The sequence below is a fragment of the Coloeus monedula genome, assembly GCF_965178545.1.
Source record: "Coloeus monedula genome assembly, chromosome: 9".
Lineage (NCBI taxonomy): Eukaryota > Metazoa > Chordata > Aves > Passeriformes > Corvidae > Coloeus > Coloeus monedula.
Window position 1 is genome coordinate 20054531 of NC_138789.1, and position 72089 is coordinate 20126619.

General features: G+C 38.4%; 1 protein-coding gene across 1 annotated transcript; it reads right to left on the reverse strand.

Annotated features, from left to right (window-relative positions):
* Nucleotides 1-575: 575 nt before the first annotated feature.
* On the reverse strand, nt 576-19000 carry PTGFR (prostaglandin F receptor; the record flags this gene model as incomplete). Its single annotated transcript, XM_082286908.1, has 3 exons — nt 18888-19000; nt 16913-17760; nt 576-881 (listed from the first exon to the last, which is right to left on the reverse strand). Exons 2-3 carry the CDS (start codon nt 17699-17701, stop codon nt 576-578), a joined length of 1095 nt encoding a protein of 364 aa, XP_082143034.1. The 5' UTR covers nt 17702-17760; nt 18888-19000.
* Between the last annotated feature and the right edge of the window lie 53089 nt (nt 19001-72089).

The window sequence follows — 72089 nt, forward strand, 5'->3', positions numbered from 1 at the left end:
TGAAGTTTGCAGCTCTCCCAAAAATTCATGGAACAGTAAATAATTAAGAGGCCAAGTCAATGAACCAAGCAGAGTGGACCATTTAATAAATTGGGCATAAGCAAAGTGTCTTTCATACACACTATTGGTAAATTCAATGCCTAGAAGTATAGAATACCCTTATGGAAAGGATGCTTGACTTTGTTCTAGAAAACAGTGGCTCTGCAAAGGATATGGGGGTATCTCTGGCAGAAAAAAATCTACCCCTTTCAAAAATCACACTGGAGATCACTTTTGCACTTGTACAAGTCTGTTAAGGTGAAAGGTTTGGTGGGGAGTGTTATAAGGGGCCTCTTCACTTTAGCACATGGAAGAGAAAAAATATAGATGATTTAACATTCCACTACCAGTTTTGGAAGTGAATTAAAACATTCAAGGGCATCTTTTGGAGCAGCAATATCAAACTGGTAAGCAACAATAACAAACCACTCACAATTTAAAACAAATGCCAAACCACTGAGCCTTGGAACTCATTTTAAGGTACTGCCCACGTAGGAGCGTTGCCTCCATCATCTCTTTGTAGACTGAGCTAAACTTTATTGTCCCATAGAGCTGAGAGGCTGTTGGTTTATCTGTTTGGAACTTACTGGTGACTCTGATATTGCTGCAACCTTCAGAGAATTCTTGATGGAGCTGAGTTCCCACATGTGTAAGTTTATGACGTGCACACCACAACATCCACTTGTGATCTTGTACAGGTTTTTAAGAACAGCCTTCCGGAGAAGAATGTACACCCAGGGATCTAAAATCTGATTCCACGTGGCCATTCGGAGAGCAAAAAGTATCGTCTCACAGGTCTCCTTTGAGCGACCCTCGTTAATCCCAATTCTGGCCATTGTCACCTGAAAAGGCAGTATTTTAGAATTATGCATCAAAAAATACACCAAGAGAGCATTTAAATTATCTGAAAATCAAGTATTTTAAAACCATATATTAAAAAATACACCAAGAGAGCATGAGTGAAATTGTTTCAACATTGTCTCTAACTTCACACCTTCACAGCATCAGTGCATCCCAAATTGCAATGTAAATACTTTCAGGCATATAACATTTATCACCCTAGAAATCCTCTTATGTTTTACAAAGGACATACATGTGCCTCTGCTGAATTACTTCTGCAGAACTTTGAGCAGAGGATGGCAACCAGGGATTGAACTGAGCAACAAGTAAAAATTTAATCCAGAATTTGATCTAACAAAGCATGCCAATATTGTTCCAGAAATGGATTTTCTCAAGGGCAGAATCCACTTGTAGGTCAGCACGTTTTTTATAAAAGCTATTTATTTTTTCACATTTTCCTAATTAAAGGCTGCATAAGGAACACAGTACCTTGATTTCAACAAGAAGATTCATGTTTTACACTGCAGCAGAACACAATTTATTGACACCAGAAGATTTAGAGGTCTGAAGGAAAATTTAAGCCATGGTGACAAAAGCCACTGATACCCCTCCACTTGTCAATGGAGATGCAGAGGGTTTCATTCACCTCTGGAGGTGCTGCACATGGACAGACCTCCACCAGCAACAACACTACCAGAGACAATAATTCCACATGGTGGAATTCCAGAATGGCTCAGCAGGACAGCATCTGGCAGAGGATACCCAAGGGCTACACCAGCCCAGCAAGCTGTGGCTCTGGCCTCCCTGCTCTGCAGAGCAGCAAGCTGGGCTGTGAGACACAGCCCCAGTGAAACTCAGGCCACTGGGACTCCTGCCCTGCAGAGACCTCCTTTACAGGCTGGCTTCCACTGGGGGTTTGTAACCTAAGTTCCTGTGTGAAGAAAGCCTGATCTGCCAAGCCAGGAATCTGCCAGAAGATGGTAAATTATCTCTCCCTGTTATTAATATTAAAACCACATGAAGACTTTTTTGGTAGAAAGATGAAACACTGCAATGCTTTTAGTTCCAAAGCCTTTAAAGTGCTGCAGTTATTTAACTAAGAAACGGGATATTTTACAACTGCTGTGAGTACACTGATTTATTGAGCAATGAGAGGTAGGGTCAGTCTGTCTAAGTGCAGGGTCGTAGTTTCAAAAAGAGGCACTGAAAAAAAAACTCAACAGAAAAACTAAAAAGTAATAATGAAGGAAGAGAAAACTAAAGCTCAGCATTCCAGCAAACCTATTCCACTCCTTTTTAAATGCTTCTCTGTATTTCCAGACCCTACCTATAGCTTGCAGGTCACCACATCTGAGTATAAACTTGAACGGCACAAAGTGAATGCATAAAAGGACACTGAACTTGTTTGGCGAAGCATTTGATCCAGTGTTTCTGTATGGCTTCTATGGGAGCAGCAGAGGAAGCCCCTCAGAACATTGCTAAGGAAGCTGGTAGGGCTGGCAGGAGCACAGCTGGGAACTGGTGTGGAAAGGAGGAGGAATGTCTGAGCACCAAGCCAACACAAACACAAGCCAGTTCCCTGAATCTGCTCTTCACCCCACAACCACCGGGCACATTCCTCTGACATCAGCAGCCCACCCAAACTTGAATGGCTCCTTTGGCTTTGCATGGGATGTTTTTCAGGACAGTCTACATTTTATTTATTAGAGGTCTAATACCACAAGGCAAACTCAGACAGAATACTCCTTACTCTGCAAATAGGACTAGGCAACAAATGACAGCTCAACAGCGCCCACAAGACCCATGTCCTTATCCCACACAGCATGTTTGACTTAACACAGACATACAGGTTCCTAATCCGCCTCTTGATGTACTTAAAAATTCATTTGTTGCTCCTCTCTCACATTCTCTGGAGTTAATAAATGCCAAATCCAACGCAATTTCATGTTCAGAAAAACAAGCAGTAGATGTTGCTAGTAAGTAGCTCTATCCAGATTTTGCAAAACTTATTTTCTCATGTTACCTAGAACACTTGTGAGATTCCCTTGCATTTAGAACCAATCACCTCTAAGTGAATCTATTCATTTGCTGTTCAACATAAACATACCTCTGCTTTGATTACAGATTTGCACGAAGTAAATCGGGACAACAAGGAAAACTGATACATAATTTATGGCTTCTGACACTTGGGAGAAGCTTCATCCAGAACATTTCAGTTGCCTCTTCTGAACATCGGACATGCAAAAAATAATACATCTGAACTCAGGCAGAGCAAGTAGAGCTTATATACAAAGTCACATGTTTAAGCAATTCAGCTGTGGGTCCCTGGATTTGAAATAATAAGATAAAATCTAATTATCTACAAATTTTGTTTTAGAAAATGAGATTTTCCTAACCATATTACTTACATTATTTGGGAGTATTATGCAGAAATTAAAAAATATTTTCTTTCTTGTATCTCAAAAAGTAATATAAAATAATATCCAGCTTTTTGAAGTTCTGAGAGGCCGAGATTTCCATACAGAAAGACTGAGAATCTCACTGCAGCCCTCAGCATGAGCATTTTTACCCTAAAATACTTGTGGCAGAACAGCAGGACATTGCCATCACTTTGAGTATGAAGTGAGAGAGTTTATCACTCCTCCAAAGGGACTGCCCTGCCCTGGGGGCCTTCACATTTTCTGAAAAATCTTGGAAGAAAACTGCAAGCAACTGAATCAACTGCACCAACACTGCAATGAGGAGACTGTGTCCTGGAGCCTTTCTAAAATCATCTGCTGATTCCCAGAACAAGACCTAAACTTCAGTGGAAGAGGGGTGGAATGGAATAAATTATTATTTCTATCACATTTTCATAGTCAATTTGTTCTATTTAAATTTAAATTCTTAAAATACTGTTCCAAAGGACTAATACACTAGCAGCTGTTAAATAAAGGATTTCATTGAAGCAATGCATGCAGACAGTCTGTATTTGCTCCCTGGGTGTGAGAAATTCACATCACTGAAATGGTTCAAGTCATCAGCTCAGAAATTGCCACCAGAACTTGGTGCAGTGCCAAGTGGACTTTTGAGAGCGGGACCACCTCGACAGGCACAAAAAGAACATTTCTTTTCTTCTTATTTGAGTATTAGTGGTCAATAATTGGTTCAAAGTCAAGAAACCAACTCAAACACTTTTTTCCATTCCCTGTAGGCCCAGCAGGCAGGTAGGACAAAGGAATTCTGTTCTCTGTAGCCAGCAACACACAAGTGGGCAGGAGGCAGCACTATTGCATCATATCTAACCATCTTTGATCTCCACAACTAAAGTTAATATTCATGCAGATTCAGCAGTGTGACTCAAAAAATTAATCCCCAGCTGGTAAATAAAAAACGTAACTCATGACATTTTCTAGCTTATCTAGAAATGTAAGAATCCAAGTAGCACTTTGCTGATTTATACACTGTTTATATGAAGACAGCTGTAGTATGTCTCCCTGGTTTGCAAAAAAAGAAAAAGTATCACATGATGTAACTATGACAATTCAAACTTTCTTTAGAAAAGGTACTACAAAAGGATAACTGTAAAAGCCATTTTAAACCAAGGGTACCTGTTTGTAAGATATAAAGTTACTCTTGACTCCTACTAGTCCTTACTGGTTTAAGAAAAGACCAGAGAATTCCGTGTCCCTAAAAATAGATAGAGAGAAATCAAATTTGTGTCAAGAAAGGACTTGACACAATACATTAAACTTCTACATACTTTTTGTCCAATTTTAAGCTTCATTAAAGCCAAAGCTCATTTTGCAAGATCCAGAAAGTCTGACGGAAAATTTTTTAAAACATTTTGAAATTGTTGACTTCTTCAATTTTGCACCTAGCAGACAGCATCAGAGAATTACCATTTCCCTTCAGGACAAACCTCAGTGCAATAAACAAAAAAGCTGCTCCAAGGCTTCACACCACTCACCAAACATAAACAGCACTAATTTAATTTTCTTTCCAATTGGGTCTACACAAGAACAACCAATAGGCTAAAAAGCTCTGCTGCTTACTCACATTCCTGTTAGTACTCAAGGACAGCCAGTCAAAACAAGAAGCAGACTTTAGAGCTAGTTAAGAAGAAAGACAAAAATGCAACTTTGATGCATTTCACCTCACAGGCTCTAAATCCAGGTTCTATCCTTGACTTCAGGAAACTGGATAAAAACCAGTCACCAAGAGATTGACATGGAAGGCAGAGTAGACAAATATCGGAAATTCTTGTCTTCTGCAGCTCAGCCTTTGGACTCCATTTCCCTGTGGGAACCTTGCAGACCCTCCCAAGCCTCTTCCTCTTCTTCCTTTGGATTTCCTTTAGTTCTGAGGATTTCCATTAATGGAAGAAAGCCCATGGATTTTTCAGTATTTGCAGAACACTTATGTTTTGTCACTACTGCCTATGTTGAACCCTGAGGTGCAAATCCCCTTCTCCTACACCACAGAGGTTTCAAGGCAGAACTTTACTGTTATGTCCCAAACCATGGAAACAAAAAATATACACTTATTTTGAATTTCTAGAGTTTTTGGAACTTTCACTTTTTGTGTCAAAAAAGCAGCTTCAGTCTAAGAGGAAAGGGATCATACAAGATACCACTTTGTTGTACTCTACAGACTTTAAGAAAATAAATTTACAAAATAGCGGGAGAAAGAAATAAAAATGCATAAATCTGCACATTTTATGTACCATTTTACATCTTCCAAGTAGAGCTAATAAAAAAGAAACACTGACAGCAAATTGCCTCTACCATTGCTATATTGATCTTGCAGTATACAAGCCAAGCAATTGTTGCAACAAAGTTGAGTATGCTTCATTTTATTTTTTATGTGATTCTGCAAGCCAGTTTAAAAACAAGAGCTTCCAAGAACAATATGCAGTGCACCACTTCTGCCATCAAAATGTTAGTACACACACTGTTCTACTTATGCCACATAATGCTTTTTATGTTCTAGATCTGCAACATGTTTTTCCCCTAATGCTTTCCTTTCCCTTTCTAAAACAAAAACATTAACTATATCTTCAACTTTTATATACCAGATGATCACTTAGCTCAGCAATTAAATTTTAACTGAACATAGCAATTTTATAAAAAAAGTCAATTTAAAAAGGAATTGTAGACAACAAAATACATGAGCCAGCTTTCCATCACATTAAAGTCTAGAGGGTACTTTTAAGGGCACATGTAATAATTCCTTACGTAAAATTTTGCCAGGATCAGCCCTTGAGAAGTAGCAGCAGAATAAGGGAGTCTCCTTTTGTCTCATGTGTATTTCTGTGATAAAATAAGAATGCCACTAAAAATTAAGAGTGGATCCACTGGCTCACTATTTTCCCCGCTTAAAAAGGAATTGCATAAACATTTTGAAGGTATTGTTGAGCTAAAGGTGCTCAGGGGTGTAGAAAGTCCAGAAAGTATAGAGAAAATAGGAAAAACACAGTTTTTTGCTAAGCAAATAAACGTATTTTCTCATATTTCTTTCTCAGACACAGCTTAGTCTGTGACCAGGCAATTTCTCACTGAAGTTTACAGGAATGAAATTATGAAGCAAGCCTGCTTCACTTTATTACCAGCAGGGAGGTGTGGGGGGGTATGTGCACATGAACTTGCAAACATTAATTGAAAGTGAAGTTTTTATTTTCTGTCATCTTTCCCCTTAGACACTACCTATTTTGCATCAGTTTTGCAGTAGCATAAATTCCTGTTGGGCTTGAATAAAACATTCCAGGTCACCTCTTTGTTTCTCCTAAATAATCCAAATATTTCTATCTTGGATTGACAGCCTCCTTCTTTATTTCCTTTCCTTGCCAGCAAAATAAGAAATACTTTAGTTCAACTAGATGGCAATGTCATTACTCTCACAGCTTAATTGATAACTCATTCGAAAGGAAAGCATTGTGGATATGGAGAGAAAAGATTCTAGCATTGGAAACAGTAGATGACTCACTTCATAATGAAAAGACATAGCGTCCATACCAAAGTCAAATAAACAACCTGTTTCCTGAGCTACATGTTTTAAAGTTACAAGAAAGCCTGTTTCCACAGCGTGAGGAATGTATTCCTGCCTAAGAACAAGGCCTATAACAAAAAATCTCTTGCACAAAATAATTAATTTTATCGATAAAATTCATATATTCTTTAACCAGCAGTGCTAGAGAAGCTTTACAGGACAATTTTAAGGACCAGAAAACAATAGAATATTTCTAATATGTATAATAAGGACCATCTTTAAGTATTTAGGGAGGCAAGGACTGTAAGTATTTGGGATTCTTTTCTTCTTCCATTAGGGTCAGTTGGGTAAAGCTTCAAACCCTGGAAATGACCTATTACTTCTCTATTGTTGCTTTGCTTTTCCAGGTTTTCACACCCATTTGGGAAAAAAAAAAAATCACATTTTTAATGGTTAAATAAATATTCTAATTTATTTAGGAACAACAGAAGTTCTCTCACTAATACCCTACAAATATCCAAAGGAAGGATCACAAATAACACTTGATACTGGGGAGGAAGAGAACTGTCTGAATGAAGAAAAAAAAGAGACAATATACAGACAGCCTGGGGGGAAGAGGAGCTGCAGAGGTCTGTAGCTATAGAACAGGCTGAAAAGGTTGGAAGAGACCTCTACGGTCATCAAGTCCAACCACTAACCCGGCACCACCATGCTCACTACTAAAATTTTCCATATGCCCAAGTGCCACACCCACATGCCTTTTGAACACTTCCAGGGACGGTGATTCCAGCACTTCCCTGGGCAGCCTATTCCAATGCTTGATCACCCTTTCAATGAAGATACGTTTTCCTAATTTCTATTTAAAGCTCTTCTGGTGATCACGTCCTTGTTGAAGATGGACTGGAGTCACAGTCACCTAATCACTTGGTGCTACCTGATTTGCAGTGTTTGAAAAATCTGACTGGAGGCAAAAAAAGACATGATGCATTGCTTTTACATTATTCTTTTTAGATCACCTTTGTTAAAGTGACTTATTCTGTGTATCATTCTGGAGGAGTAAACTAAGCAGCTATGATCAGAAATATCAAGACTAATGAATTAGCAATGTATCTACCAAGTTGGAATATACAATTTGCAGTTACTTTTTTATGTTGGCAAATAAACTGAAAGGGCCTGCAGCTCAACCACCTTTCAGGAGGAGGATGGAAGAGAAAAATCAAGTCTCCATTTAAAAGTGATTTATTTCTCATTATTTCTGCAAATGCACACTTCTGGTAAAAAATGGATTCAAGTTTATTACCAATTCACTAATGAACTGTAAATCCTAAAACAAATTGCTACCACTTACAGGGATCCTCACCTCCTTTCTGCTTCACTTTCTCTTTCCCCATGCAGTGAAGCAGATGGGCATATAGCTGGTCACATCCTTATCAGCACAACAATCTTCCTCCGCACGTACTCATGCCCTGATGTCAGCCGTAACATGGGTCATGAGGTCACTCTTGAGCAGATTCACTACATCCTTTTCATCCTACCCCACTCCTTTAACTTCGGGACCCCAAACCTCCTCAGGGGCAGCACAAAGGTCCAGCACAGGAGGAGGGGAACCAGCTGGAGAGCAGTCATAAACTTCCAATACTCCAGTGACAATCTTTTGTTTCTGCGAGTTTAGTATTGAGGCCCAACTGTCTTAAAAACCTCAGTTCAGGACATCCCTTACACAAAGGTTAATTTTCAGCCTTCTTTGGGCAATCATGCAGAAGCACAGCTCTCATGCTACTCAAACCTGCCCTTCAGCCCATGGCTCTGACTGAAGAGAAGAGCTAAGAGCAAGCTTAGGAGCTGCTCTCCACTCCTGCTCTGCCTGGACATTAATCCTTGAGGAGACGGTACAGTACCTACAAAGCAGCTCCAGTTCATTCCACCATTCCTCTATTTCACCTCATCCAATACAAAAATGAATCCCAAAGACTGAGTCATGATTACTAAAACTTCACTGTCACCCCCAGTGTAAACCCCTTCTGCAGTGTTCTGCTCCCTGCCCATTGCTGTTCCTAAAAGCACACCCACAGAAGCTGTGATGGGACCGTGCTCTGCACTGCCGGGCACTGGGCACACAGGGAATCTCTGTCCTCAGGGAGCTTGCAACCCAAACTGCAACTCAGCAATTCCTCCCAGACATTAACAGATTCCACAGCACTAGTGAGACAAGTAACCTACACCAGAAAGCACCATGCCACACTTCAAATTGTGAATTACACCATAAAAATTATCTCACAGAATATATGAATGTATATTACACCCTGATGTCTGTCATTAAACCTGGTGAGGATGAAGGACTTTCTGGAGTTTTTCCATGTGAGTGTATTACTCCCCGAGATTTTTCAGCAACAACTTTACCATTTAAAGTGTTTAGATAGTCAGGAAAGACAGCTTTCCTAAAATAACCATCCAAAAATGGTTATGCCATGTATGATATTTCCCAAAGATGGTTATGACATTTTCAAGTCAGAAATGCCTGAATAAGTGTAATATCTAGGAAATAGGAAGAATTCTCTTATATCAAACAACGGAATGAATGTCAAACTGACTTACTTTTTAATATCAAACACAGAATCCAAAAACCTACCCAAGTGAAATAAACAAGGAAAGGTTATGAATGGCAAATTTATTTTGGTGAAGTTTTTAGAATTTGATTTCTTGAGCTGGCAACTTCAAAATTGAAAAAAAATTTCTGTGAAAGTCACTGGCATCCATTTGAAACAAAATACTGTGTTTCAATTTATAGATCTTCATAGTTTAATTCTGTATAAAGCATCTAAATTTAAAAATCAAGAAGCAAACAATTATGAAAGAAAACCAGAACCACATTATTCTGAAAATGCCACATACTCACATGACTGGAAACCTGCCTTCCCTACTTTTTCTCTCCAAAATAAACAATCTTATTGTATTCTGATAGCACTGCATTTTCAAAAAAGGCTTTACGTACATTTTTCCAAACAGCACAAGTAAACATAGATAACAAAAACTATATTTATGCTTCCCTGAAAGCCTCTGGTAAAGGGCAATATGTCAACCTCAGCCCTCCTTCCTTCCCTGGTTTGTATCACTACTACTGCCCATTTCTTCTTCAGCACTGTGCTGTTGGAAGAGCATCTCAGCCCCCTGACTTCTGTGAGAGGGAGGTAAACACTTGAATTACAAATATAGCCACAATTAATATACAGTTTCTAAGTACTCTATGATAAACTACGCCCTGGCCCACACTTATAAACATTTTTGTTAAAATGATTCCTATTTCTCAGAAAGGATAAGGCCTGTAAGATCTCTATGTACTGTAAAAGATGAAAATAGGAACAGACCAATTCTAAACACCAAAACAGTATCTTTAAAATTCAGTATCATTTTAGGTAGGTATAGTCAAAAATTAATCTCATTCCTTTTCTCATCTAACCTGGTGGAATTAGGCAGTTGTGCCACTTAAAAATACTAAATAAAAGAAAGTTCTCTACAACCAATAGTAAAAGTATGAACATCTAATCCAAAGGTTTCTAGTATCATAGAAACACATCTGAATAGGTGGATTGGACTTTTAAATGCATTGTATTAAACTGTTACTCACACGTGCAAATTCTCTCCAGGAGTATTTTCATGGGGATAAAGAAAAGCACACTCAAAATTGTCTGAGCTGCTGGATAAACCTTATTCCATGGGGAGCTAAGCTGGAAAGAAATTTCTGTCTAACAAACTAACTTCTGAGACTAACATAAACCTCAATCAAAATGAGTGTTCTCTTTCCTCCTAACCTATAAAATGAGTTATGTATTTTAAAATAAATTTAGGGCCATAATATTAGCAATGACAGTAATCTTTCAACAATTTAACCTTGAGTTATCAAACACTAGGAGAAACTCAAGCAAGAACAGTAACTGAATTTGCACAGAGTTAATGGATGTATTGAGAAACTCAGCAAACAAAGGACCGTGACAGGAGGGAGAGCTCTTTCTCTAATGTAGCTCAAAAAGACAATCAAACACGACAATTTTTCCTTTTCAGAGGAATTTAGGGAGCATTTTATTCATTCAAACTGACACTCCTGATCTCCTCTGACACAGCAAAGTCTGGAAGAGAAATAACTACCTACAGTCAGCAATAACTATCACTGTATTGATGCTTCGGACTAGAGATAAAGAGGTGTAGCTAGCAGGCCTGCTGCTGGCAAAAAGCTTTTTTTCCTTTCCCCATGAAACTGGTTCATTTAGTAAAATCATTGTGACAGAAGTGGGCTCCTAAAATGGGTTTGCACCCACCCTCAAATATGCACAGACAGCGTCCAAGGAGTTCTCCCATGGGAGACTTGCCGCAGGTCACCTCCCCTACCACAGGCAGGGTGTGAGGTGTTCCAGACCCAACACAAACCACTCTGCTGACAGTGCATCCTGTCTTTGTGTGGTGTCAGCAGACAAACGTTCTAGCAAGAACTCAATGGCAAAAGCCAGCACAAGCATAGGAATTATCACTGATTATCTTCTTTAAAATCTGAGCTCTGAAAAGGACAGGTAAGTATCATTTTTCCCACTGAAAGTTTACAACAGCATTCAAAGCTGCAAGGTTAGCTGAACATATTTAAGAGTATCTCCTCCTTCACTCTTCAGAAACACAGGACTGGAAACTGAAAGCCTAATTTATTCTATTTCAAAAGAAAAGATCACTCTCCCTGTTGACTGTGCCTGTGCAGGCAAAACAAGCTCACAGTGGCTGCAGCTTTGACTAATAAAAAGTAAGACAATAATAGGCTTCTGCCAAGCAGCCCCCCATGAGAGATGAGTCCTCACTGGCAGAGCATGGACCTGCATCTTGGGACATCTCCCTGCTTCTCCTCAGCTGCACTTTCTGATTATGAGAAATCACCAGTCATAAGAGCACAAGGGATAAATTTTTCAGTAACTCTTCTGTTGTAGGGACAATACAACCAGCAATGAAGGCATACAAACAGCATTAATAAAGCAACAAGCCCATATACATGATGCCCATCACACATATAAGCATAAGGTAGTGTAACAGAACCATAAATTACCAGCTTATTAAAGACAGAAAACAAGAATGGAGGGAGAGACTTCAAGAGTAACACAGATATGAACTCCTGGCAAAGTGTGTACATGGCTACACATGCAAAAAATACTCAAATGAGATGCACAGAGGATTGCCTTGTACATCAAACTACCTTATACTGTACCCAACGATGTGGCCCAGAACTTACTCAGTGTAAAACATGCAACAAACTGACCTCCTTCACAAAAACCTGCAACAAACTGACCTCCTTCAGCACACACCAACCGTGAGCCTGTCTCTGCACCCAAACAGTGGAGCAACTAGGGTGGGATGGGGCAAGGGTATTCCAACAAAAGCCTCCCTGTTAGTACATCACTGCCCTTCTCACCAGTTCCAGAGCACATCCTCTGAAAGGACCACTCAGATCAGCACCAGCAGCTTCTGAGTTGAAGTGATTCAGTAAATTGCAAGCCCTAGGTGCAGGAAAAGCAGTCATCAAGCCTCACTGCGTAAGACAATCTGAGGACAAGAAAAAGTCAGAGCAAGTTCGGAGAGACACAATTAGCATAACAAATTGGAAAGAGAAGAGATTACATGAGAAGGGACTGATAAAAATTAATCTAAGCAGTAAAAAAAAAAAAAAAATGAATAAGGGTTGATTTATTCATATGAAATAAACAGAGCTCTTTCCAAAAAAAAACAGGAATGGCTATTTTCTGCAGTAGAGGGGAGGTAAAGCTGGAATGAAATTAATCAGTTAACTGCATGGAAAAAGATCTTAACAAGAATAATTTGAATGTAGAAGTATTTTTCTCAGGCTGTGTTTCACACATGAAAAAGTTTAGAAATTTTTCCGGATCATAATTTGTTCCTGTAAATAAATTCACTCTGAAATAACTCTCTCCTGTCCATAGTTACAGGCAGTTCTCTTTGCTACTCCAAAAAAACAAATTTTATAAGATGTTTATCCCTTGAGTCCTACAGAATACGACATACCGATGTCAGAATCTGCTCATACAAGCACAGCTCCAAACCAAGCTGTTTCATGACATGCCAGATGTCAAGTCACAGCCAAGAAACAGCTTTATATAACAATGCATTTCATCAGAGGTGCTTGTCACAAAATGGTCCCATCCAACTATTTGCTTTGGGAATCCAATCCCTGGGGACCAAATTCATCCAGCAAAATTGACATACCCTTAAGCAAAGGGCTAAGGCTCTTGCAAGAATGAGAACTACACAGAGAAGATGATGTTACTATCTTCAGAACATATTTACCTGGAATTACCCATCACAAAGCAAAATTATTTGAACCATCAGAACAAATGTGCCTCTGCAACTCATTGACTACATATATTATTATAAAAATCATGAATTTCACTTGTTTGGGGTTTTTTGTGAATTTTCTCTCGCTCTCAACTCCTCAAAAGGAGATCAGTGTTCCCCCTTAAGGGAAGGAGCAGGGAGCACCTCTCATTCCCATACTTCATTAAGGAAAGATTCTCTCACAGTGGCAGAAAAGTTGAAAAAGCTGCTTATTTTCCAAAAACAGATGAGATGGAGCTTTGGGGAAAAAAACAAAAGGCAAAAAAAGAAATCAGAAGGAGTTCCCTGTCCAAGAGCTCCAGGCGGAGCTCTACAAGAGCCATGCCATGGGCTCTGCTTTTGAAAAACACCCCATACCGTCAGGAATCTTAAAACAGAGGTGGTTATTGATTACAATAATATATATTATTATTTATAATATTAAGTGTTAGTTATATATACATTTAAACACATATATAAATAGGCATCAAAACAACTTCACTACCACTGAGCAGATGCAGAAGTCAAGCTCAGTTCCACACCAGACACTATAAAGGACAATCCAGGGTCTCGTGACTTTAATGACATCTGAAAGTGATATTATCACAGGACAGTGACAATGTCTGAATATTAACTCCACTTGGAAAAGAAATAAAATTAATTTAAAATCTAATAGTAAAGTGAATCTGCAGTTGGATTACAGTATTGGATAGACTGATTATGGTAGCCATACACATATGTCAATGGACATACCGGACTAGATTGAAAACAGATGGGGAATAAACGAAGTAAACCCCCCATCAGATGGGGAATCACACAAATGAATCCAAACTCTTGTATCTGCAAACCACATGTGGTATAAAACGCATTGCCTTCCTCCACTTTCTCTTCCAGAAGTTTGTTTGGTTTCTAATTGCTTTGGTTTACTTTGAGGCAATTGACTCCCACGAAACATTTTGTTCTGTATACTCTTTGGGATAGAGAACGTAGGTAGAACTCACAATTCAAAGTCTAGACTTCAAATTCTGACTTTTAGATTTAGCTTGGATAAAAAAAAAGTAAAGAAGCAAATGACTGCAGAACAAGCATGTATTTATGTCCTTTTCCAGATAATTTCACCTATGAACACCTGCTCATACATACGTCAAGAACTTATTTTGGTACATGCTGACTATATTATAGAATGTAAACCATTCTTTTCACAAATTAAAAGCCCTGAGACCTTTCAGATACATCAGACAAGTAGATTTGAATCAGCAATTTGTCATAAAGCATACAATTTGATAAACCCTGGATCAATTTAATGTAGCACTTGAGCAGTACATTCCTGACAAGACTTTACTCAACTGCAGGCCAAAAAATCTTGCTAAATTAACACCACACTTGTAATTTTGTTTGTGTTCTGTTGCTATCAAAACAAGGAATGGGTACATAACTCCGCAAATTAACTGATATAAACTCTATGATCCTAACAGCTGAGAAAGGAAATACCAATAGAAGACCCCATCCCATTTCCCAGTGAAACTCTCTGGCTAAAACAGTAATTGTTCACTTCCTTGAAACTTTGTCTCAAGAATTTAATCCCACTTTACACCAACTTTTTTTTTTTTTTAAACTCTTCCTTTCTAACTTAAATTCATCCATATTGCAGAACTACTTTCCATAGCACCAGGCTGATTACAGTGTAAGTTTGCCTTATCTCATTTCAAAAGAGGCAAAGCAGCACAAGCCTGGATCAGACAGAGAGCAGCAGCAGATTTGCCACGCAGTGAACCAGAATTCCTTGATTACCAGCTCCCCTCTGCAACACAGTCCCAAAAAATACCAAGTACAAAATTAAGCAAGAAGTCATTCACTGGCCTGTATTGTAAACTGAAGCAAACACCAAACTCCAAAAAGGGTCTGAAAAAAATTCCTTCTGTAATAATAATTCATCTTCAACTACAACTCAGATGAAGTTAAATACTGTAACAAAACCGGTGCTGTGATTTCACTAGATTGCCATGATTTCTAAAATTATAATTTTATCTATATTTAGTATATAGCAATATTAAAATTGAATGGTATAACAAAATTACCAACACCGAAAGAACAACCATAGTAGTTGCAATTTAGTGCTCCTTAATGCATTAAATAAATTAAGTATCTCTGTTGAACTAAAAAAGTTTATAGTTCTTCTGACACCCAAGGGTTTATAAAAACCAAATTAATCTCTACTTTTAAGAACAATCATTTTAAATGAAAATAAATGCCACCAGAGGATAATAATGCTGCTTTTTCATGGAAAGTAAAGTCATCACCTGAGATGCTTTTCTTGAAAACCATTCTGTGGCTTGCCCCAAACTTCAGATGGTGTCTGAACTTTAAAGAAGTTCCCTACAAAACTTGCTATACTGCTCTGACAACTTGGTTTATGCTCCACACACTACAGCCAGGATACTGACCGAAGCCAACATGAATTCAAACTACACTGCAGAGCAAGACTAGAAGAATTCTCTGTGATTTGAACAGAAGTGAAAGAGTTTTTGTGCATTTCAGTGATTGCAGACATTTATATACAGACTTTCTCCTTGAATGCCTGAGATACTGGATTAATTAAATGCTACCTGCCAGATATACCAAACTGCTGCAGCTAGGCTGGTATCAGTATCTAATCTAGAACTAACTCAGGTAACTTCAGACTCTTCCATAAGCAGTGAGCAGATGAGATATAGCTGTATCTAATACAGATATCAGATTTAAATGTCAGTATTTGTTACCTCGAACCAAAATTGCCCCTCATTTTTAACACTGGAAAACTACAGGACCCTGTTTCTAGGGAAGAAACTAAGATTTCATATGACTTGTGATTTTAACCCTCTGACCCTAGCAAAAAAACTAAATTTCTTCAGGCACGTTTACAACACTAAAAGGAGACAAAGCTAGTATGAGCTTTATAATGCCATGATACAGTAGGATCTGTCAAATTCTTTCCCATATCACAATCCCACTTCCTTTGATCCTGCTGACTGACAGAGCAGGTGCTAACAGCAGTGGCACTGACCTTCTGGGAGTCACAGCAGGGACAGTCCTACACCACCTGCCCACAGCAGCTCTGCTGCTCATCTGTCCACATTACAAACCCAGCTTGCTTAGGTCTAAACCCAAAGTTGATTTCAACCCACGGCCAACCACTGCTTTTCAACACGACTCTAAAGCAAAACCCTTAAGACCCTGTTAATAGAGGGGAGGATTTTTAGGTTCTTAACTGTTATCTGCCCTAACACAGCTCACAAATAGCAGTAAACTGTTAGAATAACGGCAATCAGACTGCCATGAATAAAAAAATTATTTACACTGTACAGAGTAAAAAGACTTCCCAATCCTAAATTCCCAAATTCACTGAATTTTTGGAACAGCTCAATATTTGTTCTGAATTATTCTAGCTATGATTCTGCTACCACTGTCTGCTTTACAGCATTGGAATTACAATCCTCACAACCCCTATATATTTAGCATAATGTAATATTGATCAGAAGTGGAGAATAGCTACCAGTTTTTATAGATGCATAGGTACATACATTATGGGCAATATGCTATAAAATTATTATCATTGAGTGAGTGGAGCTGTTATCACAGTTTAAGTGCTTTAAAACCTGGAGATAAAAAAGTATAACTTTTATACAGTGATGTGCATTAAACATTGGCAAACACATTAGGCTCTTACCAGGAATGGACTCCAGCAAATGCAAGAAACACACATTATAGCCAAGAGCTGAATGATCATTTCAAAATGATGAGATCTGCCTTGTCTTTGTTGACTTTTAAATTTGACTCTTAAGAGGGTAATTCCTGTGACAGCATTGCACAGGAATGAAATAGCAAGGGCCAGGAACCCAAGGCAAGAAAAAAGTAAGAGATAAAATCTGTCTTCCCAGTCCTCAACATGTTCTGTTTTATAGAAGCACCAGGTCCTCGATGCTTGAATTTGGTAGGCTCTAAACCTAAGAATAGGTAGCAAAGCTATAAGAACAGCAAACAGACATACCATAGTCAACATCATTTTCACATGTCTAGAAGTCATTTTTGTAGAGTGAAATATTGGCTTAGTGACTCCAATGCACCGTTCAACAGCCATCACACTGCCCAGGAAGAGTGGGCACAAACCAAAGAAAACCATGCAGATGCCAAAAACACTGCAAAGAATGTTGGACTGGTTAAATCGAATCCAGTCTTTATCTGATGCATACACAAACACTGCAATGGCTCCATTGATGAGGTGACCAAAGAGATCTGTGACAACCAAACCACTGGCAAGGAGCAAAAAGGAAGCTTTTGATTTCTGTCTGAATCTCTGGTATGCCTTCATGAGAATTACTATTGCCAGACTGTTGGACAAAATTCCCACTGTCATGAAGATTATTGAAAAGAAAACTGAAATCTTTTTCTCCGTGTGGCACGTTGTGTTTTTCAAGACTCCAAATCCAGCCAGCCCTTGTGATTTTGAACTGTTCATGATTAGGAAAGGAGACGCAGCCCTCAAAGCATTTCAGCAGTCTTGCAGTCAAAAGGCATCTGCAATATTAAAAACAAATATACACAATGCTGTAAAAGGCATACCACTGTTCAAATGGCATTTGAAGCAGAAATTCCACAATATTAGTACAAATCTAATTTCTGGTCTTCTGAGTGATATGATATGGCATCACATTTTCAGCCCATCACTCAAAGGGTAAAACAATTATCTGCATGCATTACACAATGCAAACGTAGCCTACAGGAAATTTAGAGTCTCTGCATGGATAATATATACAAAATAATGTATAAAATACATAATGGTTATGTACATATAGTAACAGAAACAATACAAACAATTCTGGTGGTTAAACTACGCTAAACGTTTTTGTAACAAACTCCTAGAATGACAGTATTTAGCCAGCCCATCTACAGTGAAAAGGGAAATACTGAAACTGAAGCATTTAGAGATCATAATCACACTCCATTTTAAAACATTTATTCTCAAAACAATGTCTTAGCATCTTCTAAACAATTCTTCTCCCACAACTTCATGTTTCAAAGCTTTAACCTAACCAGCACTGAAGCCTTCAACTTTCCAGCGCCCTCGCTGAAGCACAAACTTTGTTTTTTAGATGCGCCATAATTCAGAAACCAATTCCTCAAGTTACTTTACAGCTTATCTCCCATCTCTACTCCAAGGACATTCCTAATAGCAAAACCTTCCCAGGCAGGAAAACGAAAAAAAGGAAAAAAAAGATAGGAAAAAAAAAAGGCAGGCGTTAATAAGCCGTATTACGAACGGCCGCTGAAGCCTCTCGGTTCCTGAGCTACATCGGGAACGGGGCACGCCGGAGCCAGAGGCACCTCTACCGTTCGGGAGCGCTCCACGGAGCGCGGCCGGCGACGTCCTCAGACGGAGCCGCGCACCGCAACCTCCCTGCGCGGCTCCCCGCGCTCCGCGGGCACAGACAGGCGGGCACAGACAGGCGGGCACAGACAGGCGGGCACACGCGGGTGGGCACACACAGACGGGCACACGCAGGTGAGCAGCCCCGGTGCCGGGGAAGCAGCGCCCCGCTCGCCCTTAAGCGCTGCCCCCGCCGGGGGCGGGGCGAGCCCGGCTCGCCGGGCACAAGTGCCGTGCTCCCCACCGGCCCGGACCAGCCCCACCGCTCCTTCCCTACCCCGGTCTCGGTGTCCGTCCCGGCCCCGCCGCCGCTCCCGTCCACTTCGCCCCGCGGGGCCGGAGAGAGGCGCAGCGCGGAGCTCCGCCGGCCGCCACCGCTGCCGAGCCCCACTCCCGCCGGCACCGCCCGCGCCCGCCCTCCTTCCGCCTTCCCACCCGGCCTCCCGTCCGCCCTCCCCGCCCGCCGCCCCCGGCACGCGGTCCGGCTCCGTGCCGGGACCCGGGCAGCGGCGCTGCCCGCCCGTGTCGCCGCCAGGGCCGCGGTTCCGACGCCCCGGGACGCGGCACGCTCACCTCGCCCCGCTGCAGCCCCTGCGCTCGGCTTTACCCCCGTGGGAGCAGGAGCGCTGCGGGAGCGCGGAGCGGCTGCCCGGCTCTGCCGGGGTGCGGCGGTGTCTCCGGAAAGGAGAGCCAGGCTGCCGTGTCACATCACATCACAGCGACGGGCGACAGGGCCACCCCACCCAGGCAGGGCGAGTTCGTGCCCACCAGGCTGCAGCCAAGAGGCCACATCTGTCCTCAACCACAGCTTCACCTCTTCTTCACTTCCCACGTGCTTCTTCCCAACTACGCACTTCTGCAGAACGCAGGGAGCTCGGGAAGGGATAGCCCCAGGAAAACTGTCAGGGATGCAGCTGGGCACATCATTAGACACACAGCCCCTTGCACCTACTTCCCTGGTCAAGCAGAGCTAATAGTGCTCTACTTGGAGCATTTCTCCACTGAAGAAATACAATGAGAACACATCCAGATGAGGCATTAATGATATGACAGATAAGTCTGGATATTCAAAGGTTCTTTTTTTCCCATTATGCACTCAAGCCGTTACAACTTGAAGTTATATAGATGACTTTTAAGTTCTTTCATCCATCAATGTCCAGGACTGCCAAACGGGCCTGAATGGGAACTTTTATTAATAACTCTTACAATAGAAATAAACCAAAATATAAAATCAACATCAAATTATAAAACAGAACTGTAAAATATTATGGAATTTGTCATGGGCTACAATGATGAAGAACTTAAACTTGTTTTCATTGACATACAGCCTTGAGCTGTACTACTCCTGGCACCACAAGACAATTACTTAAAAATTAAAATTCTCAAATATACTACAGTTTTTGCTTACCTTCATATCTTGGATACTATGGGTACAAATTTCCTCTCTCTAATCCATCAGTGAGGAAATACAGGCCAGCTAAATCTGTTTCTTCAAGTAGTATTTAAAGTCACTTGCATAAATAGTTAAAAGCACTACATGATGGCCTTCTTCTTCAAAATGCTTGTCAGATTTTGGCATTTTATCATACAATGAGCAAAAATGCTCAATGTGGTCTGATTGGGACCTATAAATTCCCATAAGTTCTTTTTTAAGAAAACAGTAAAACATAAAAACATTTCAAAATACATTATTGCCTGTTAAAGTTCAGAGAAAGAGAGTTTATTTTATGTTCCCCTGACCAGGAATAAATGGAGATGGAGATCTCAAACTACAAATGGCTTGCTCCATGCCCTTCTTCCCTAGCCAGGTTTCCTCACCCAAAGATCCTGAAAAGGGGAGCAATTTTGCTTGAAAAGAAGCAATGAAGTTGATATTTCAAGGCTGCAGTGTGGGTGGTAAAAGCTAAGACAGCATTATCAGGTAGATCAAGACAAAGGAAAGAACAGAAAAACCTCAAGACAGCTGTTTCAGTGTGCTTGTAAAACTGTAGTTAGGGAAAGGAAGGGAAAGGCAGGCTTGTAGAGTGCATCCTGAGTAAAGCAGTAGTCTGCCAAAAGGAGGGAGTGGCATTTCAGCTGCTGCAAAGATGGAGAAAAAAGGCAAGAAATAGCATTAGGAAAGTAAATGTAAGCTTCCATCTCACTTTTCAGACGAGAGGTATTGAAGAGTGCTCCTGCAGCTGTACAGCTCAAAGAGCACAAAGAGCCACATCCCAGTTTTGTGCTGTGAGCAACGCAGCAGCTTGTATGCATCAGCATAAGCAGGACAGTTATGTCTGGGACTCAGCCCTCTACACATTTGTGTGCTCCTGGTACAAGAATAACTTAAATAATGCCTTCTCTGGAATGGGCTGGGTTTGTATGTGGGATTATGGCTAAGTAGGATGGAGATTTCAGAAGGTGTTGGAGGGGTGAAAACTGGCAGTGACACCAGCAGAAGTAAGTTTTTCATACTGACCAATGGTCAGCTCCTTTCATTTCCTTTTACTGATGAAAACAGAAGGAGTGGCCAAAATTGTCCCATCACAGCCTCTGCTGTGGGTCCTGAATGGGCAGCCACTGCTTTCTTAGGGGGGAGCAGTCTTTTCACAGCTCAAAACCTGGGCGAGAGCTGTGGGAAAGGAAAGGAAGGATTAATGTCCTCTTCCTCAGGGCAGTGGCTCCTCCTTTCATCAACAGTTTGACAGTCAACCATTATGGAGCTGGGTTTGATTGAGCTCATTTTCATGTCTGAGAAGAAAAGCTGTAGGTGCAGCAGCCACAGTGGAGTGTTTTCTAAAGCCTTTGTTGCTCTGGTTGTTCAAAGACTGCAAAAGACTGAAGAGCTGAGGTGGTGCCTTGGCTTAGCTCACTGACTTCAGCAGTTCTTAATGTGTTGGGCTGCTTGTGTTTGTTGCAAAATCCCTGACTCCCAGATACTCCAAGAATCAAGAAGATAAATACTCTTTTTGCTACAAGTATCAACCAGCATTTCCTGCTCACATTCAATAGGTTTAAATTCAAGAGCAATAGTTTAATATACAGAAAGAGATACAGATATAAAAAGACATCTCTTGTCCTGTGACAATTGGAGTCCACCCATTGGTTACCAAACAGTGGAAAGAAAATGTAAAAAAAACTTCTGGATGGAGAGGCATGTTGCTGGTTGCCAAATGAAGTGTACAGTAATCAAATCCTCAAAGCCTTCTGTTACAAATCCAGGAACATACTCAAATGTTGCACTAATTTTTTGCTAAATACCAGCTCCAAACAACCTTGCTGTAAATGAACAGGTAGGCATTTCAGCAGCAACAACAGAGTTGGTAGAATGCAAATAAAAACAATATCTCTTCCTCCTGTTTCATCCACTCATAAATTTCTTGTGCAGCCTTCAGTAACAGTTACTATATATGTTTATTGTATTCACGGTTCTTGCTGCAAAACATTGGAAACCTTTTTGTACATAACAACAGTGTCATCTTTCCATTTAGTGAAATAGCAATGATATAAAAACCTCTATATTTCGGAGACAAAAGTAGTAAATCAAAATAGCTATAGAGGGAAATTATTAATATAGGATCAGATCTGGGGCACCTCAGTCAAATAAAACTCTCAGTGAAAATCCATCTGTTAAATGCCATGTTGTTCAGCCCATAATTGTTTGAGACAAAAAAGACTTCTGAGGCCACAGGCACTGACAATGAGTCCTACAGTACCTATCCCATGGAGGGTTAGAGTTACTGCCTTCCACTTCTTCAAAATTAGCAATCCTTCAGGACTTTCTTCTTCTGTAGAATTAGTGTTATCCCTGCCACCCCAAAGAGAAACTTCTGTCAAAGGTCCAACTGTACAAGATGAATGAGCTATTCAAGTGAAAAAGCTGATATCCAGATAAACGTACAAAAGGAGATTTAGAGTAGATGGGATTTACATCAGAAAGATATACATTTTTTGATGCATACATACCATTCTAAGTATTATTTGGCTGAGAAAAAAAATTAAATTAATGCAAATGATGAGTTTCAAAAAGTCAATAACCAGTGCTGAGAGGTTGAGCAGAGGTTTGCTCTGTTCTGAAGTAAGCAATCGTCAGACAGCAGAAACACGGAGATGAAAAATTATAGTCTTGGAAAATCTGAGTCATTTGTTAAGAACTCCAGCATTACTAATTCTTCTTGTATTTTTAGTGGTGTTTTTTAGTATTCTCATTATGAAACAAGGAATTATTTCCATGTCCTTTTTAAGGTTGTTAATTTGGTTTTACAGCAGATTTTCAAAGAGAGTGATTTTAAATTACATATAAGTGAAGGACAATTTGCAATCTCATTTCATTAAACAGTTAAGACTGATAAGGACTAATTTTGCATTAGATATTAATTACACCTCCTGTGTGGAAAATGCAATCAGAAAATTAGGTCAGTAATGTGGAAGGTGATCATGTACATAGTAAAATGGCAGTAAGTGCACAATAAAGGATGTCACAAATTCTTAGGGTTTTGAAGGCTCATCTAAATTAGCAAATAAAGCTTTCTTAAAAGCACTATGTGACTGTTGTGTATCCTCAGGGTCCTGGCTTGATAGTGTTAAGACAAAACAGTAAGTTCCTGCCCAAGCTAGGAAATAGATTCTGGAAGAACACATGCACGGTCATACTGGTGTGCAGTTAGATCATGTAGGTATCTGAACAAGTAATGGAAGTCAGAATATGTCTCCTTAAAGATCTGGTCTCAGGATCCTGGGTTTGCTTGATTCTTGAGAAGGGTGGATAAAATACTTGCTGTATCTTGTCATATTCAAAATACGCATTTTAAAATATGTTAAGACAATTCACCAAGTTAAAAAAAGTGTGGTTCAGCAGAATGCAGACAACTCAGCCATGGCTTTGTCATTCCTATAACCACCACTCTGACCTTCATACCTCACCATGAAGCAGTAAAACAGTCACAAATTGTGGCTTATGTACTGCCTGAATTGGGACACTGGCCAGTGCAGCTAAAGGAGGAAATTCCTAGGTAGTTAAACATAAATAAAATGGTGTTTTGCAACAAGCCCCAGATCAGTTCAGGAGGTTAAAACCACCAACATGCCAGTAAGCATTTACTATCAGAGTGAAATAAAACCAAGAAAGGTCATCAGGAATCATAACAACAAACATGCATCTTTCTGCTGAGATTTCCACCTGCTGATATCTAACAAGGGACTGTTTGCTCTTACTGGAAGTACAGCTGTGAATAATGGCATTTTATTTTCTAAACATCCCTATCATCAAGGAAGTTAAATTCTTTACTTCTTGATAATGAGACACAGCTCCTGGCAAATGAGGTAAGAGTTCCTGCATACAGAACAAAGAGGAATTATTCTCAATTTCCCTGGTGAGGTTTTGAGGCGGGAAGGGGACACAGAGGTTTGCTATAATTTGTGACATTCATATTTGCATTGCAGTTCTTTTCAATAGAAAGAGCAAAGACAGATTTTCTGTTTTAATGTGATCTCACAAGAAGAGTCCAAGAAGTCCGTTCAGAGGCAACTTTAACCAAGGAATTGATCATCAGATGGCTGATGGTGTTGATATGAAGCAAACAGATTGTTTCTGAGATACCAGCAGACCTGCAAAGCAATTCCTTGATAGGCAAACCCAAAACTAAACTGCTAAACTGCTGAAACAGCTAAATTTGACTGAGTCATCATTGCCAACTGTGTTAGCAGAGGAGGAGAGAGCTCAAGTATCCATCATCCAGCTATCAAAGACACAGACAAAACTTCCAAATGGAAAAAATTACTAAACGCAGAAATTTCCAGTCTAAGTCAGAATATTTGCAATCTTCCAGGATATTCAATACAACAACAACAAAAAAATTTGATTCTATGCTGCCTTATTCACATTTGTTCAGAGCAATGTTTACGCAAGCGTAAAAATTAAGATGCTGCATATTAGTCAAATGATTCCCTAATGGAGCATGACAACCAATGCTAAATATTAGCAGCAGCTACTGAAACCTTTCATTACATCAGTTTATTGATTTGCATTTATTCCTGCTTAGAGATACACTTTCATCTTAATCACACTGTTACCCTAAAATTATCTGATTGCTACAAATAATGACTAATTTGGCTGTGTCAGAAAGAACTGCAGGACAATAATTCCCCTTTTTTCTTCATTTGCAAACCTTGTATATCTGGTACTTTCTTGAACTCTTTTTTTTCTGGTATGATGCTACAAGGCATACATGGGAGATGATTAGGATCCTTCTGAGTGTGGTTTGATTCTTTTTTATGTGCAGTTTTATGCAATACTTTGTACAAGTATAGCCCTTAGAAATGGGGGAAGAGGAATAGAGTAGTAGCAATGTGATATGTAGCAGGTGTATCACTGAGAATGTTCCTCCTATAAACCTATGAATTTGAAAGCATTCCCTTCAAGAATTTATAAGAAGTTTCATGTAGTAGCTCTGTATCTATCTGACTAATGAATAGCAGATCAAACATTTTTTAACATATTTTTTAAAGTTCCATTTCACATTTCAGAACCAAGGGTTGCCTCCTTTATGATTATATAAAGCGTACATTTTTTGTACTACCATAGACACAAATTTTAGAAGGCCTGAGGAGACATATATTGCCATTACTGACTGAATCTTGCCTGTTCAGGCTGGGATAATTTGTAGTAAGTGGGCTTAATCAGGAGTGGAAGTACAGTTCTACGCATAACAATAAAAATGTAATTTTCTTTTATTTTAAGTATGTGGGACAAAATGTTCTCTTTTATGACTCACCTCTTTAGTATTTGGAGACATAAGAACAAACATCCTACAAAATGATACTAAATTAATTTAACTTCATAGTATCTCTTTTTCTCTTCTTCCATTCTCCAGGATGGAGACACTGCAAAAACAAGCCAGAAGAAGTCTTTCATCAAGTATTCTTTTCAATCAGTCTGCTCATGTCAAATTAAATAAATACTTTCCTTCAAATTGTCCTAACCTATTATATTTAATTACTCCTCAAGCAATGGTTGATACCCCAAGCTTGTCAATATTTAAGAGTCATTTGGAAACATCTGTAAAAACATGCTTGAACTTGGTCAGTCCTGAAGTGATCAGGCAGTTTGAGCAGATGATCACTTTATATTCCTTCTAGCTTCTGTTCCATTCTCTTCTATTCTCTTGAAATATTCTATGCTACCCTATTCTGTTACATCTGATATATCCTATATCCTGCTGTGCAGGAAGGTTCATTTGGTTTTCTGGTGGTTTTTTTCCCTCTGATTGTCCTCTTATCATTTTTCATGTTTCAAAGTAAAATTACTTCAGTGTTGTTCTTTAAGTATATCATAAAATATAAATTCAAAGTCCATTAAAAAGCAGTAAGAAGATTTCAAGTAACATCACGAGGCTTTAGGCTACAAAGTAAATGGCAGTTGCTTAGCAGAAAAAGCAGCCCCAGAATAGCCAGTGATTACATTTCAAATTAACAGTTCCCTCCCTGAGCAATGTCACCACAGCTAGAGATTGCTAGGGTTGCAAAAATATGTGATTTCTCCAGATAGATAATAAAAAGTTATCTGAGTGTCTTATCATCTAAAAGTGAGGAGAAATAAATTTTTATGATATACCAAAGTAAACTAAAGGAACTTAGAGTAAGACAACAGCTTAGGCAAGCAAATCTAATTTTAGAAAAAAGCTTCATGTTTTCACAACATTATTTTTTCCCTAGAATCATACTTATCTTAAAACAAAGTAGGAGCTTTAGACTCAACAACAAACCACAACCAGAAGCAGCCTCAAGGCTTTCAACTAAGTGAAAGTGTTTGAATTTCCTGGCAGAAGATAATTTTTTGATGAAGAAATAAATTCATCCTAATGAAAAGAAAGAGCACTCATTTATGATGTGGAGAGATCTCTCTGTGGAGGGATTTAATTAAGAATTATCTAATTTTTTTTATAAGTAGTTCTCACAGTATTGGCTTACCTCAAGTAAAATCTGTGCTACAGAAAGCTGGTAAACAAATTTATATCCTTAATTAGAATATATTAATGTGATAGGCAGCCATGTAACCATTGAGCTCTTACTAAATTAATACAATCTGTATAGTTATAGCCTTAAGCCAAGCAAAAAAATTACCTATGAAATCTCAGTAAGCTAGTTACTCTTGATAAACAGGATTTGATAAGTAGAGAGCTAATGAAAGATAATGGTATTTTCAATAATTGCACTAATGGCGTTTCACTGGAGAGAAGAGAGAAGAACAAGAAGGTATTTGGAGAGGAACAAAAGTGTCAAAGCCTGAGAGCTTATTGTGAAGGAGGAGAGCAAAGGGGACTTCACGTGCAGTACATGTCAACACACTGGTTTTCTTTGGCTAATGTCCTGGGGTGAGGTTATGAAGCCGCTTTATTCCTGAACCATCCGCTCAATGCCCCTTTGAGATCGCCCCGGGGGCGGGGCCGCAGCACCGAGTGCGGGGCGGTTCAACGGCTCAGCCCAAGAGCTCGGAGCTCGGGGGGCTCGGGGGGAGCGTGCTGGGAGCACTGTGCTGCTTTTTGCTTTCTTTTGTGTTCCAGCTAGCTGGGAAAAGGTTCTGTTGGTTTTTCTTGTTCTTTTTTCCCTTTCCTTCCCCTTGCATCACTGCCTCCCTTCCCTCCTCGCCGGTGCGGGAGGCCCGCGGGGTGGCCCCGGCTGGTCCAAGCCCGCGTGTGTGTTCCCTCTCCGGGAATTTGTTGTGTTTTGAGGGGTTTTTTTTATCCTGTCTTACCCTGTTTTGTTTGTGTGTTAATAAACAGTTTGGTTTCTTTTTCCCACTTTCACTCCTTGTGACCCATTTGTCTCATTGACGGAGGAAAAGGGGAGGAACGCTCATTCCAGAGTGTTTGTTTCCTCCTGAAGTTTTGTCTCAAAAACCAGGACAGCTTTCTTTTCTGAAGGGCAGAGGCCTGAATTTCTAGGACAAAGGAAATGTTCCAGTTCAGTAAGGAACCTCTACATGACCAGATTGACCGAGCAAGTTTCACATGCAAGGATGTAGTAATCAGTAGGGCCCATGTGCCTCTGAAGGTCCAGGGGCAGAGGCTAAACATCTGTGAGCCACAGATTTTCAACCACACTCTCCAGGTACTTGATGAGAAAGTTTGACTTTATGGACTCAGAACAAAAAGTGTCCTAGAGGTTCTTAGGGGCCAGCAACATTTGTTTATACATAGATATAAGTGAGAGAAGCACAGAAAGAGTGAGTCTGACTTCTGACTTTTAAAGAATTAATAACTGGGCTTTCTTCAGCAGCTGTGAATCCATGAGTAACACTACAGGTTGTAAAAACATGAGAAGGTCTTATTTTTTCTTAATCTCTAATTAGGAACAAAACAATTAATAGCATTTTAACATTCTGATTGCCTGGGGTCATAGCTAGTTAATAGTAAGCCAAGAAATTATGCATCAGAGTTCTACTTTCTAGCTCAGGAAACTGGACTAGGCAGGGCTGTTTACTGTAGAACAGTAAAAAACATTTTACTTGCAGAAGTAAAATGAAAAAAAGGTACAAAATTAATCCATAATAGTAGCACTATGTAGCACTGGAGTGAAAACAAGACAGCCATTGAGTAGCATGATTTGGGTTAGAAAAGTACTAAATGGATGAGTCTGTAAGGCTGCTGGACAAGTACCATTTCTGCTGAAATTTGCCTAAATAATCAACTATCAAGACATTTGTAAGAGGACATTTCATCCCAACCTGAGTAACAGCTTTGATTCTTCTACGTTCCTTTTTAACTTTCATTTGCTAGTATGAGATCAGAGTTATTTCCTTCTGACAGTGACTTAGCCCTTAGGATGAAGGGTAAACATTGAGCCCTTACTGTTTCAGGTCCTGGTGCACCTGAGCTGTATTTGAGGAGTGAAAACTGACAGTGAGTCTCCATGTTTCATTTTGAATGGCTCTCAGCCTTTGATTTAATTTTCAAGATGATCAGTCTTTCCTATGTTTTTTCTTAGCTTTCACAGCTAATTATGCACTCCTCTCTGAGGTCTTCTGAAGGTCTTCCGTTATGTCTGATAAAAGCTGATAAAAAAGGAATTATTTACGAAAATGTGTTACTGTTTCCTCACAGCTAGAAAAATTTAAATTGCTCTGTCTTGCTACTACAGATGACCAAGAGACTGGAAATAATTAAATAAGGGTAAGGATTAAGGGGTTGGAATGAAAAATGTGAATTTTGAGGGAATGCTGTAAATGAATCAAGCCTGGCTAAGCAGAAATTAAGTGGGAGAAGAAATTATATTCTACCGGAGCATAAATACCAAAACCAAGGAAGAAAATGCTAAGGGTGAAGCCCAAGCAGACAAAACTAGTGCTAACTGGACTAAATTGGGCAATGAAAAATATCAGAAGAATGTAGTAAAGATGAGAGGTGAGCAGCTGTGATGTGTTCTGGTAAGATACTGATGCAGTACTGAACAGGAGAGCCAAACCTGACAGCCCAGTTCAACCACACAAATTTCATTTCAGTTTTTTTTTCAATTTATGAAATTAATTATTTTTTACCGTGGGAGAGGTTGTTTGTTGTTTGGTTGGGATTTTTTTTATTTAGCTTTTTTTGCATTTATATGATTCTTTTCATCTGGAAGGCCAGGAATGAAAAAAAGACTGAATCATGGCAGGTAAGACTTGCATGAGTAGATTTGGTTTCATATGAGAATGGAAAGGTAAAATTTCTAGAAAGACATTGTGGTTCACAGTGGTAACACAGGCCACTGGAGTTTTTGGGAAGACACTTGCAAGCTATGAAAGACAAGAAAAGAAATTTCAATGCTTGAAAAGAAAATATTTTTACTAAATATTTCCTACTTTCTGAAAATAAACACTATCAGTTTTTAAAAAAAATGGTTCTTAAATAATAACAGCTACATCCTAAATTAGGAATATAAAATCACCCATAACAATATTACACTTTTAGACTGATTACAGAACTTCTATTTTTTCTAAGAGCATATCAATTTAAAATAGGCTATTTTTTGTTTATTGAGTATATTATGTGAAATGTATTTCCTTGGCAGCTCTATTTTTCAGACGTATTGATTGACTGATCAGAATGAATGAAATCATGGGGTTTTACTTTTACTGAACTATTAAGTCCCAAGTTAATGTGGGACTGAACATCCCATGAAAACATCATACTTTATACAGATCAATGAATAATAATTCTTTTAAAAATTCCATACTTGAATGAAATGAATACAAATGGAGAACTTGTGGCCTCATGAAACCACTGACTCTTTCATGATACTTTCAATGACCACAGACCAGGAAAAGTTACCATTTTCAAATCTCATGTTCCCATGTTTTTCTTTGAAAAAATTTTTTTCACTGTTTGAGTGTGAAAACAGAGTATTCCAGCAAGGCCAGTACCCACAGTAAAGGTCACAGGCAGAGGAGCACATATCATAGGCAATGTACAGTATTAAAAAGGAATAGGCCAAAGTGACTCAGAGGTTTGTAAGATCATTGAGCACAATGTCCTTTGTTTGCCAGAACCTTCTCTTGGATGAAATTCATTATGATCTGATATTTTTCATCACCTGTTTACAGCAAGTATTATTTAATGTTTTGCTTAAATTCTCTGTCCTTATGTTTGATGAGGCATACTGACAACAGAATAAAATCTGGAGGTAAATTGCTGGGGCCCTGATTAGTTGTGTAGCAGTTTAGCTATATTCAGAGTCACCTGTGGATGGAATGCATCATTATCCATGAGTTGTTAATACCTTCATAAGATGTATGGTATCTTTTTTGGGAGCAGATAAATTGTAGCTGAATCCATGAAGAGAGAAAAGTTTTTCTAACTGAGCCGACATTCAAAAAAAAAAAATCAAACAAAAAAAAACTAGCAAAAACCAAACCCTAAAACAACAACAACAAAAACCCTAATGGTAATAGGCTGTGGGACAATCTTCTTTTTAAAAATTCAGTAATGACCCAAAACATAATGATCCAAATAAATGGCCCTGCTATTGCCTCATCATCTTGAGCAAACAGCAAATTAGTCTGCACTCTCTATAAAGAGAACCCCCAATTGCACACAGGATTTGGTGCCAATCTTCTGTTGTGTATGACACAATCCTCTTGTCACAAACTGTCACACGGCTGAGTCAGGTTTTCAGGTTAGCCACTGCAGTTTTAAACATGCTAATAGAAAAAAAAAAATCTATTTAAAATACTAAAGTCTGTTAAAGAACTATTTTCCTTAGAATTAGTGGCTTTCTGAGTCAGAGGGAAAATGAGTTGCAGATTGGAGCACAGAGTATAGGCATGCAGCAGCATCACATTGATTTAGGCTTTGCTAACCGAGTAATTAAGTTATTCACCGTTGCACAATTAAGGCCTTACTAAAACAGAGGAAAAGCATGTTACATTCCCGAAAATGTTTCTTGGTACAAGCTGTACCCAAGAGTCTTGCTGGTGCAGAAGGCAAAAGAGAGAAGCAGTAGTTAAAATTTTCTTCGTAGAAATACTAGCAAGGAAGTCAGCCATGCTACTGAATTTCAGGTGTGGATACAGACAATAAAATGAGGCCTACATAAATAATTTGGTCTAACAATACAGGACATCAACAACAACTTTCTAATAAATAATAATTATTTAGGCAGTGAATCAATGAAGTAATAAAAATATTAAAGCTTGTGGGCCATATTCATTTAAATGAGAAATTATGGGCATGCAGAATCTCCATTTCACTTTATTTTTGAAAGAAAAAAAATTGCGTGACATTTCTGTACAGAGTTCAAGAACTTAATCAGCTGTTCTCTAGAAAAATCCTATTCCAAACTAATGGAGATGGGGTAAAGAGAACAATTCTGTAGCAGAGTATTTTTTTACATTTTTTCACATTTTTTCATGCTTTCATGCAGAATCACAATGAGGTGGCCATATGGTAGTGACCTGATAAACTACAGGATTGAAGTATATAATTTTTTGGCTAGATTTACAACCAGGGTTTTCCCAAGAAAAGTGTTCCAGCTGTGCAGTTCAATTGCTCCTTCCCTGGGCTGACATTCATCTCTGGGTAGGTTTCACTCACTAATTCCAGTGGTGCTGGTTCAATACCACCATTTCCAACACCAGTTCTGACTCTCATTTATTAATGAGAGTATTTTTTTAAATGCAACCTTCTAGGATCAGGAAAAAAGAAAACTCTTTTATATGCTTTGCAGCATGAGAATACTTAGCAACAGGGCCGGAGAGTGCAGGAATAGAAAATCAGGAGTGATACAAGTGTGGGAACTGCACCTTGCTGCTTGATTTGAATGCCTGCAGTGCAACAGGGTTCTGTGCAGACTCAGCATATAGATCATCCAGGTCACATTTAGCTGTAAACCAGAACTGCCTCTAGATCTCTTCCTCTGGATGCTACGGTTGTGCATTTTAACCACTTAGGACCATGCGTAAGTTCTCCTGGTGACCACTTAGGCAAAGTGGAAAGACAAGTAACTGAATTTGGGGAAAACTGTAATACTAAGAAACAATTTGGGTTTTGTTTTGTAGGAGAATTCAGGCTTGAGCATCAGGGGAAAAAAAGAACCTAAAAATCACTTATACCAAGCAATACACCAAAATCCCTCCCCTGTTCAGAAAACTGATCTAAAAATAGGGGTAGAAAATATATTACGTGTTTTAGTAAACTGTAAGGGACATTTCTTCATTAAATATTATACCTAAATCAGCTCATATTTGCAATTATGCTGAAATACAGTTAATTAAAGGTCAAATTCACGCTACTACATATTTTTCCCATGTGTATGATGTTGACAGGAGCATATCTGCATCAGAAATTTAATTTCTGCCTTCTTTTTTCCAGTGGGCCTGAATTTGACTGAGTAATTCACTCAGGAAGGAATTAAAATTCTAACACAGTGTTAATTTTTCTACAACCAGGCACTGTTACAGCTGACATTTATATTTCATGCTCCTTGTTTTCTCATACTTCACACAAAACATATCCTTAGAATGCAAGGGACCTAAACACTTGAATCACATTGAGGATGTTGCGAATCAGACTCTCAGCAGAGAGCCTGATTGCATTTGGAAAAGAGTCATTCCAACAGGTTTGAACAGCTGTAGTCTACATCTCATCACTTTCCCTGAAATTTTGATTGAATGTCATCGAGTGCATTATCACTGGTGTTCTGTATTGACCATAACATTAACCTCCATGAGGGTTCACAGCTCGGCAGGCTGAGGTTTTGCTGTCTCAACCACTTTATCATGACACATGAAAACCAGGATCAGGACCCTTCACCAATAAATGTAAATAGTGCTCACCTACTGCTTCTGAACCTTCTGCCAAAGGAACTGCAGAGGAGCTGCAGGTCATCTGGATCAGACATTTGTCTGGTTTTGTCCTTTTTGCAGGGAAAGAAGTTGCATCCAATGCTTTACCTTGGCCATAGAGTAACAGTTCCCAGGGATCGCCTGATTCAAACATTTTTATTTTGTTCAAATGTCCAGATTGCCTCCTTGTGATCACTTCAGACATAGTCATCAAGACAGCCTCAGAATAAATACTGTACTTCGTATTTAAAAAATTCCTTTACTTGACTATTCTTTGTTACAGTTCAGTACTAGACACACTATCCATCTTTACCTGATTTTTTTTCTTAAAAATTTCTCCCTTGGAGAACAGGAACAATCAAATGTTGAGGCATGAAAGGATTCCTGATTCTCCTTCAATATATATTTCAATAGATATTAAATGGTTCTGATCATCACCTGCCTACTGAAGTAATCAGTGTCACCACTGGATCTAGTTTGGCTGGCTGAATCTTACAGAAATTAAATTATTGCTTTAAAATAATGTGTGCCTATCCAAATAACTTGCCTATCCAAATCTAAAATGTTCTTCTTTCTAATGAAATCTACATAGTTTCTTGGGTGAGCAAAGAAATGGTACATGTAATAGCTAAAGTAGCCTTTTTTAGGATGGAGTTCATTCTTCCACTAACTCTTCTGTCTCCATAAATGGTACCTAATTCTGCTAAGAGCTGATGAGAAGTTTGTCTTCTGTGAAATTATTTCTGACCAGGAATTTTTTTTTTTTTTTTTAAAGGAGAAGAGAATAAAATCCTTAATAACAGCCTCAGTGAAGCCTCTTTTCCCCTGAAGGTTCTTTAGAGTCCAAAAGAATACACAGCTCCTGAGACATCATCTTCAAACTGCCTGTATTGTGGGGTGGATTTCTTGCTTCTGTGGCAATCACTTATCGATTCCTAATTTATTAATGTAGTTCTTCGAGGAGGAAATAACCCAAACTGACTATTCACTATCTACCTGAAAACTGTGCACCAGAAAATTCTGAAAGGTTAGTCATGAACTCAACCTTACTTTTACTATACCTGAGCAGAATGTCCAATTCTCCATCAGCAGCACCAGACCAAGCAAAAGACACAAAATCTCCAAAGCAGTCTTAGCAGAAAAATTGAGAGTAGTCTCATTTTCAAAAGTGGTCAAGTAAACCAAGGACCTGGCTTTCATCATAGTTGATAGCAATAAAGCAGTGAAATCATTGAAACATTTGAAAACAAAGCGAGTAGTCTGCCAACCCCATTCTAGGGAGAAAAATCCTATCTACTTATCAAAACAGAATTTGCACTATGTGCTCCCATTATCCCTATTCCCAATTCTGAGAAGTCAAATTGCAATACATTGTGTGGGAACTCACTGAGAGGAAGAGCACAAGGGAGGTCACTGGTGGGAAGATACTTTGTTAGCCAACAAAAATTGCGGCTTTTGGATTCCAGCCCAACCTGTTTGGAGCCAGTGTTGCTTTACAGGTTCCATAGAGCAGAGCCCTTGTATGAGCTGAGATTTCCTGCCACAACTGAAAACAGACTATGCATTACAACATCAACATCTTGTCTGATAATTTATCTTTGCAATGAGCACGTGTTTTGACCTTGTCAACAACATAGAGAAAAATCTGATAAAAGAAAAGGTATAGAGATTGGACATCGTTTTGGGGTTTGTTTTTTTCCGCCAAAAAATGCACACCATTTTCAAGCAGATATTAGAAATATCACCTTTAAACGCAGCAGAACACTCATCCTGACAGATGCAGCTGCACCATAAATTATTGGCAAGATTCATATAAAGCAGGATGATGGGTAAAATTGAGAAATAATATTCTCATATTGGAGCCTATATTAGTCTTGGAGATAAATGATGCATGTCAAGAATTCTTGTGCTATGTTGAAGGGCTGGGAGAGAGAAATTGTGTAGGTACCAAAACTGTTGATAAGGAAATAGGGAAAAGAGCTGGCCTAGAATAATCACCACTCACCTGCCAGAAGACAAAACAGTGTATACCTTGGCCAAATACATCATCCTGCCCTTCCCGAAGGATTTGTGAGAACAGCTTTAGGATACTGTTCACCTGTGATGTGTTCTGTGTAAATATATTTTTTAAAATAGTTATATGAGGTGATAAGCCTGACAAAGAAAAGAAATCATTGCCAAAGAAAAGAGAAGAGGGAGTAAAGGGCAAGTGGACACATTAATAAGATAGGAGGGATGCAAGTGTTGTTTTACTGAAGAGTAACAGAGATCAGGAAGGTTACAGAATTTTGGGGAGGCAATAAAGTGGGAGCCTTACTCCCTTGCCTTCACTCCTTCACTCTTCCCTATATTCCAATGTTAGAGTAGAAAGAAATGTATGCAAGTCTAAAAGAAGTTCTATATCTGTATTTACCTGACAGACATTAAACAAACATTTAATGTTCTTTTGGGAAGCAAGAGAAATTCAGACATTTATATTTAAAAAGACACAAGTTTTCATGATTATGAAATACCAGAAAGGGCTCAGGTGAAGTACTTTCAAATGTTTCTTTATTCCTATATTTTGGCTGCTGAATAACACCAAAAAAAAAAAAAAAAAGAACAAAAAATTTATAAATTGTTTAGATGAAGAATATTGTCTTCCATTGTAGTCAATTCATGGACAGTCCTGCATTTGGACATGTGGATGTAGCTGCCATTGGACACCAGAAGACATATTCAACTCTCTCATCACATAAGCAGAGCTGGCTGAATTACCAGCAATGCCAGTTTTGCAGACAGATTTAATCAAATCCATGGCTTTAGCTGCTGTCGCTGGGGACTTTCTGACACTGGTTTGAGGCACAGGCTGAAAGTCAAGTCATGGAAGTCAAAGACAGAACCCTTATTGACTTCAGCAGGATTTCACTCAGGCAAATAAATGAATGGTTATTAACCCACAGGCAAAACACAGACCAGTCTGTGCATCCGTCACTACAGCAGAGCCATGGAAGGAATAATGCTGGCAACATGTAGGCCTAAATTTAGTGCAGCTAAGAAAACCTTCATTGAAAACTGAGGAAAAAAACAGAAATTGTTTTGGAATTAATCTGATGGTAACTGAAGTTTATAAGTACCCAAGGAAAAAAAGAAGATGGAAGACAAATTGTGTCTGTACAGTCACTGTACTGAAGCCATATCCTGACTGATGTCCAGGAGCTGTTTGTCCTGGAACCAAGGTGAGGAATGCACTGTCGCTGTAAAAATTAAGAGTATCACTACAGTGTATTCAAGGTGTTAAACAATACTTACAATCTAGTAAGGATCTATAATACTCAGCATAAACAGTTTGATTTGACTTGATTTTTGATTTTAAAGCACAGTTTTTTCCCATTACTTACTTGAGCAACATCCTTTGCAGACGATAGCAGCTCGGCGACACTTGGCTCTTGCAACAGGACACTCTTTGTAAGTTTAAGAATGTTGCACAAAAGTGGTTTTCTTTCTTTTTCTTTTATTTTTTCCTCAAGAAAGAACTGGGAAGTGAAGGAAGTGAGTAAAATTTTTAACATTAGCAGATTGTTTGCTTTTATGTAAACAGCCTCAGGGGATTAGTTGAGATGCAGTATTCAAACAAGCAGATTTGGTTTCATAATAAATGAGCTTTTAAATTATTCTGACATATTCAATCACACAAGTTTTCCCCAATTCAGAAAAACTTCTCCAAGTTTTCTCAATTAGTTTTCCTTACATCAGCAAATAACCTCACTTTTCTCCTCAGATAACTTACTTGCTTTTGTCCTGAGTCTTGTAATCTCACTTTCATTTACATCAACCAATCCTATCCTTAGGATTTAGAGATTTATAAACATTTTATGGTAATCTTGATAATGTATTTGTGATGTATTGAATCCAGTCCTAATGAAGGTTTGTTTTAAAGAAATGTAAACAAGAGGGACTTGTTCTCATCTAATGCAATTTGGCAGCAGAGTCTCCTACAGAGAGGAAATGAGCTGTCCCATGGTTAGCATCCTGGTCTGGAACTCAGAAATTCCTGATTTAGTTCGCTGTTCTGCTGTAGACTTCCTGAATGACCTTAAATAAATTTCTCCCTACTTCTGATCCCCCCGTGTAAAATGAAATAATAATATTTGTTTCCTGGTTAACAGATGAGAGAAGACGAAACACAGCTGAAAAGTGCTCAATGTCTGTCAGCCCAGTAGAGCTATTCTTATTCAGATTGTGTGTTTGCTCATCCTTTCACCTCATCTCTATCTGCAGTTTTCATGTATGAACAAACCTTTAACAATGCAGCAAATGCCTTTCTTGTCTTTTTTCCACCCCAGTAATCTTTTCTGGTCTTTCCTCTGTTTTCTATATATCCTTGACTGCCTTATCCTCCACCTGTTGCAATGAGTTTGCCTTCATCCTTGAACAAGCAGCCATCACTGACACCAGTTTTCAGGTACAAAACCAGGTAATTTTATAGTCTAATCGAGCCAAATGGTTCACTCTGTTCTTCTTCATAAGCTTCTGGAAACTAAAACATATGTAAGACAAGATTAAACCCTTTAAACCAGTCTTGTAAATTCTACCTAACCTAACATGCATTTCATCCTGGATGCTGGAATGGGGGTGTTCTTTCAGAGGCAGAGTACTGGACAGAGTACTTAGAAATCTTCAGTTCACAATGTTCCATAATCAGATGTACACCACACAGTGTTTGCCTTTAGAGATATTTCTTTTAAACACTATTAACCATATATATGCCATTAATAAATATAGAACATTTTATAATATAACGTAAAAATATGCATGTAAAGTGTCAACATCAAGAGAAGATGTAATAAATATCCAGAGTAATTAATGCTTTCAAAAGTATTCTTTGAGAGAAATTGAAGGAACTTTGATAATTCAAACTATTGAAAACCAGACTGTTGGTTTCTTAAAAATAATATTTCCATTGTAACGACATGTAAAGCTACTCTTTATAAACTCAGCTACCTTCAGTCTGAGATTACTAGGGAAATAAAGCACAAGTTCTCCAACATCTATTTTGTAAAAAAAAAAAATAAAAACCAACCATATTGGAAATCCAATCTTGAGAGAGACACATATTTTGTTCCATTCTAGACTTTGGTCCATGTGCATGTACGACTAGCTTTTTGGGATGTTTTTAACATTCCTAATCCCAGCTTCAAAGTCTTTGAATCTGTTAGATCTGTTAGCCATGTACCAAAGGCTGTGTATATGGTTACTGCTAATGGAGTTCACAATTATAGAGGAAAGAAGTGACTCAGACCAAAGGTTAATATTCCGATCATAGAATGCCAAGCAGGAAGGGATTTTAAGGATCATCTGGTCCAACCTTTCTTGGCAAAAACACAGTAGAGACAAGATGGCCCAGCACCCTGTCCTGTTAATCTTAAACTATCCAAATTTAATTAAAAGTCCTAGGTAATTATTTATACTGCTTGTCCTTTAAGCTGTTACCTAGTTTAGGTAACAGGCAATTAGACAGAGTAGGAAGATAGAAATTTATACTGTTTCCTGTTACGTGCACTGGGAAAAAAATCGACTTCTACGAGAATAGTTATGATAGAATCGTCAAATTATTCTCTTGACATTTTGTGAAAAATAATATTGGACCAGTTAAAGAAAAGACACTGGAAATCTATTGAAAACAATATCATATGTTTCTTCCCACTGTATCCTGCTTGGCTTCCCAGTCATGATTTTACTTTTGTCTAACAGTGAAAATAGGAAATAAAGCAGACTGATAGACTTCATTGAGCTACAGTAGCAGGACTGCAGGAAAAAAATAAATAATCGCATCATTTACTTTGAGGATAGAAAGTTTGGGAAGTAGAACTGAGGAAATCGTAACTGAGGAAGAAGTGATAAATTGGTATTACTATATTGCCCTGCCAGTGTATATTAATCCTAATCTTATCATCTGTAGAGAGGGGAGCTGAGCCCAATCCTTGCTATCTTTTATAAAAAGTACAGTAAAGGTGTAGGTAGAACTAAGGCTAGTGGAGAGTATTGGCAATTGATGACCTGAGTGCAATAATCAAATGGAGGCCATTATGCTGCACTCATATCCCAACTCTTGTTGGCATTATCATTCTAAGATCAATTGATTGACTGGAGGGAAAAAAACGCCACAACTTCACCAAATAACTGACCCAACTTTTCCCCAATCATTTATGTTCCTTGATTCTCTTTACATAGTGGTATTTCATCTACCAAGAGTTAGAGAAAGTAATATATATAGTACCTGTAAAGTCAGGCAATGTGACATTTCGTGAGCCAGGCTTTCTTCTTTTTTTTTTTCATATACCTGGGTTTAGAGGCAACTAAAACAGTAAAACTTGGAGAAAAATGATCAACTCAAGCTCTTAAGACTATCTTTTCTCTGTAATAAGTAGCTTACAGTATAAAGCTTAAGTGGGGATTAGTTTGCAGGCAGTTTTGAAGGAGAAAAAGTTGTAGTTCCCTCTCGCCATACCTCCAGTATAAATGTTGCAACATTTTGTAGCAAAACTATGGGAATGGGAAGACAGATGGACAGTGGATAATGCTGCCTCAGGACCTCTTATCTTACAAACCAAGTGTATACACAACTAGAGTTAGAGCTGTGAAACCAAGGCCTGCCAGAGTTTAGCTCTGCACCCAGATTAGCAAACCTATCAGGACAGGCAGTGCAGTGCCCATGGTCTGAGGGCACATCAGACACAAGCAGTACCTGCAAACATTTCTATTTGATCGTCAAACCAGCATCACAAACACGCCTGCTTAGAGAAATTTCCTTTCCCTACAGTATAAGATTCTTTTAGCTGAATAATTTCTCCTTCTTCTTTCATTTATGAAAGCTTTCCCGGAAAGTGCAGCTAGTCACTTATTCACTATTTTCCACAGAACTTGGTTTTGTTTTCTTTCAGTGACATTCCAAGCCCTGCTTGCTGTTAAGAAAACCTCAATGTGATCCAACACTGAACTTGGAGAAGGACATAAGTAGGTCTGATGGGAACTCTTCCAAAGTGTAATTGAGACTGCTAAGTTTTTCAGTTTAGCCTTTTCAAAGATATGCAGCATCTATTAAAAAAAAAAAAAGAAAAAAAAAATTGATAATTTGCCAAAAGTGATCCCTGGATTGACCCTAATTACATACCTAGCCTGCCCAAAACATCACATTCTAACTTTACTCCACATTCTTTACCACATTCTTCATATGAGCTACTCTTGGCAGCTGTGTTTCACCTAATCAAAGCTGTATTTACTGGATAACTGCTTTAACATTGTTCCTGTGACTACAATGCAAAATAACAGTAGTTGTACATGTTTCACTTGGTGGTCAACGTATCAAATGACAGCTTGAAATAACAGAGTGCTTGAAGAGGAGGGGAAAGAAGAGAGCAAGAGTGCCTTCATAACCAGCACCTAAGTGAGCTATTTCCATTTCCCCAATGCCACAGCAGATAAAGCAAATGATAGTTATTTAATTTGTGCTTGGACAAATAAGAATGGAATTTTTTAAATTCCTATTTTCCATCTGAGAGTCAAACAGTTCTGACATAGATGCACCAGAAACCACAGCCTTTGCTTGGCTCTGCAGGAGAGGCAACATGGGTTTTCAATCGTACCTCAGACTCCTTTCTGCAGCAAGATACAGCCAAAGCTCTTGTTCATCTCTCTAAACCCTGTTTGTGTTGGGTAGTTTCTAACAACATTATTTCCATTTCTATTCTGTACTACATTATTTTGAGACAAACATGAAAGATTATTTTCCTGTCTTTCTTTCTGTCTCCTTCTCCACATTGTATTTTATCTTCACTAGAGCATAGCAGATCTGGAGATCCCAGCTGAAGATTTCAAAGCTCACACTGTCTGGAAATTGTAATTCTGATGAGGACTTAAATTATGAAGTCCTGGTCCAGAAAAACCACTGATTTTTAACAAGTTTAAAACCTGTCATAATGTCCTGATCTAAACCAGCTGCTCACATTATATAGTGACAAGTGAACACTATCCTGAAATAGAATGTGTGCATCACCTATAGCTCATTTCCACACCAAGTCAAAGGAAAACATGAATCCCAAAATAATATCAACTTTAAAGAGAATCCAGTATTAATTTAGTTTGAATTCAAGTTTGTCAGAAAGAACGAAATACCTCTGAAACAGCAAAATACCCTGTCTTCTCTATCATGGTTGTTTCTCTGAGCCTGCTTTGATTTTGATCATATTTCACATTGATTTTGATCATATTTCACATTGATTTTCAGGTTCAAGTAAAGGCATAATCCTACTGAGTTCCTCTGCAGCTGATGTTAAAACAGAAAACATGCAAATAATTAATTGTTTTTGTTGTTGTTCAGTAGCCAACAGGGAAAAAAAAAAAAACCAAAACCAACAGCAACCAAAAAGAACAAGTTAGTGGTTATTGTTTTGGGTCTGCCCCAAACTGAAATGTTTCCACATACTCAGCCAATTAAGAGAGATCATTTGTGATTAAACAAAACATTTCATTCAAACAGAAATAAATCAGACATACTTAGTAATACCAGCAAGCCAGAGTCAGAAAGCATTAAGGAAAAAACCTGCATGTGCCTCTGTGTGCCAGAGGTGGTGATCCTATGGCTCTCGGATCACAGACGACCTGCAGGCAGTTCAGGGATCATTCCCGTGCCAGGCCTGGGTATGTAAAGCAGCAGGGTTGGGTTTTGTGGGAACATGCTGGCTGTGTCCTCTGAACCCTTCTCTAAAAGAAAGGAGCCAGCTGTGGCCAATACTCTTTGCCTGGATCAGTGACAAGTGACATGTTCAGCCTCAGGGGGCTGTTGTCACCTCCCGCCTATGACCTTTCAGAGTCTCCTCTCCTCATCTTTTGAGTTACAGCATTTTGCTCCTTGATCATGTGAAATAAGAAACACCATTCACAACAAGTTTCACCTTCCTCTGTTGGAAAATCATCCAAAATATGGGTTATTTGAGCATTAATACTGCCCTGCACACTCCAAGAAGAAATTACACTCATCCCACGAGTAGACCAGAGCAGTAGATTGGGACATCACGGGAACAAACCCTGGTCAGCCTATGTCCTAGGACATATTTTTCTTCATCTTGTATTGCCTGAAGTAGTATACTTTGAGAAGTAAATTGTTCACCTAAAAACAGTAGGTCAAAGGTATTAAAGAAAAATTCACCTATATCTTGAACTCCTTTGGGGTTTGGTGCAGACCAATGTGATAGTCCAGATTTCCTCAGAAGTTATTTAAATTTCTAAATAATGTCATGCTTTTGCTTTTTTTGAAAAAAATATGTTCATGTTGTAACTCCTTCTGAAAAAATAAACAATTTTTAAGCTTTAGGATAACTGATCCTCTTCCTATGCAGCTTTTTCTTGCCAAGAAAAGCCTTGGATTTTAAGATATAAATTAATTACCACATAGACAAAAAGTAACACACTTATTAAGACCAGTAATGGAACCACCATCCACATGAAGGGTACATGTGTGAGTCACCAAAAAAAGATAAAGTTTAGTACACCTGTTTTTTCAACGTAATAAAGAACACCATTCTTTACTGGTCACTTCTTTTAGAAGTACTTTTGACAGCCAAGTTTTCTCAAACTGTTGAATTTAATAAAAACAGAGGGTATTGCATTTTCAAAGTTCACTTAATGCTTGAAGCGAAATGCAGGTGTTTAACTCACTGCAAACATCAATATTTTGTTTATTTAACAAAGAGGTTGAGGAATTCATGTTCCTCTTCTAGAGCCACATTGCATGCTGCTTTCTGAGACTGCTCCTGCTCATGTCAAACCCTCTTGACTTGTAAATATGGGTCAACACTATCTGCAGTGCAGTAATTGCAAGGAGGACTGGGAAGTTGCAGGCCTGTGAACAAAACAAGGCCTGTCTTCACAGCTGTAGGTAGCAGCTGCCTAAAAAACACCCAGCAGGGACATGAAGGAAAAAACCTGAATTTATGCAAGAGGTTAAACAGAATTAATTCACTTTCCCCTCTCAGGAATAAAATTCAGCAGCAATTCAGAGTTGTATAATTAGGAATTATCTAATATCAGGGTAAGTTAAAAGTCACAAAGAAAAGATTACGGTTTTAAAAAGCAGGCAAATTTTCCATTATATTTCAGCTGTTGAAGTCTTTTTTACCCTTTTCTCCTGTAGCTTTTCTCTTAAAAACTTATATAGGTAAAAACAAATCGTAATCACCCTGCTTCCATTGGACAAACTGCTTCTGTTCAGAGGACAAAAGTATGTAAATTGCATATCATGAAATGGCTGACCTCAACCTGGAATCTTGAGCTACCAGAAATAAATACTAAGTCGAAGGAAAATGTTAGTGGGATCGTCATCATTTAAAATAAGTGTTGGCCCCTGATCAGGATGGCCTTCAATGACCCAAAGTACTTCTGCAGTGAGGTACCACACTGGTTGACTAGCAGGGCATTAGTGCTGCTGAAATGTATGAAAAACCTTAATAAGGTGATAATGCCACTTCACAAGTGTGAGGATCAGTCACCAGGACTGTGTCCCTAATTCATATTCACCCTACAGAGCAGTAACCTCGCTCAGCTACACCAGCAAGTGAATGCACTCTGGAACACTACATGCTTTTGTGTTGGCCTTGCACATAATGGAAATGTTGCTTAAGAGTTGTTGAGCAATCTCCTGTACGGAAATTTGTAATTATGAGAAACCTTTTCCTAAGGGATTTTCTGTTTTGAAAGATGTTATATGCTATGATTTGTGAGGTGTTTGAACTTCAAAATCCTTGGGGTTGGGAGTCAAGGCTCTTTGTTTGAGAGTTTGGTTATTTGAGGGTTTGTTGTTTGGGAATTTTTCTGCACTGTAAGCCCAACAAACAGTTAATTCCCCATTTTCCCCCCAAACTCTCTTTGTAGCTTCTGTTTTGTTATCACCTCCCTGACTGCACTGATTATCCAAACCCAGCATAAGGTGCATATTAGTACATTGCACAATTTCAGGCCCTTTTGGCATGCCACCAGACAGCAGCTGATTCAGACACAAATGGAGTCACTGGGAACCTTTTCCTTGACCTCACAGAGCTTCAGGAAGGCCTGAGAAGATCAGCTCATTACTCTAGTCATTTCCATTGTGAATGTCACCAGGAAAGTTGAAGCACACAGTTATTAAGGTTATACACTAGAAATCATTACAGGTTCACTATTAAAGGGTAAAGAAATTTGCCTCTTTCTGGTTGTCTCTCCAGTTCCTTGTGTTTTAGGAAGCTAATCCTTTATTGGGGGTCTGGTTGGGTTTTTGTCGCTTTAGGGTGAAGTCCCATCTGGGAATTATCCAACGTGAAAGCGTTTAAACAAAGATATTGCTTCTTGGTCTGGCAAATGCTTCATCTCAATGTAGTTTATTCTCTGCTTTGGTCTTTTACATTTACAAAAAAACTGCAGGGTATTTTTTACATCTCAAATTGTTTTAATTGCTTCCTTTCCAATAGGAAATAGAATCTGTAGCACCTTTCCCTTCCAATAACACTGCAGAGTTCATAAAACTGTAAATAAACTGTCTCTTGTCTGCTTGGTAGAAAAAAATATTGGATTGCTGCCATCTTTTGGTTACACTCTAAGATAATTGCTGCCAATTAGATGTTGTTTTTCTAAGCCAAACACAAGAATAAAGTATTCTAAAGACATTTGTGACTTTGTAGTAATAAAGGGAATTCTCTAGATGAGTACAAATCCAGGAACATTTTCTCTGTTGTCACTAAAGTTTCAGAAGCAACTTTAGTACATTTGTACAAGGATCTATGGGAAGGCCTGCTTGAGGCAACAGAACTTCAGGATGCTTGGAAACAGTATACTTTAGATTTTTTTCTAATTACAGACTATCATTAGATAACTTGTGATCTTTATTTTTTGAATTTCATTCTTTGCTTTCAGAAGTTATTTTATATTTCACCACTGCCATGAATATACATAGCTGCATTTTCTGGATTCTACCAATTTTTTCTTATAATGTTTGGGATTTAATATGCCCTCACAGACCTGAATTATCAGAAGTTTTAAATGATGAGTTGTCTGATCCATCCAAATTAAATGGCAACACATGGGCATAGTTAGAGACTAGAGTGAGAGTAAACACATGCTCCCCATTGGTTTTGCCTTTACGTCAGCTGATGAGCAATGACTAAAACTGCATATTCCATCACTGCTGCAGCTTACTCAGACTGTAAATACATTCACAGCTGTTTCATTTAAGAGACCAGAACACTATGAATGCATGGAATACAGTTGACAAACAATTTAGCAGCTGAATTTCAGACAAGCTGAATAGCTTGCAAATTATCATGCCAGATGGAATGTTTCAGAAAGTGTTCAGGAAGACGTACACAAACTACTTTTCTTAATTTCAGTGAGAAATCAAGATGAGAGCCTCCTACTTCTTGGCAGTCATTTGGTAAACAGCAGAAGAGATAAAAAATAAATATTGCAATGAAGCTGTGGTTTCTTGATACTGTGTGTAATTCTTCTAGTCCACACTATCTGCAGCTGGAATTTCACAATATAGGGATAGAACATATTTGTCATGCTCAAGGTGTGGAATATTTCCCACTTAGCCTTTAGTAATATATAGTCCACCATGCACCCACCAGACAGCTCTGATTAACCCAGAAAGTTGTGTATGTGGTACTTCTATCCCAGGTAGCCAGCTGAGATATTAATGACCCCAGATAAATGTAGGCATGCATGGCCACCAGACACACCATTTGCACTCAAAATCAGCAAGACAAGTAAGTTAACATTATTCAGTGCATAAAACCTTTTCTACCATGGAGCAGTTCAAAAGAACTGATCAATGCCAAAAGTATTTCCAAGCTAGCTCTTTAGTGTGCCTGGAATATGATGGAGCTAGTTTTATCACTGATGTCAAATATTTATGTTAAGTTAATGCCCAAAGGTACTAATCTAATCAGTAGCAGAGACGTTTGTGTTTGGTAGTGCATAAACACAGGTTACCTATATCCTATATCCTGCCAGGCTAACAGTCCTTTGGATTAGGACATTTTTATTTCATTCATGAAGCTATAAAATTTATATTAACTAAGCTTTTATGTCACTAATGGACAACCTGTGGCACACAGATCAGAAATTACAAACAGTACTACAGTCAGTGGTACACAGGCACAAATAAAATGTCAATAGCTATGAAAAAGCTTCTGAATGCCAAAAGGAGCAAAGGCACAGAAAATGACCTGGAGGAATTAGGGTAAGAGGTAGGGGAATATTTTGCACAGACATAAAAAGTCTTTTCCTTCTCCAATTAATTCTCTTCCATCTATCTGGAAGCTTTCCCAAAAATGGCATTTAATTTCAAGGCTCAGAAATTATGTTTCTTTCTAGGTAATTACTTTCTCTAGTAATAAATTTAATAGTAATAAAATTAAACACAGCAAAAGATCTTTAAATATCACAAAAAGATAGTAGGAAGCAGGCTTTCATATCTGGCACTGCTCTATCCCAGCCTGTGTGGAGACACGGAACTCACTCAAAGAAAGGCGTTGCACAGAAAATGCCAACATGCCCTTAGGAAGACACAGACTGAAAATATTTGCAAAATATATTACAGTCCTGTCATGTGTTACTTGTATAGTTATTTCAGTGTACATGAACTCATGTATTAAAAATGCAAAATCTACCTGACCCATTTAATGGCTCCACAAGTTTACAGGCAATATGCCCCAGCCAGACCGAGGTGGATGGTGATGACACACAAACAGGAGAGAACTCCAGATCCAGATGTTCATGCCTAGCAGCAACACCAGCTGTTTAGAAAATAACATCTTTGCCCCTTTGAACTGGACGAAATATGTTGTACAGTGATCAAGGACATGAAATAAACATATTTGCAGTGGAGTTTTCAGTGTCACTTCTCAGGGGATAACTGTTACTTATAGAGTTGAAGAAAGTTTGGCTAGTGGAAGAACAGCTTTTGACGTGGCAGCTCTTGATGCTACAAAGGAATAAACAGTCCACACTCACTGCCAAATGCAAAATGTTATTGCATCACATTGAAAAAGCAGAAAGCAGACTTGCTACTAATTTCAAACTTAAAGAAGGAGGAGTTAAATTTATCTCAATGTGGAATTAAGGTTTTGATGATTTTCCTCTTTAATTTCAAGGTTCTAAGAAAGACTTATTTGAATTTTCATATAATAGAAAAGAAGTGTTTTGATATCAAAGTGGCACTTAGTTTGAAGTACTATCTAATTGAAAGCATTCCTCAGCCAGCACCGCAGAGGTTACATTTGCTTCAATACAAGAGTGTGTGTGAATTTACCAGATAATGTTGTGGGTTTCCTCAGTGCACACCCACAAGGCTCACTGGCCACAGCTGGTGCAATGGACTATGCCTTCAGCATGGAAATAAGTTTGATGTGTTGTTACATGTGTTGAATACTAAAAATTAGATGGTTTATAATACAATTTTCACTACTTTAGACTGTTCAAGTATTGCCTACAACTTCATAGGTCTAAAATCAGTCACTGGGCCAATAAAACAGAGTGGCTTTGTGGCCTGCCTGTGAACAGGGCAGGCTTACCCACTGTTTCAAGTAATCACAGCTGACATTGATGGCATTACTGTGAAGGAAAGCCACCCAGACCCACAGATGCAGGAAATGCTGAACACAGCTCAGGATAAAATGGGGAAAACAGGAGACCTAGTTGCAGCTCTCAAATCTTTAATGTGGTCTACAGCCTGATTTGAAGTAATGGCTGCATTCCTCTCCCTTTCCCACAGACTGAATTCAGGAAAAATATGGTTTAGGGCAAATTAATTTTGTTATTATTGTGTTAATTACCTGTTATGTCTTTTTAAATCTGAAGGTCTTCCAGCCTCTGGAAACCAGGTACATCAGAAAAAAATAGGAATGATGCCACATGAGTGCTAGTGAGCATAGCATGCAGCCCTTTCACAGAGTCAAAGTTGTTCCTTCCATCAGCTTGAGTGAACACAGGGTTTTTTACATATTAATATAAGCAGACTATACTGAAAACCTCAAAATATCACAGAGAGCACCTCAGTTTCTAAAGGAGGCCAGTAATATGGCATTATGAGAGTAAAAAAAAAAAAGGAAGACAATTAAGAAATACAAGTGCAAAAGAAACAACAAAGAAATATGGAAGAAAATTACTGTCAGGGGATGAAGCATTTTGTATTAATAGATCATATTTGTTCCCACTTTCTTCTGAGCAAATCAACATCTTCTGTGTGCCTTTCCAGTGCTGCCTACAGAACTGTGATGCATTTTCCAGAGTCAGGCTGCTTGGAGCTCTTCAGTGTTTTGAGTGGAAACACAGCACAGCAGAGGGGGATCAGGGGCCTGACCAGGCATCCTGCACTCCAGCAGACCAAGGCTCTGAGCAATCCCAGGCTAAGCTTCATCTCAGACCGAAGGCTGCAGCAGTCTCTGGAGCAGAGCATGGGCACTCAGAAACACCACAGTTTTGTCACTATTGCAAAGGATTATCCCACATGTTCCAAAGGCACCTGTGGGGCTGCTGCTCTCTCTCAGCACTGGTTAGCAGACCTTGCTGGTAATGTGCCATGAAAGGGAACTGCTCTGGGAACAGAACATTGCGCAACAACATTCCACTTCTGTGGTACTGATGGGGTGCCAGTTATGTATCATTAATATTGTGTTTGGATGGCAAATCAGGCAGACTCAGCTAAAATAACACAGCTTGTTTTAGTAAGTCTTCGTGTAAATAAAACTATTGTAGTGTTCATATTCCATACTTATTGCTTCTCCCTATGGGCCTGATTCTGCTTTTCCTCTACTCAGTAAAAACCAATTCCAGAAGTTTTTCATTAGTTTCACAATGTATATTTCACAACATACAATAGTCACAAATTTGACCTTTCTCCAGCCATTTTCTGCAAAAGGTCTCTCATTTTGTGCAAGATACAAGCATTTGTTCATCACTTTCCTTGAAGGCTGAATAAAAAAGACAGAGATCATATGTAATTTACTTCTGGATATACAAAATCCCTCCCCAACTCCTAAAAACAATGCCATAACACACCAGGGATCTGGAAGGACTAGTGGTGCTGTTGTGGTCTATGAAGGTGCAAATGGAGTCCAAAGTCAGTACAAGATGAAGATCTATGATATCCCAACCAATTTGTAACTGAACAACTAGACATCAATGGGAAACAAAATTAAATAAATTTAAATTACAAAGTCACTCACTAGTAACTGTTATCAAACCAAGAACTTCCTCATTGCTAAAAAATCAACAGACATGGGTATCTAATGTCTGTATTGACCATTTACCCCAAAATCTGGACTGAGTAATGAGCATAGCTGGCTTTTTGGAGGGGCTACCTGGAGGTCAGTAGGCTGGATCAGCCAACCAGCATAGAAAATATCTTTTGACCATTAAACCTGCCTGTGCAAATTTCAGTAAGTAGTGTCTACAGACAGTTAAGAAAGTGTGCATTATTCTTACAGAATTCCAAAAGGGAACAAGGAACTCAGTGTCAAGAAATCTAATATCAACTGACTCCAATCACATGGTTTGCACACTCAGTAACCATGAAGAACTGGTGACTTGAATATATTTCAAAAATATATTTTAAACAGACACAGGAGAAGTAAACAAACATTGGAGAAACAGTTTGCCTTTCTTACAGCACACAGAGCGTTGCTGAACATGTCCCCACTACAGAGCATTACTGAACATGTCCCCACCTAGAGATTTGGTAACTGTTATGGCAAGAGGTGATTTACTTCTCCCTGCATGGGCACTGCCTTCCAAAGGGAGAGCTTGCTTTAAGGAGTTTAACGATGGAAATGTTGGAGACTGACCACAAAGCATACAGTAAAATCCTTCAGCACAAGCATAAACTCAAAATTGCGAACCGAGTGACCACTCTAGGGAGTGAATGGGACTTGCAAGAGTAATATTTATAGCTGTGATATGAAATTAGACCCCAGGCAGACTCTGCTTTGTACCAAGAATCATTTGTTCCATTTTTTCCACTGACAAAAATTGAAACATAAGCATTGAGTTAGGCTTTCTCAGTCTACTCCCAAATCTCATGATATACAAAAAAACCAGAAAAAAATCACATTAAATCAAAAAAATTTGAGAGTTATATTGAGGTGTCTCCAATACTCTTGGAAGTACTTGGATGTACTCTTCTAGCAGGAACATGGGGATGCATCCTGCCTAAATATGATTAATGAACAGTAATGGAATCTCCCAAAAAAAAGCCAACACACAAAGTTGGTCAGACTCAATGGACATGAGTTCAGAAAAGAAATAGATGAAGAAAATAAATGTCATAATTTTTAAAATACCAAATTCCAGATCATTGTGCATCTGTTCAGATTTAGCATTACACAGGTAAAAGGTAAAATTACTTTAACCCCTATTTCCTTCTGCATGTTTCTGTCTCAAACACTTCCCCCTGTCCTGACCACCAAATCTCCAGGTTTTTTTCTCTCAAACTCCTCCATATAATTAATTTTCAAATAGCTTTCCATATAGTTTTGGGGTTTTTTTTACCTCTCTTTACCACTAACCAGCCTCTGATTCCTTTTTTTTCCCATGCATTACAAAAAACCTATACTATGCCACCTGTAAGACAGTAAACTCATGCACCAAATTCAACTTGAAAAGGAATAAAAAAACTTCACTCCCTATTAAAATTAAACTTTTGAACAAAACAATCTCTCTTGAGAACATATTGCATTATGAATCAAATCTTTAGTTCTCAGTCAAAGACCTTAAATTTGTGACTCTCTTCTAGTCACGTTTATATCAAGCTGGAATCTTGCACCATATTCAGGTACAATTTGTTACATTTTTTCTCTAGACAGCAATACTGGTAGAGGAAGTATAATGATTCTCTATTTCACTCATGCTATGTCAGGCATGAAGACTGTCTTCTGGAGAGCTGCTCACACTTCTAGAGCAATTACAACAACTCATAATGAGCAAAAATCGATGTTTTTCAAACTGTTCTTAGTGCAATTTGGCAGTTAGGAAGTATTTCCAGATCATTTCAGGGATTTCACACCTAATAGACACACCTAATTCTGGGTTGCTGCTGGAGGCTTCAGCATACCCCATGCTCAGATGTTGTATTTCTAGCAGAGATGATGAAATTTTTCCATTTGAAAATATAATATTTCTGCATTTGGTAATCTGAACCATATTAAAGTGGAACATATGTTTTATACAGAATTTGATTAACGTGGTTGTTTCAAGAAGAGTAAATACTCATACATCTTTCAAAATCTTTTCATAAACAATGAAGAAAATGATTGTTCCTAACTGCAAGATGAAAAATGAGAAAAAAATTATGAGGTAGCAGAAAGGTTAAATTTAAAAGCATCTAAAAAGAAGTCGAAAGAAAGTTTTCACAGCCATTTATGGCTACTGGATGGGAAAGCATAGGATACATTGGTAATTATTACAGAACAATTTTTTCTGTAAATACTCACCTGTATGTGACAGGAATTAAGCTTGTTTCCTGACACACCATCCTGAGCAACATCCTGAGTAGACATAAAAAAAATCTTCTATCTAAAGTTTAGTCAAAAGCATGTTGAATTTGTCTCCTGTATCATAAAATTTATTCCAGGACCCTACGGAGCACTGGAAAAGTCTGTTCTTTAAATATGCTTTAATTTTGTTAGACAAACATAATCCTCCTGCAGGCATGTGTTGTAACACACAAATGCAACTAGTGAAGCAGGAGGCTCTTTTCATTAGGAAACATGGAAAAAAAGTTCAGCTGAAAAAATACTCAGACAGCATATCAAAACTCCTATTCAAAGGAAAAATAAGACCAAGGAACAGAAAATATTAAAATGAATTTAAAATCTAGCAAGAAAATTCAGCATCTCTACCTTCAGGACATGCGTTAAATATATATGAAATTCAATTGCATTTTTTTAATGGCTATATTAACTGCATGTGAGGAAATTTTTTTTTTTTTTTTTTTTTTTTTTTTTTTTTTTTGAGTGGAACATTTGTAAACAAAATCCCAGACTCAGCAAAAAGATCCATCTGGACCCAATGCTGCCCAAGGCTGGATGCCCATGGTTGTGTAGGTTTGCACAGAACAGAAGTTGCCAGACAGCAACTGTATCCCTGAATTGGCCTACTCAAATTAGACATTTGCTTCTAATCACAGTTGTTAAGCTGTAATAAAAACAGAAAAATAAGTGCTTTTAAACAATGCTATGGCCATGTAAGGATTTTCTTTTACCTATAGAACCTTGCCTTCATATCCTCCCAGGTAAGGAAAATGAACCAGGACAACCCAGAGTTTTTAGCAGCCTCTCAGAATAACCAGTTGTGTAATTTTTCTCCCACACAAGTTAATTTTTAAATTTGTGCCTCTGTTCCCCAAGTTGTAACACCCGCACATGACATTTGTGACACATCTGATGGGTTTTGTTAGCTTTGTGTTATTTAGAGTTAGGCTTGATCAATAGAGGAAAGGCATAAGACCAACAAGTTCCATCCATACACAAGAACAGGATGCAGCAGTGAATGGAGCTCTTTAATGGCCATGAAGAAGTACAGATAGAGGAAGTCATAACTTCAAACTGAGCTACACTTTTTCTTTGCATGTCTCTTGCAATGAGAAGAACAAGTGTAGCTTGGGATCTTGACATTCTGTCATGCTCTAGGAAAAAAAAAAGGCACAAAATTATGTAAAAGGAATTAAAATATTAAATACAGGGCTGAAAAAAATCATGTTAATATTTCCTCAGAAAGGCACTTGTAGCACAGGAGAAGTCAGACTAGAGTTCATTTCCTTCCTTTTTTGTTGTTCGCTTCCATGGCATGTATGGTAGAAGGATTCAATCTACTGGACACATATCCTAAAATATGCAACTTCTCACAGTATCCTTACTACAGCCACCTGAGGAAAAAGCAGCAATTTCCTTGAACATGGTACAATTGTAAATTAACATAAAGTAGCCAAGCACAGCAGTAACACAGTAATAACTAGCTGTTTCCCTGTCCCGGTTAATGAATTCCTGAGGGCAAGCAAAATAGCTTACAGCTGATGGAGTTCTGAAGGCTGAATATGAATCATCCCCTGCCTCGTCAGCATCCTGACTCATCTTCATTGTGCACAAAACAATGTTATTTATTTATTGCCCATCGCTGTTGCATGTGGGTTCCAGTTTACAATCAGTGTGCTGGCAGGCAGACCCGTACAGCACAGGCTCTAGACCATGTCAGATAGCTGTTAGATGTCATTGTTGGTAGCACCAGCTTTTTTTGCTTTCCTTTGTCTTTTCCTTCTGCTGCTGTCACTCTGGCAGTTGCAGAAAGTGGCTGAATTTGTCATTGCTTTCCCATTGTTCAAGATTCTGGATGAAGTGAGTAACGATGCAGAACTGGGAGCCCAGCCTCGCAGATAAGCAGCAGGCAAGAGGGAAAATGGTATGGGACGTGTTGGTAACACAGCTCCAAATGCTCTCATTGTTATCAGCTCCCATTTTTGTATCATCAAAGCCATTTCTAGTTTCTTTTGTTTCTAGGTGTATCATTCACATGTATTTTAATGGGGACTGAGCTTCTGAGCATTCCCAATGCATTTACCTTTCACCAGATAATTGCATTCTGCATTAAATCATTCACATAATTATATGAGTAGTTAGAGAGCTGCTTTTTCTCTTACAAATCCTTTTGAATTTCCTTTGGCAATGCTCCTCTCCTATGTAAAGAAAGATATCCATGAAGAGAACATTTTACTTACTAAAAACTGGGGAACACACCATACCAAGGCTGGATTTCAGGCCTTTTCTACAATTTAGCATGTTAATAATTTTTTTTCTTTGAGTTAAGCTTCTCAGCCTTCATATTTCTAATCAGTTGAGATATATACATCAAGGTAGAGAGGTCTTGAATAAACATGCTAAGTATCTGAAAAAAAGAAAGCCAACAAAAACAGGCAGCAAAGAACAATAGGAATAATAGAATCATGTAGGTTGGGGAAGACCTTTAAGATCATTGAGTCCAACCAGTAACTGAGAACTGCCACATCCACCACTAAAACATGTCCCTAAGTGCCAAATCTACACATCTTACAACAAGTCACCCTCCAGGGATGGTACATAAACCACTTCCATATGCAGCCTGTTCCAATGCTTGACAGCCCTTTCAGTTAAGAAATTTTTCCTAATATCCAATCTGAAATTCTTCTGTCAGCTTTGTGTAGCTTATATTCTTGGGGTATCTGAATTTTGGAGTGCTCTGTATAAATAGTTCTGATTTGTTTCTAGAACTGCTAAATCCTGCTGAGCTTATTGGAAATCTGTAAGTATCACATTCAAACATGTCAACAGATACTGTAGTTAGCCACACATATGCACTTTTAAAAACTCAATACACTCCAGACAGGAGGACACTCAAAAAAATTGGACATAAAGTCATCCAGTCCTTAGAAGAAACACTGACAACCCACAAATATGAGGTCACCGGAAATGGTGTATATGCAAGTAATTATTTCCCACATAGAAAATGCAAGAAATCCTACTGATTGTTCTCTGTGATTTTGAAGCCTGGAAATCAAGCAACTATTTTAAACTGTTGAAAAAAACCAAAATTTCAACAACAAAAGAAAGAATCCTGTAAGATTCACTGTGCGAATTTTTTGCATTCTTTTCTTTTAATTTTCTTTTCTCCTTACTTACTTGCTTTAAACAGCATGGCCTCCATTCTCATGTTTTATTACAAAAACCTAAGACCCAAAGGATTATTCTAGTTATCTCAGTTAAAAGATTTAAAAGGGCACCCAGAAAAATCACAGCTGGAGGAGCCCTGAAATTCCTGTGGCTAAACGGCAGCAATCTGGAAAGGGACTGCATTGGCAGACAGCTCCGGTCCCCCATGAATACATCATTGTCTAATTTCTCCCACAGAGGGGAGTACAAGGCTCTAGATGTGGAATTTATTTGTTTTAAGAATGGCTTCTGTCTGCATTTAATTACTTTAGCACACAAAATGTCCTGTCACCTGGATAGTGTCACTCTATCTGTTGGTCCTAAAGGATGAGAAATAGAGGATTCTCAGGGTCACAGGTAGGTTATACAGTCTCTTACACCCTTTCATCCATGTGAAGGTAAAACAATAAAAAGGGAGCACATCAAATGTATACAACTCCACAAGAACCTTCTGACTTATAACAATTCTCACACAGTGAGTTCTCACTTACTTTCAGGCACCAAAGCAAGGGATACCACTGGGACCCTAATGCAAGAATTTATAGAGCAAATTTCTTTGCAGCCTTTTAGCTGTGTTTCAATACTTGAGATATATCCCCAATACTACCTGATACTTTGGAACAAACAAAAACTGAGCAGGAAGTTTTCTGACCAAAATTCACAGTTACAAACAATTTAAAGGCAATCTGGTGATAAAAGTTGAACCTATTCCTTTTCAGCAGGAGGAAGACTCAATTCTCTCCCATTCAAACCACTGGCAAAATTCAGAAGAAACCTGACCAATTATATATTATTTACTAGTGTGTAATTTTTTCTTCTCTTTAATATTTTTTTTACTGTTTTTACTATAATATTTTGGGTATAAGAACGCCACAGTGCACAGAAAAAAAAAATATACAGCTATGTCAATTTAAATTTACCTATTGAGTTACTATAGGTTCAGAGCTATATCATATTCTATCATATACACAGTAGCAGAAAAAAATTGAACCCAGTAATCCTGTGTAGTCTTCAGACACTGGGAAAAGTAATAGATCTCTTGAATCAACAGTTCAAAATCTATTTTTCATTCAGTTTCAAGTTAAGGAAACCTCCTACCAGGGACATCATAAAGTAAATTTTATTCTTCATGAGTAAAGAACTTCCTGTACATATTAGACTATGCCAAACCTCTCATAACTCATATATCCTGTTCCTGCAGTTTGGAGAATTTTTTTTTTACTGTCATTTACAAATGTGTTTTCTTTCAATTGTTTAATTGCAACCAGAGGAACCACATTTTGGCAATTTTAATTCCCTGGTTTCTGAAGTAATTTCTTATATGACATACCAGTGAAGAGGAAAAAAAAATTTTAAAAAAGCTAACACACCATTATCTGACAGAAGTTAATGCAAAGTAAAGGGACAGAATTGCTGTGTGTATAAGTGAACTCAGACAAAGACACAGACAGGGAAGTTAATGTAATGAGACATTATTAAAAAATACAGATGGTCCTCAAGAGCTTAAAGACAGTTGACAGCTCTTACCAATCTGAGGTGAATCTTCAAATGAAGCTTTATTGGGCAGTTTCTTGGTGACAAAATTCCAAGGGCCAGAGAAGGTAAGGATTTATGCCAATTTGTGAAGATAAACAAATGATTGGCCAAAAAAGTAATTTTCCGATCAGGTGAAACATGCTAAAGTATTCTAAGAAGAGACAAAGAGGTGAAACAATTGTATTATCTTGCAGAATAATATTTTAATGTTTGGGGTTGATCTAAAATTTTCTGTTTCATTTTCATCCATTTGTACTTGGTAATAAATATATTCCTATTAGCTGACAAAAACAAATTTAGAATTTCCCTTTTTTCAAATGCTAAAAAGGTGACAAGCATCTACATTTCAAACTGTGAATGTCACCAGATTTTAATTGCATGCGAATAAATGCAAAAATATTTCATTATCTGCAGCTTTGAGGAGAGAGTGTGTTTCTGAGACTGTGTGTGTGCAGTAACTGCCCACAGAAACCATCAGAGCTAAGCAGCTCTAGGTTAGGGTGCTCAATTGCTCACTGAAAACGTGTGATGTAAATTGGGCTGCACGAGCCGCGTGTACCAAGAGCTTGGCTCAAAGCGCTTCTCCTGCTCAGGACTGTTTGTACTGGTGCATAATTAGTTTGTTATATTGCTCCTCATCTTAACACTGTGTGTCTGCTGCAGAGTTATGCCCTCTACACTCAGTGTTTTCTTATCTGCTGTGCTCTTGTCCCTTATTACCGAGTCCTGAGCACTCTATTCCATCTGCCAGCACTAAATATCATTTGTGTTATGTAGACCATAAAAGCAGGTTCAGTCCCTTCTGCATTCACTTTCTGCATTCACCTCATGTTCTATGGTTCCACTCAGAAGTGAATTGCTACTGGATAGGTTCCTGGCTTGTGCTGTAGCACCTATAAATGTACATTTAGCTATATATGTGCACTCTCTATATATATATATCCATATATCACCTACCTTTCAGGGTATCTGGATGGATATATCAGTATATCATTTGCAAATATACATTATGATAAATTATGTAAGATCAATATTTCTTTTAAAAAGGAATTTAAAGAAAGAGTATTCAAATGAAAAAAATTATAAACAGCTATTTATATTTTAGCCATTAGTGGACAACTAAAAAAGTTTAAGCATAAAGTGCTGGAAGCATTTAATCCATAGAATTTTAGCATTCTATATAAAAGATCATCTTATTACAGGATGTGACTTTAAATTGTTTAGAAAAATTAAATCTTTTTTTACTTTTTAATCACTGAATATTTTCAAAATTATTATTCTTTGCTTTGTTTTTGTGTGAAAAGGACAATTTTGACATAGTAACACTAAAAACTTGATCAACAGCTTAGTAATGTAAAGGAAAGCATGCTTAGGATTTTGTACTTTTTATCTTTAATACTGTGGATTTGAAATTGCAAAATCAACTTAAAAAAAAGGTCAGCAAAAAACAGAATAAAGTGTATAGAAAAAAAAGTAATACAAGGTCACATTTCCACTTGATTTGTTCAGACCATCTTTAAAAGTCACTTGACTTTCAGTTAACAAGTGCAGGCAGTGTATGCTCACTTAATTGCACAGGAACTAAGCAGATTAGCATTGGCAGTACTTGATTATGAAACCAAGTCATGAAATAGCATTAACCCTTATTAAGCGCTCTTAAAGAAGAATAGTGGAAAAACAGGTAGTTTAGCAACAAGGTAAATGCTGCCAGAGGGAGCCCAGACAAGAATTCCAATAGTCCATCATCAGCCGTTACATTATCAGGACTGTGCTATCCAGGAAGAGTAGCCAGTACTAGAAAAAAAACAATAAATAAAGGTTTATACCCCTATATAACACTGTTCTGCAGCACCTCTTTAGACATCTGCAAATAAAAGCCAAATAATCATGAAAAGTTGCCACAAGGATATTTTTGAAGTTTGCCTGGAGCCGATTCCTTAGCAACTGAGGTGACCAAGGCAACTAAGAAAGCAATAAAAAAGGCTATGAACGCGTTTAGAAAGTGTATCAAAATTAAAATTATTAATTAAAAACAAGAGATTTCTCTGTATGTTTCCTAATTTAGTCAGAAGAATTTATAGTAGAAGGAAATCTGCATGATGATTCCCTGGCAGTTAGAGGCTGAAAATAACACTCTGGTACTGTTGCCCATCCTGTGCTTAATTTTGCATTATTTCAGTTTAAATGCACAAGTCATTAAGAATGCACTAATAATGAAAAGATGTCTCTAAATTGTAATATGCTTCCCTTTAATTGAAAAATTCCATCCTCAAGTTTAGCAAACCACACTCTGAAGGCCAGCTGCCCTGCAGCACCCTCCCCAGCCAGTCAGCACATCTGGCTCTTACTCATACTTAGTAGTTATTCATTTTAGGGAGGTTTTTTTCACTCTTTTTTCACTGATGAAAAAAGTGCTCCAGCCCTTAGCAGGCATCCCCCCAAAAAGAACTCTGTTAGAAGAAAGGGACCAAGCTCTGGGTTTTGTGCTAATCCTCTTCCACAGCTCTGTCACAGTGTCTGGGCTGCTCGGGGATCAGAGTGCACCAGTTCTCCCACCCATGGAGTCTGCTACACTGCACCACCCAGCAGAGCTGGTTCCCCAAATTCTGCAACTACATTGTCACAAATGAGTACAGCAAACCAGTGCTGACTACTGCAGTGGCCAGAGAATGCAGGAAAGAATAGATCTACAGCTGAGGATCCAGAGGAGGATCTGTACCAGCGCCATTCTGTGCCTCCCAGCTCCCAGTACCCTTAGAACCAGTAAGGACCATCTGATGGGATGCCTACAGCATTGTACTGCACTGCTGGCCACTCTAAATCCACAAACTCCCTCAAATCCACAATTCTCTCCCATACGTATCAACTTACAGCCAAACATTTTAATTTGGACAGACCTTAGGAAGGAATAACATCCAGAGACTATGCAGGATGAACAATTACAGATTTCTTGGCTATTTACACTGTTTTGCACCCAGGAATTCTCTGCAGGAATAGACAATTTAAACCAGTGTTTAATGAATAAAACTGAACACAAGGAAAGCAAAAACAAAACCACAAGAAGGATAAAAATTCTTTGCTAGCCTAAAATTGCATGTATCCCAGACTGACTGGTTAAACCTTCTTTTTCTCAGCTTCTGGTGTATCATTAAATGAAAAAGCATCAATCAGTCTTTTTGTGTTATAAGGAGGATTGTCATCAGGAGAAGCCACCTTGGATCCAGCTATCACATCCCTGAAGATGTAGCCATAGACATCAACGTGTGCTAGCAACTCTTATACAATATAAGCTCTCCAAGAGTAATGAATACACAACCTTGGTACTGGATACATGACAAAACCTGGGTTACCACACCTCTGCTCTTACTTCGTAAGCTGTGCTAATTAGATGAAACTACTTTGTGTACACAAAGCCCTTCTACCTCACATCATTGTTTTACTGGGTAGACAGCTCAGATTATCCGTGGTTACACTGCCTGAAACAAGAACACTGTCAGGTATTCCTTTTTCCCTGTGACAGATCCCAGGTACCCTCCTGGTACTCCTGCTAACAACCACAAACAGGACAGTGGAAAATAACTAAATTTTTTACTGTTGTATCTCAACAAGGACTTGTTGGCTGTGTTTTGGTTGTAAAAAAGAGAATTGCCTGATCCAGACACAACTTGTCATTATTTTATTTTACACACAAGCTGTGTATGTCAGAAAATCAAAGACTTTTGAAAACCCCAACCAGAGCTACCATCTGATCAGAGCAGCTTAGTCATCCCTCTGGGCAACTTCCTTCACAACACTTGGCATGAAGACCACAAAGGATAAGGATTTTACTTGCCACATTTTGGTCATATTAGCAAGTCTTTTAAGTAAGAGATTCAGCTTCCACCCACAAATGATAGTCTGGAAATGGAACAGGTGTAGTTTTACCACTTTATAATGTCTCTGGGAGAAGGATGATAACAGAGACATTTGCTCTGCACAGATGCCACCTCCTGTAACAGAAGGACAATGATGGGATGGTAACCACAAGGCTGATATATGTCCCATGAAGTCCATTAACAGCTACACAACATCTTTAGGAGGTGTTGCACTGTTTTCTGGAATGGGCCCCAATCTCCACATGTAGTTTTTTAACAAATGGAGCTACATAAAATCTGTGGAGTGAATTCAACAACTGAAAACACTGTCCTCAGAGTGACATGAAGTATTATGTACTTCAGCTTTCCAGAAATATCACTCAGCATTTCTCATTCTGAGTGATAAGGTTTAGTGGTTTAGGGGTTGCAGTGATAGTGCTGGGTTGTTGGCTGGACTTGATCTTAAAGGTCTCTTCCAAACTCATAATTCTATAATGCTATGATTCTCTCCTCACCTTTATGTTTGATTCTTTTAATTTCTGGACAATTTGCCTGTCTAGGTACAAATCAGATTACATCTCTCTGCCACAGCAGTTTCCCATCCTCTATCTGAAGCACAAATATTTCTTTTAGCCTTTAAAATTTTATAGAAACATCTTCCTTTGATGCCTGAAAATTCACGTGACGTAACACAGTGCCCACCTTTCCCAAACAAGGATGAAGTTTTCACTGAAAAGACACCCCACAAAACTGCTATTTTCAATACAGTTGGGGATCTGAAATAACAAGATAAATACACCAGATTAAACTACAAGTTACTACACAGCTTCAGCAAACTACACAGCTTTAGATCTCTACACAGCAAACCATATGTTCAGCATCAGCAGTACTGGGGTGCACTATGCAGACTCAGAGGAGGCAAATCAGCAACTCAAATAACTCTTGGGTACTGTTCCTAAGGAGCTGGCATTACAGAACAGCCTGTTGTTACTATCCTGCACAAATTTTACACACAGGATATTTTCCAACAAAGGCTTATTAAGAAAACCTCAAAAATTATTCTAGCTTTCACCAATTGAGAACTTCATTTATATAGCTAATTTGTCTTGCACAATGTAATGATAATGGCCATAAATTAAGTCGGAAGCAGGTTAAAGATAGAAATATCAGACTGTATATGAAATATTGAGAGAATATATTTATTACTACAGACTGGAAGTCTAGACAGCAGTAAAGATAGAGTCAAATAGCACATCTCTCAAAGAATAACAGTGTGGTCATAAAACTATACAACCAAGGAACAAAGGTCTTTGAAAGAGTTAAGAATGTAGCTACCAATAAATTTCACACAAACAACAAAAATAGAACAAGATTTCAAATCACTATGGCCACTAAAAGTAACAAATAAAGAAAAAAGAAAGAAATGTAACTATATTCTCAAGCAAAATTGCCACTTAAATCAGTGTAGAATTTCTCTAGGGAAAGACTTGAAGCACTGTAACAAATTCAGTGGGTTTTTTTGAAAAGCTCATTGAGAAAGCAAGAAGAAATTAGTTTGCATGTTCAAGGTACCAACAGTATCCTTATACAGAATTGGTTTAAAACTTCAAATTACTGGGTTTTTTCCCTCATTGCACAGTTTGCACAAGGACTTAAGAAAATGAAGGGCATAATGACTCATTAAGGGAAGATGGAAGAATAAAAACAGGCTGCAAAAACCTATTATTCCCAGTCTAAGCAGTAATTTAAAACAAGGACTCACATCCAAATTAAAGTGGTATTAAGGTAAAGGGCATTCCTTTGAGGCAGATCTTTATAATAAATTTGGCCCTGAAAAAGGCTTGTGAAGTAAATTGAGTGTTTCTCTGAAGTCCAACAGAGTACAGTTATTTACATTGTTTTTGAACCACCCACTCCAACTACAGTTGTGGTAGAATTCCCACTTTAATACAGACAGACATTTATCCTGCATGATGCCTCTCTTTGTCCTGTATGGCTTGACCTTCCAGAAAATCACTAGGGTCTGCAGTGCAGGGAATTGCTGCTACTCATAGCCTAACCCAAACATGAGATTCAACTTTTATTTTACACGTGGCACAATTATTTTGTGCAACTAACCTCTGGAAGGCATCATAAATAGAAGGAGATGAGCAAGCCACACCAGTACATTAATAAGGTACATGAAGTGAAAGTTTTGAGCACAGACACTGCCAAAGAGAATATAAAGATTCCAAAGTCATCCCTACGTCTTCAAGACATAGTTGAATTAAATGTCTGGTGTGCAGCACTTGACTCTTGCAGGATCTCAGTGTGATGAAAGTATGATTCCTCATCCTCTTCAGTAAGTGATTTTTAAATTGAAGTCTTTCCTACTTTTCCGTTAAAAAACCCATGGGGGAAAAAAAACCAACTGCAAAAATGTTTACAAACTGGTCCATCTTCAAGCTATTAGAAGTTCCTTATATGCCTGAGGTTAAATATGTACTAAATATTTGCAGGACTAGGGATTCAGAGAACTGCTGAATAGCTATAAAACTGTTCTAGCTCTTACTGAAAAATGAGCTTTAAAAACAAGGTGAAAAAGAACATTCTAGATAATGGCTTGCTTTTTTGAAATAAGAGAAGATATTTCCCATTCACATTTTATGAGGCAATTATCTGATTTTTGAGCGAGGGTTTGACATTCTAAATCTGCATCATAAAGCCTCACTGTTATGGCTGAGGATTTGCTTTCATTTCTTTTCCATTCACATGTTTTTTAAGAAGAAAGGATTCTTACTTTATCAAAAGGACTACAGTATAAAATTAAAAATGCTCAGCTATTAGACCATGTTAACAGCAAATCACTTTTTATCTTTTAATTTTTCCATGGAGCTGCAGTTTGATGGATGCAGAATTTTTCTCCTGGGACATCTCAGAAGTACCAGGGAAAAGAATTACTGGATTCTTCAAGGACTTAATAAATAACTAGTGAATTCAGTTTTTAAATGGTGATCTATCCAAACCAACTGCTCAGGCTGAGACGAAGTACATCTTCTCAGCCTAGTGGTGAACATTCAAAATTACATTTGAATTATAATAACCCAATGTTTAATCTGTAAAATTTATACTCTATTAAACAGATACAGCTCACATGTGGAGTCATTTTAATCATGAATTGTTGTAAAGTAATATACAGACTACCTAAGTCCATAAGTTAATGAAAGGCATTTCTACCAATTTAAAAAATTAAATACCTGATAGCTTTGTATGGATACACAAGTTTAGCTGCAACTAAAATGTATTTCCATAGTCAATGATTAACAAAAATAAAACCAACAAACAAGAACACCAAATAATCAAGCAAACAAAAACAAACTCCACAACCAAAAATCAGTCAAGTATCTGTCTAGGGAGCTGGTTAAAACAATTGAGGATATTGCTCCATTCCAGCACATCCTGACCTGCAATAGCAGGGTGGGTGAACATTTCTTAGCTACTTCACCACAAAGATACCACTGCTTAAACAATCTGAAGATGAACTTAAAGGCTGCTAAAGGCAAATTTAAGCAAAGCCAACTAAATTTGCACAGTACCAGGTGAGAAGCTTTCACACAATCCCCTTGCCAAGATCCAGTTAATAAGGGCAGTGATCTCCATCTGGCCACTTTATACCATGGCAGATGCTTTAAAGCAATTGCTTTTTGTAGTTCCCCTTTACAAACTTACACCAAAATACTGTAACTACAGCAGCTGTAATTTATACATTCTATTTTCCCAATGCAAATCTGCAGATAAATATTTAATTCACATTAACTTTTTCCAGTCCTTGTCCAGTTTAGTTTAGTGCATTCAAAAACTACATTACTATAGAATCAGATAGTCCACACAGACTTAGCCCAAAATAAGAAAATGAATGAATTATAATTGAATACATTAATCTAGTAAAAGTTTTCAAGGAGGACAATTACAAACTTTTCAGACAGTAATGATGTTGAGAATAGCAAAACCAGCAACTGCTTGAAGATGCAAACCTAACAACTCTTCCTCAGAACTGAAAATTATAATTACACTTGTAGGAAACAGAATTGTTTGAGCATCATTCTCCTCCTCCTATCTGTTTGCAATACCAGATACAGATTCATTGGAGATTAAGGGATAGCAAGAGTAAGGGACAAACTAAGGAGAAAGTGGGTAAAATTCAGTACATTTTAAATACCAATAACATAGCTACAGGCTGAACAGCTCATAGTAGACAACAAGCAGTGAACAAGTATGTAACAAATAATTATAGCAGTAAAAGCAGAATGCAGTATAAAAATAGGCAACGTGGTTCTCCACATAATAGCTTTGTTGTTGAAAAAAGCTAAATGCTTCAGAAGAGTATTTCCCCTCAATGGAGTTGAATTCAAACTTCAAGAATACACAGATCACAGCTGCAGACCTGATCCAGCCAGAAGAACAAAATTAATCATTGCAGCAATAACTACCATCATCTCCTTTACAGAGTTCATTAAGTTCCAAAAAACTGGGGTCTGATAATATTTTAAATAATGCTATTTTAAAACTTCTGCTTCACTTGTATTAACCGTAGCCTAGCTTTCTCCTTACTCAACCAGATAGCTGAGATTGTTTCCCAGTCTCTCATTTATTTCATAAACAAAACCTAATTATTTATACTCTGACTAGGAGTTGTACCTCTGACATCCTGCTGCCCATCCCAGTGCAGTGGGGTTCCCACCATTTCACACCCAGACCTGTGATGCACGGGCTGTCTTTCTGTGGCTACGGAGGTGTAAGGAAGGCAGGGGATGGACGACTCCATGTGCACAGAGAATGTCCCCTAACACAGGGACAGAGGCAAGAAAACAGTGCCCACACAAACCCAGGAAACAGATGAGGGGACCAAACCAGGTCTAACCATAGTTAATATGTGCTTTCATGAACCTTGCTGAGCCTTTCTGAGTTCAGGAAGCATTTGGACAATGCTCTCAGGCACATGGTGTGATTCTTGGTGTGTCCTGTGCGGGGCAAGGAGTCGGACTTGATAATCCTCACAGGTGCCTTCCAACTCAGCATATTCTGTGACTCTGATTTCTTAATCAAAGCATCAAGTATATATTAATTTTGAAACACAGTCAAAAGTAAGCATATGCTTCACTGAATTAAGTTCATAATACATAAAACAAGACTTTGCAACACTGTTCCCCGAGTTATCGGTCAAGTTATCCACAATCACGGAAAGAATTAGACCCATCAGAGTGGATCCAAAGCAACCAGCAAACTATGAGACTGGCTTCTTGTGTAGCCAGGATGAGTTCTGGGAAAGAGCCTTCAGAAAACCTCCCCACACATGGGTTGAATAATAAAATCCATTCAAAGGAAAGGAATTCTGAGCAACTGATGGTACTAAGACTCAGACCTTTGGAAAACAGTATAAGGAGATGCAAATGAATCCATCACCTTTTAGAACACCCCTATCTCTCCTCCAACACTGTTGCTGAGGACAAGGCACAACCAGGAGGGTTGTGTCAGGACTTGTGCAGGCTGTGACCATGAAATAAGTTGTGTTGAGAAAGCAGAGACTGTCGCACCCTGAGGAACAGGAGGTGCAGCAAGGTGAAGGCTGAGGTGACTGCTGGTCTGAGGAGAACAGCACATGAGGTGCATACTCCTTTTACACAGGCTGAGATTTCTGTCAGACATCAGCTTTGGTAAATTCTCCCAGAAGCTGCCCCAACTCAAATTCCAGGACACATCAGTAATGTCCTGCACTTGATGCAGCCAAGGTCCCTTGGAGCCATGCCCTGAAGTTACTCCACATGTTATCTATCTAGTTTCGTAACGTGGAGGAGAAACAGCACTACTTTATCTGTGGCTAATCAAACAATCTTGTTCCAGAAATAATGGTCACCAGAAATAGACCTAGTGTGGAACAGCCCATGCTTCCTGTCTTATCAACAAACCCTTGAGAGGAGGAAATTAAAAGATGCAGGTATAACCATTTGCAGGGTTCTGAAGAAGGCACTTATAGTCCACCTCAGTCTCATTTTAGACAAGCCTCTGTGGGGACGCAGCTGTACTCCCTAAAAGATCGTAAAAGATACATGATACTCCCCAACAAGCTCAGCAGGAGTATTCAATCAGGCTTCTCCCAGACCAAAGCCAGCCATCCTCCTGTGGCAGACTGAAAATGCTGAACATGTTCATGAAGAGTCTTCCCTTCAAGTCAGCACACTGCAGCCCCAGATAGCACATGGGCCTTGTCCAGATGTGTGAAAATATTACGTATTTGACACAACAACATTGTACTTCTGCATCCTAAGCAGTGCTTTATAAAAACACTAGTTTTATACATGTTTTTTCAGCAGAGCTTAGATATAAACTGTGCTGCACAGGACAATATGCACACTAACTTGGCGCTGGTTTCCAATAATCCATGAAATTAACAGAATTATCATCCATCTCAAATGTCATGGGTTGCAGTGTATTCCATCACCATCCTCATGAGCTGTTGAAACCAGGTGGGGCAGTGTTTCCTTGCCTCTTCCCCCCAGACTATCTTTTCTGTTAATGGCCCATCATTGTCCTGCCACCTGACTCAGAGATAACTCCCTCCGGACCATCTTCTGTTAATGAGCCTAATCAACACTTTGCCTCATGGCTCATTACCCCATTGTGAGATGCTCCACCCAGAGGGAGGAACCAAGCATCCCATCGTGGATATAATCTGGGACTCTGAACACCAGAGACAACCCTTCCCACTGGATTTCCAGAGGACAGGAGCTACACAGCCACCATTGGACTTTCTGAGGAAGAGCAGACTCTTTTACTACAGGATCACCGCTTCAGAGGACTGCTACCACCACTCTGCTTAACAGGGTGTCAGGTTGTACCTTGACTCTGTCAGTTTGAACCAGTGTCTTCTTTTACTTTTTATTTCCCTATTAAATTGTTATTTGGACTTGGTGCCTCCCACTGGTTTGTTTTCAAACTAGTACACAAAGAAAGTGAGATCTTGGTCATAAAACATTACTTTAAACTGAAAGTCTCTAGGCAAAAACTTCACTGAACCTTAAAGTTTTCATGGGCAAACATGCACAGTATTTGTAACACAGGTTAGTTACAGCTTCTTAAAGCTAAACCCAGGCTCTCTCAGCACCACAGCAGAGCTCTTCCTCTCTCAGTAGTTCTTAGACTAGATCAGATTCCAGCAGCTCTGAGCTTTTCAGATTGCAACATGGTGGCTAAGAAAATGCCAAAAATCTCTATACACCCTTCGCTTAAGTGAAATCATGTCATGAATATGAAGGTCCAGCTGATGTGCTACCCATTCAAAATGTCAGGAACAAAAATGCTAGTAGATAGTACAGTACATTTTTAGACTAGATCCCAATTAATTTCTCTAATTGGAGGAGATAGGGCCTCTCTGAAAGGAGAGGATCCATTTGCATCTCCTTATCCTGTTTTCTAAAAGTCCGTGTTTGCCCCATATATTTAATCAACATTTTGGCTAGGCTGCTCTTCCCCAGACAAGTTTATTCTTTTCCTACCACTCAGATGCATTTATCACCTAAGATAACATCTGAGTTTTACAGCAGAATGTTGCAATGTCACTGAGGTCACAGCTGATAGAAACCCCTGCTTGCTCATTGAAGATCCCCATGCTGGCCTCACAGTGTAAGTCCAGAAATGTATTTTAATTATAAGTTTAAACCATTTTAAAAATGCAGATGTTATTCTGATAAAGCTGCCTCTCAAGAATAACTTGTTTACCTTCATTCAGCAATCTATTTTCTTTTCAAAGCAGACCTCAAGATTAAAGAAAGAGTAAAGTAAAATACAGTTTGGAGGGAACAGGTTTTATTAAGCATTTTGCTAAGACCTAAGGAAAAAATAGAAAAAAAATCTCAACACAGTAAATTTAGTCATTTACCTTGCTCAGAGATACTGACAGAGACCAGCCACCTCTGCTGTGACTCCTGTATTATGTGATGCTTACAGTGACATGAAAATGGAATTTAACAACTGTTCTGGTAATGCAGTGGCAGAAAGCCACTACAAATATTCTTTAATTATTTTTATTTTTAAACTTTGCATTTTACAGTGCTGTCTACTTGCTGCTTTTTTAGCTCAGCTGAACTGATTTTATACCCCTTTGTTAGAAACTTATTACAACTCATCCGTCATTGCAAATTGTGCTTTTTGAGAATTCTGCAGCGAGGCCGTTCTATCATTTTCAATACACAGTTACATTTTGGTCTGAGCATTTAACATGAACTTACTCTTCATATTTTATTGGGACACTCACAAAACTTTTATCATACTCACCTAAACACAGCTTGATATCTAAAATACTGGATCAATCCTCGGGCTAACACATCTTTTAACTGGGCACAATAGGAATGATTTGGAAGAATGGGACAAACCTCGTTAGAGAAGCACAGTATAATCAGACATAAGATAATGTTAAGCTATCATCATAACAAATAAACCAAGTTTTTTCTCCCTTTGAGATGTTGTTAACAAGCCCTTGTTACACTAACTGCAGTAGCCAAGGCTCGGAGCTGCCCACACTGAACTGCAGAGCACTGTCTCTCTACCCTGGGTTGAAGAAGGCTGGAAAATCAGTTAGCTCTTTTTACAGCACCAGTCATGATTCCAAAGGCAAAGGGGGGAAGAAGACTAGAAAGTCTCTTCCCTGCGTAGGTACTGGAGAAGAACAGGACTAATCCAGCCATGAAGCAGCAGCACTGACTTTACCATAGACCTGGGCTCTGATGATCCTTCCTGCGGCTCCTCTCCTGCTGGCTAACCCACAGCTCCAGGGAGGGCTCTTCCTCAGCACTGGGCTCTGACCATGAATACCAGCACACCTTTAAATCTCCACTCTCTTGCCCATCTCTGTCCTACAAGGAGTTCATTTCCTACAATGCAGATTAGGTCCCCAGAGGATAAGAGGAAAGATTTTCCCTTGTGAACACACTCTTTACAAGTTGTTACCTTGCTGAAAAATTTAAAGCTGAAAACATGCCCCTTTCTTCATTCCCAGACACCCCACATACAAAATTTTATGAAAAAAGCAACAACCTACTGCATTCCACATTTCTCATCTGTTTTTTCTTTAAAAAAATTTAAAGGCACATACTGTGGCTTTGAGGATTGAAGGATACTGTTAGTAATAACCATGCACAGGGTTATATCCAAGAATTAGCCCATCTGAGGCTTTATCAGGAAACTACATGATAATTAACTGGCCACACTGTGGAGTTTTGAAACAGAGGTGGGGTCATGTTACAAGAAGGAAAGCAGTTAGTTACTGTTCCAGAGAGCTCTTAAGTCAGCAGGAGACTTTAGATCCTTATTCCTTTAACATAAAACTGATTTCCCACAAGTTTTACATGGAGACTGTTCTGTGAAATTAGCAGACAGTATTTATTTGTTACACTGATATATTCCAGATGTAGATTTTGATATTCCCAAGTAAAAAAAAAAGACAACCTAGCTAATTCAGGGGATCCTCAAAGTAAGCCTTAGTGATGTTTATTTTCCCTCATCATATTCCTTTTGGCAGTGCTAACTTGAACTCATAAACAATAGGGCTGTAACCCTGAGAATGCAGCATGCCCTCAACCACAACTGAAAGCAATAGGAGTGGAGCACACTGAGCACCTGGCAAGGAAGTCCTTCATTAGCATCATTTGGAAAATCATACATGAGATCACTCACTCCTGGCTCTTAACAAAGAATATGAGGTGGTCCAGAGCAGAAAATGTACCCAAATCAAACACATGTGTTGACATATACCATTACCCTGCTGGTTTTAATAAAAAGGGTAAGAATTTATTCCTAAAACCATTCTGGAACTGTCCTGTATTTTGGGTATAATTCACTGCTTGTGTTTGATTGTATGGATTAGAATCATGAAAAAAACCTGTAACTAGGTCTTGTCCTAAAAAACCCACAGTTAATTTGGCATGACTGTCCTTTTAAAGTTAATGGCACTGCTTAGGCTCCTATGCAAATAAGAGCAAGAAATAAACAATCGTTTGCAGAGTCACTCTTTGCATAAATGAAATGACCCTTTCTTTTTTAAAAAAGAGAAATATAATTTGAAAGGAAGAAGCAGTTTGAGGTAAACCATAAACAGTCAATGTCTCGAATTTCTTCCTCATAATCAGTTTGTAATTGAAAGCTTTAGAAACAGGACAGGCTGCCTATATTCTGAAGAGACTGCCATCTTTTCTTTAGTCCATGGCATATAATTCAGTGAAAGAAAATACCATTTTTCTTTCTGACAGTCTCAGATCCTTTCTTCTACTACTTCATCTTTGGTTGTATTTTATTTGCATTGAGTAGCCACTTTCCATCCATTTGCTGAGGCATTTTATCTCTCCTTTTACTCAGAGCTCTAATTCTCTGCCAGGAATGCAGCACACCACAACTCAGAAGTTACATGCCAGCATTCATCATGCTAGTTTAAGTGTCCAGTGTTCAGTTCCAGCTGGGAAAATCCTACCATTCATTCAACTTATTAATGCACATATGTTGTATAAAAAACAGTTACTGTTTCTTCCAGGCTAATAAAACTTACATGATTCTAAAATCCTGGAACAGAAAGGAGGAATGCTGTGATTGCCTACAGCTTTAAAAAAAAGCTAATCTGAAGTATATGTAATTAATAACACCTCTCACTGGCCAGGGGTTTTTTTAAGGGAAAAAAAATTCATGTAGTTTTTTTAAATTGCATTTTCTAAGAGGATATAGAGGAGAAAACAAAGTCACTCTAGCTGCAATTTTGTCTCCCTCATACCTTAAATACAACTATTCTACTATGCCATGTTTCTGTTTCCTACTGTAACCATTACCACATGGATAATAAAACAATGTTACTTGAAGTAATGAGGTAATTTTTCCAAGATGCTGCTTATTTGGACCAACAGACTGCAGTAAGGCCAGTTCCTCTATATGCTATATGATGACTGGTTTTGTGCAATAATTAAATGATTCACTGTCTCTCTTCCTGAAGCAGTTAAATAAATTAAAAAATAGAAAATAAATTTTAAAACCCACTCATTTTCATGAATGTTCATTTACCAAAATAACTGTTTCTATGCTATATAATATATTTCATATTACTATATCATTTAAGATTATAAATCTGGCAAAGGGCATTGGCCATCTTTTGTAAATGCAGCCAAATCCTCCTGCTGAAAAATGTTCTCTTACACCATCATACTCTGCAACAGCATCAGCAGATCCAACCTCACACCTAAGCTTTTATCAGCTCTCCTCATTAATGTTGACCAGTGTCCATTTTGTTGGTAATACTATGGAAAGACAGTATAAATGCATACAGGGCCATTTTTAAAAATAAAACTGCATGTAACTTAGTTCAGCAAATAATAATTTCAAATTATAAAATGTAACAATCATAACAAGCAGCCCACTCCTGTAAAACTCAGTCTATTCAACCTTCAGGACATCACTAAAAAATGCCATCTTAAAGATCCCAGCAGAGTCTCCACACTCCCATTCAAATGGTTGGGGTTTTTTTATTTTGGTTTGTGTTTGATTTGGGGGGTTTTGAAAGAAAATTATCAATAATCAAATGTAGCATATTCCAATTCCAGTCAAGAATACTGTTGTCACAGGATTGTTGAATCCAGTGTGGGAAGTTACTTTTCATACAAATGAAATTTTATTTACCATTGCCTTACTCATTAACTCAGCTGACATTTATTGCATCAACTGCTGCAAAAGCAAGAATAAAGCAGGACACTCGACGACATCATCATCATCATCTTGGAAATTTCTACACTGCTTCACCAATTTACTATGATGAGCTAGTCACAGACCTACCTAAGAGTCAGCTAAATACTGAACATCCTAGAAACAGCTGACAAAACAGATTTAATTCTGAAGACTATGCAAGGAGGAGAGAAAAGGAGAGAGAATGGTACATATCAAATCTTATGTCATGAAAGAGAATAGTTACCTATATTACAGTTATCTATAAACAGATCTTACTGTAGAAGCAAGGACACACTGTATTCACTTGATCTCTTCCA